Genomic DNA, 72,089 nt, shown 5'->3' with positions numbered 1-72,089 from the left:
CCCCCTATGTGTCATCATTGAGGAAACTTTGACCCTGTATGTCACAGCCGTCTGACACATTAGAGCCAATCAACATCAGACACTCCCTCACAGACCCTCCCAGCTACTCGGAAGCCGCCATTTTAGACTCATAACGACCTTGCTTTCTTAGTGAGAGGACGTATTGTGTTTGTGCTGCTGACATTATAGGGAAATACATAGCTAGGCTAGTGTATTTAGTGTCCACTACAGTCCAGAAGGACTCCACTCATCTCTGCTGCAAGGACAGCACCCCAAAAAGCCCTTTTTAGGGCTATAATTCGAGCCGTTTTTTTTTCTTTTTTTTCGTATTTTTATTAGCATTTGTCTGGCTTTCAACCTGTGTGTTTAAGGCTCACAGCATATGCTGTGATTACTGCCACCACTGATATCTCCCTAACAACATTAGTTTAAATTTAACCAACCAAAAATTTTGATTATTTTGCTAGTGTAATTTTTTTTTCATTTTCTATCAGGCCTGTTTCACACAGCATATACTCTGGTTCATTGCTCTGTGCCAGCCACCAGTGTTAATATCTGTTTATAACATTATTTTAAATAAAAAAAAAAAAATAATAATAATTTTGCTAGTGTAATCTAATTACATTTTCTATCAGGCCTGTGTCTGTCAGGCTCACACAGCATTAATATACTTCATTTTTTTTCAGTCTTTTGGTTAATTGGTCTGTGCCAGGCAGCCACCACTCATATCTTCTTCACCTTAATTTAAATATAAAAAAAAAAAAAGTTAAAATTTTTTTGATAGTGTAATCTAATATCATTTTCTATCAGGCCTGTGTGTTTTGCTGACATACAGAGCCTACTGTGTTTACTTGCTGCCCTCCCTAGTCTATGAGCCACGACTCATATGTGTTTAACCTTTTTTTAATTCTTCCCCCCAAAAAATAATTTAAATCATTTTTCTAGTGTAATCTAATAGTATTTTCTATCAGGCGTGTGTGTATCTGACTTACAGAGCCTACTGTTTTTAATAGCTGCCCTTCCAAGGCTATCAGCCACGACTCATATGTATGTGCTTAACCTTTTTCTTTAAATTCCCCCAAAAAAGTATTTAAATCATTATGCTAGTGTAATCTAATTTTATTTTCTATCAGGCCTGTGTCTAACTGTCTATCTGACTTACACAGCATACTGTTGTTAATTGCTGCCCTACGTAGCAGCCAGCCAGTGCGACCACTCATATGTGCATTGCACTTCTTAACATTATTTTAATATTAAAATATAAAATTTTAAAATATTTTGCTAGTGTAATCTAACTTAATTTTCTATTAGGCCTGTGTTTTTGTCACTTACACAGCATACTGTGTTAAATTGCTGCCCTACCTACCAGCCACGACTCATATCTGCCAGCCTGTGTGCCAGGCCCAACTAGCCAATTAGTGGCACCAATCATAATTCTTGTAACAGTATCTAAAAAATTAAAAATCATAATTTTTTGGACTGCAAATATTCAGTCTACTAGTGCCATTGAATTGCAGTTTCCTCCTGCCTGCCAGCCTGTGTGCCAGGCACAAACTAGCCAATTAGTGCCACCAATCCTAGTTGTTGTAAAAGTATTGTTAATCTTTAAAATTCCAAATTGATCGCTTGTGATTCATCAGTTTGCTCGTGCCATTGAATTGCACTTTCCTCCTGCCTGCCAGCGTGTTTTCCAGGCCCAACTAGCCAATTAGTGGCACCAATCATAATTCTTGTAATAGTATATAAAAAATTAAAAATCATAATATTTTGGACTGCAAATATTCAGTCTCCTAGTGCCATTGAATTGCATTTTCCTCCTGCCTGGCAGCCTGTGTGCCAGGCACAAACTAGCCACTTAGTGCCACCAATCCTAGTTGTTGTAACAGTATTGTTAATCTTTAAAATTCAAAATTGTTCTCTTGTGATTAATCAGTTTGCTTGTGCCATTGAATTGCACTTTCCTCCTGCCTGCCAGCGTGTTTTCCAGTCCCAACTAGCCAATTAGTGGCACCAATCATAATTCTTGTAACAGTATATTAAAAATTTAAAATCATAATTTTTTGGACTGCAAATATTCAGTCTCCTACTGCCATTGAATTGCATTTTCCTCCTGCCTGCCAGCCTGTTTGCCAGGCCCAAACTAGCCACTTAGTGCCACCAATCCTAGTTGTTGTAACAGTGTTGTTAATCTTTAAAATTCAAAATTGTTCTCTTGTGATTCATCAGTTTGCTTGTGCCATTGAATTGCACTTTCCTCCTGCCTGCCAGCGTGTTTTCCAGGCCCAACTAGCCAATTAGTGGCACCAATCATAATTCTTGTAACAGTATATAAAAAAATTTAAATCATAATTTTTTGGACTGCAAATCTTCAGTCTCCTAGTGCCATTGAATTGCAGTTTCCTCCTGCCTGCCAGTCTGTGTGCCAGGCCCAAACTAGCCAATTAGTGCCACCAATCATAGTTGTTGTAACAGTATTGTTAATCTTAAAAATTCCAAATTGTTAGCTTGTGATTCATCAGTTTGCTCGTGCCATTGAATTGCACTTTCCTCCTGCCTGCCAGCGTGTTTTCCAGGCCCAACTAGCCAATTAGTGGCACCAATCCTAATTCTTGTACCAGTATATAAAAAATTTAAAATCATAAATTTTTGGACTGCAAATATTCAGTCTCCTAGTGCCATTGAATTGCATTTTCCTCCTGCCTGCCAGCCTGTGTGCCAGGCCCAAACTAACAAGTGTGAGAGGGAAAGTAAGGGCACTAGGAAAGCTAAAAATACCACTGAAAGCTGAGAGATAAAATGTATAATGACCAGGGACTTCTAATAGATTAATAATGTATTTAATGTACCATAAAGGATGACAAGGAAACAAAATTACAAAATTAAAAGGGACGTCTCCCAAAAAATTGCATAATAAAAAATCAGAATAAAATTATTATGAATAAAGACTGGATTCCAGTTAAACGTTGGATACTATGTACAAATAAAAGTTCATTCCTTAGGACCTTGCCAATTGCGAGATACAATGTCTATATCTAAAGTCAGATGTCAGATATACAGATAATCTTGATTGCTGTTCTATGTAATATTCCCACAATAGAAAATCTTTACTTCATCTGTATTTTGGTAGGCTAAAAAGTTAAAACGTCTTTATCTTTATCTTAAAAATGCTTAACGGCAACTTTACCAAAGGCCGGTCTCTGTCAGGCAACTCCGTGTGTGCTCCACGAGAATCCGGCGTCTGACGTCACGGTTTCCACCTCGAGGGCTCACCTCTGATCAGCCAATTGGAACCTCCGTGGGTCCCTGTCTGTCAGTCTGTTGTTATCAGGTCCGATTCTTAGTAGTTTGCTTATAGTTGGAGGTTGCTCTTAGTGCTGTGCACGCCACCTCTTTTTTATGGGTATCCGCCAGGGGATAAAAATAATGCAGTACAACCCGGGTTGATAATTCTTCTGTACAAAGGTAGTTAATCCTTAGATTGTGTTATGTGGTGCTGGTTTTCTACGCGTTTCACTCCTTTCAGAGCTTTATCAAGAATGACTAGCCCACATTATCCTCCTCCTTTTCAAGGTGTCTCTGTGTTCTGATTGGTCAAAGTTTTGCTTGATTTAAGAGATTGAGTTTTTCTGACATCTGACTCTTTGTTTTTTCTCTGACATCTGACTCTTAGTTTTTTCTTATATCCTTAGTGGAATATTCACTGTATCTTTTAGGTCCTTTTCAAAAGAAAGCTTCACATTTCTTTTTATAGTAACGAGTCATATTTAACAGTATCATTCAACTTCTATGTGGTATTTTACAATTATGTATTTAATAAACTGTCAGCAAAAATATATTCTTTTAAAATATAACTTTTTAGTCCAAGATGAAAGGGGATAAATCTAATTCGGAATTTAAACCTCTAGGGTTCAGAGTATCGTATTTGAAGATAAGTTCAGCCTCCTTGATTAGTAACTTTTTTTCAATGTTTCCCCCTCTCCAATGTTTTTTTATAGTTTTAATTCCCCAGTATGTTAAGTCCTTTGTTCTCCCTTTGTGAATTGTTTTGAAATGTTTGTACAAATAGGTGTATCTGTATATCTGACATCTGACTTTAGATATAGACATTGTATCTCGCAATTGGCAAGGTCCTAAGGAATGAACTTTTATTTGTACATAGTATCCAACGTTTAACTGGAATCCAGTCTTTATTCATAATAATTTTATACTGATTTTTTATTATGCAATTTTTTGGGAGACGTCCCTTTTAATTTTGTAATTTTGTTTCCTTGTCATCCTTTATGGTACATTAAATACATTATTAATCTATTAGAAGTCCCTGGTCATTATACATTTTATCTCTCAGCTTTCAGTGGTATTTTTAGCTTTCCTAGCGCCCTTACTTTCCCTCTCACACTTGTTAATTTTTCACTATAGTAGCTTGAAGGATCTGCTATTTAGTTAAGGTGTTTAATACCCTACACTAAGCGCACTACCATCACCCACTATCTCACAGGCCCAAACTAGCCACTTAGTGCCACCAATCCTAGTTGTTGTAACAGTATTGTTAATCTTTAAAATTCAAAATTGTTCTCTTGTGATTCATCAGTTTGCTTGTGACATTGAATTGCACTTTCCTCCTGCCTGCCAGCGTGTTTTCCAGGCCCAACTAGCCAATTAGTGGCACCAATCATAATTCTTGTAACAGTATATAAAAAATTAAAAATCATAATTTTTTGGACTGCAAATATTCAGTCTCCTAGTGCCATTGAATTGCATTTTCCTCCTGCCTGCCAGCCTGTGTGCCATGCCCAAACTAGCCAATTAGTGCCACCAATCCTAGTTGTTGTAACAGTATTGTTAATATTTAAAATTAAACATTGTTCGATTGTGATTCATCATTTGGCTTGTTGCATTGAATTGCACTTTCCTCCTGCCTGCCAGCCTGTGTGCCAGGCCCAACTAGCCAATTAGTGCCACCAGTCATATTTCTTGTAACAGTATATAAAAAAATTTAAATCATAATTTTTTTGACTGGAAATATTCAGTCTCCTAGTGCCATTGAATTGCAGTTTCCTCCTGCCTGCCAGCCTGTGTGCCAGGCACAAACTAGCCAATTAGTGCCACCAATCCTAGTTGTTGTAAAAGTATTGTTAATCTTTAAAATTCCAAATTGATCGCTTGTGATTCATCAGTTTGCTCGTGCCATTGAATTGCACTTTCCTCTTGTCTGCCAGCGTGTTTTCCAGGCCCAACTAGCCAATTAGTGGCACCAATCATAATTCTTGTAACAGTATTAAAAAATTAAAAATCATAATTTTTTGGACTGCAAATATTCAGTCTCCTAGTGCCATTGAATTGCAGTTTCCTCCTGCGTGCCAGCCTCTGTGCCAGGCACAAACTAGCCAATTAGTGCCACCAATCCTAGTTGTTGTAAAAGTATTGTTAATATTTAAAATTCCAAATCGATCGCTTGTGGTTCATCAGTTTGCTCGTGCCATTGAATTGCACTTTTCTCCTGCCTGCCAGCGTGTTTTCCAGGCCCAACTAGCCAATTAGTGGCACCAATCATAATTCTTGTAACAGTATATTAAAAATTTAAAATCATAATTTTTTGGACTGCAAATATTCAGTCTCCTAGTGCCATTGAATTGCATTTTCCTCCTGCCTGCCAGCCTGTGTGCCAGGCCCAACTAGCCAATTAGTGCCACCAATCATATTTCTTCTAACAGTATATAAACAATTTTAAATCATAATTTTGTTGACTGGAAATATTCAGTCTCCTAGTGCCATTGAATTACTCTTTCCTCCTGCCTGCCAGCCTGTGTGCCAGGCCGTCTTGCCAACTATTTACACCAATCATTATTGTTGTCACAGTATTGTTACTAATTAAAATTAAAACATTTTTGATTGTTGTTCTTAATCCTCAGTTTGCTCGTGCCATTGAATTGCATTTTTTCCTGCCTGCCAGCCTGTGTGCCAGGCCGACTTTCAAAATATTTACACCAATCATATTTGTTGTCACAGTATTCTTAATAATTAAAAATTAAAATTTTTGGTAATTGTTGTTCTGAATCCTCAGTTTGCTCGTCCCATTGAATTGCACTTTCCTCCTGCCTGCCAGCCTGTGTGCCAGGCCCACCTAGCCAATTATTCCCAGCAATCATATTTCTTTTAACAGTATTGCAAAAATTTTCAATCATCACTGTTTTGACTGTCAGTATTCAGTCTCCTAGTGTCCTTGAATTGCATTTACCTCCTGCCTGCCAGCCTGTGTGCCAGGCCGACTTGCCAACTAGTTACACCAATCTTATTTGTTGTCACAGTATTGTTAATAATTAAAATTAAAAAAATTTGGATTGTTATTCGTAATCCTCAGTTTGCTAGTGCCATTGAATTGCACTTTCCTCCTGCCTGCCCGCCTGTGTGCCAGGCCCAACTAGCCAATTAGTGCCAGCAATCATATTTGTTGTCACAGTATTGTTATTAATTAAAAATAAAAAAATTTTGATTATTCTGAATCCTCAGTTTGCTCGTGCCATTGAATTGCACTTTCCTCCTGCCTGCCAGCCTGTGTTCCAGGCCGTCTTGCCAACTATTTACACCAATCATAATTGTTGTCACAGTATTGTTACTAATTAATATTAAAAAAAATGTGATTGTTGTTCTGAATCCTCAGTTTTCTCGTGCCATTGAATTGCACTTTCCTCCTGCCTGCCAGCCTGTGTGCCAGGCCCAACTATCCAATTAGTGCCAGCAATCATATTTCTTTTAACAGTATTGCTAAAATTGTCAATCATCACTGTTTTGACTGTCAATCTGCAGTCTACTAGTGCCCTTGAATTGCATTTTCCTCCTGCCTTCCTGCCTGTGTGCCAGTCCCAACTAGCCAATTAGTGCCACCAATCATATTTATTGTAACAGGATTGAAATTTTTGTTAATCATAACTGTTTTGACTGTGATTCTTCAGTCTCCTAGTGACATTGAATTGCAGTTTCCTTTCTCCCAGCGTGTGTGCCAGACAGGCCCATTTGCCAACTATTGCCAACAATCATATTTGTTGTCACAGTACTTTTAATATTTCAAAAAATTAACAATTTGTGATTTTTAAAACATCTGTCTTTTTTGTTGTTGTCAGTCTCACACCGTATACTGTGCCCACTTGCACAGTGCCACCACTCATATAATTGGTGTAATAGTATTGTTAGTGTCCATTTTTAAAAAAATGACAGGCAGAGGCAGGCCATCCCGCAGGTTCCATGGTCGTGGTCGTGGTGCTGTGATTCCTTTAGACCCTACAAATATGCACATTGTTCAGGTGCCAAAAAGTTCTGAGGAGGACCTAGTTGAATGGCTAACACAGGACACCCAATCTTCTTCAGCTTCCGCTGCTAGTCCTCCTAACCTTGACGCACCATCTACGTCCAGCTGTGCTTTAGGCAGGTCTCAAGTGACCAGTGCCACTCGCCCGCCTGTCACCACCACCAACACTAGCACCACAGCCGCTTCACTTGATCTGTCACAGGAGTTATTGACACATCAGTTGGAAGAAATGAGTGATGCCCAACCATCATTGACAGAGGATGTAGATAATAGTGATCAGTCTCAGTCAGGCAGCATTACCGACATGGAGGTACGGTGTGATGATGATGATGTTGTACCCGCTGCTGCTTCCTTTCTTGATGTGTCAGATACAAGTGAAGCGGTTGATGATGATGTGTCGGTGGATGTCACGTGGGTGCCTGCTAGAAGAGAAGAAGAAGAGGGGGAAAGTTCAGATGGGGAGACAGAGAGGAGGAGGAGACGATTTGGAAGCATGGGGAGGTCGACTCAAGGAGCTAGTGGCACAGTCAGACAGCATGCATCGGCACCCGGGGTCAGCCAGACAGCACGCCGACGCCCATCAATGCATGCTGTTGCCACCACCAGAATGCCGTCATCGCAGAGCTCAGCAATGGGGCATTTTTTTGTGTGTCTGCCTCTGACAACAGCGATGCCATTTGCAACCTGTGCCAAAAGAAACTGAGTCGTGGGAAGTCCAACACCCACCTAGGTACAACTGCTTTGCGAAGGCACATGGTCTCCCATCACAAAGGCCAATGGGAAGTACACATGAGTAGAAGCAGCACACAAAGTGAAAGCCGCCCTCCTCCTCCTGCTCCAGCATCTTCAGCCATGTCAACCAGTGCTGTCCTCCTTGCCCCTTTTCAACCATCCTCCACTCAGTCTCTCTTACGTAGCAGTTTCTGGTCATCTGCCCACAGTCAGCTGTCTGTCAAGGACATGTTTCAGCGTAAGAAGCCAATTTCTCAAAGTCACCCCCTTGCCCGGCGTCTGACAGCTGGCTTGTCTGAACTCTTAGCCGCCAGCTATTACCATACAAACTGGTGGAGCCTGATGCTTTCAAAAAATTTGTATCTATTGGGACATCGCAGTGGAAGGTACCTGGCAGAAATTTCTTTTGACAAAAGGCAATCCCAAACCTGTACTCTGTTGTTCGGAAGGAAGTAATGGCATGTCTGGCACACAGCGTTGGGGCAAGGGTCCATATGACCACGGATAGCTGGTCTGCAAAGCATGGTCAGGGCAGGTATATCACCTACACTGCGCATTGGGTAAACCTGCTGACTTCTGACAAGCATGGAATGAGTGGCTCTGCAGAAGAGTTGGTGACACCACCATGACTTGAAGGCAGGCCTACTGCTACCTCCTCTACTCCTCCTACTCCATCCTCTTCCATAACCTCTTCCTTGGCTGAGTCCTCTTCAACTTCGGCGTCTTGCTCCACATCTATGGCACCCCTCCAGCTCCCCAGGTACTATGCTACATCCCGGGTACGGCAGTGTCACGCCGTCTTGGGGTTGACTTGCCTGAAAGCGGAGAGTCACACCGCACCAGCACTCCTGACCGCCCTGAACGCACAGGTGGATCAGTGGCTGACTCCGCACCAACTGGAGATTGGCAAGGTTGTTTCTGACAATGGAAGTAATTTGGTGGCGGCATTGAAATTGGGCAAGTTGACACATGTGCCGTGCATGGCACATGTGTGTAATCTAATTGTACAACGATTTGTCCATAAGTACCCAGGCTTACAGGACGTCCTGAAGCAGGCCAGGAAGGTGTGTGGCCATTTCAGGCGTTCCTACACGGCCATGGCGCACTTGTCCAATATCCAGCGTCGAAACAACCTGCCAGTGAGGCGCTTGATTTGCGACAGCCTGACACGGTGGAATTCAACACTCCTAATGTTTGACCGCCTGCTCCAACAAGAAAAAGCTGTTAATGAGTATTTGTATGACCGGGGTGCTAGGACAGCCTCTGGGGAGCTGGGGATATTTTTGCCAAATTACTGGACGCTCATGCGCAATGCCTGTAGGCTCATGCGTCCTTTTGAGGAGGTGACAAACCTTGTCAGTCGCACCGAAGGCACCATCAGCGACATCATACCATTTGTTTTCTTCCTGGAGCGTGCCCTGCGAAGAGTGCTGGATCAGGCAGTAGATGAGCGTGAAGAGGAAGAGTTGTGGTGTCCATCACCCCCACAAACAGCCTTATCAGCATCGCTTGCTGGACCTGCGGCAACGCAGGAAGAGGATTGTGAGGAGGAGGAGTCAGAGGAGGAATGTGGCTTTGAGGAGGAGGAGGAGGAAGACAGAGCACAACAGGCATCCCAGGGTGCTCGTTGTTGTCACCTCTCTGGTACCCGTGGTGTTGTACGTGGCTGGGGGGAAGAAGATACCCTCAGTGAGATCAGTGAGGACGAGGAATGGGACATGATTAGCTCGGCATCCAACCTTGTTCAAATGGGTTCTTTCATGCTGTCGTGCCTGTTGAGGGACCCTCGTATAAAAAAGCTGAAGGAGAACAACCTGTACTGGGTGTCCACGCTCCTCGACCCCCGGTATAAGCATAAAGTGCCTGAAATGTTACCAAATTCCCGCAAGTCGGAAAGGATGGAGCATTTTAAGAATAAATTAAAAACTATGCTTTACACAGCGTATAAGGGTGATGTCACAGCACCACGGGAATGTAACAGGGGAAGAGATGAAATTAATCCTCCTCCTCCCACGAACACGGCGGCAAGGACAGGACGCTTTCCTGACGTCTTTTTGATGGAGGACATGCGTACCTTTTTAACTCCCATGCATCACCAGAGCCTTTCGGGATCCAGCCTCAGAGAAAGACTCAACCGACAGGTAGCAGACTACCTAGCTTTAACTGCGGATCTCGACAGGCTTGACTTGTGGCCTGAGCTATCCCAATTTGCAATGGAACTTCTGGCCTGCCCCGCTTCAAGTGTCCTGTCCGAAAGGACTTTCAGTGCAGCAGGAGGTTTTGTCACTGAGAAGAGAAGTCGCCTAGGTCAAAAAAGCCTTGACTATCTCACTTTTATAAAAATGAATGAGGGATGGATCCCGAAGGGACTGACATTGGGCGATACATTTGATTAAAAAAGGCCTGATGATGAGATGAGCTGGCTTGGGCTACAACTGGTACACAGGCTGGCCTTTTTTTTTGTTATAAAGCCGGAGGACTTGCTTGACTTATCCACCAACATCTAGTGTTCAAGCCACAAGCTTTTAGGGCACTTTATAAATGTTTTACAAACATCAATTTTTCTGGCCGCTGCTACAGCAGTTGCTACAACAATACCCAAATTTTTCAGTCATTTGTACATTCCTAATTTTTCTGGCCTCTGCTGCTGCTCTGTGGGTACAAAACTCAAATAAAAAAAATAAGGCACATAACAGTGATTAAACTGTTACGAATAGTACAACTTAGCACACCACTCATATCTGGTGGACCATTAAATTGAACGCGCAGTGCCCCAAATTTGAAGGAGGAGGACCGACCAAGCATCTTTATCCGTCTCTTGGTTGCTCTAAATTTTCTCAGTGTTCCATCTATGCCATACCTGTACTCTATTGTGCAAAAGGGTGGCATATGTGGTGTTTCATGCTGTTGTGCCTGTTGCGGGTCGTGGCCCATGGTATAAAATGGCTGAAGGAGAACGACCTGTAATGGGTGCCCCAGCAAATTTTTAGAAAAATGTTCCCGGTTCCTCTCAATTATCTCCGGGTTTCTAAAGTGGATGCCATACCTGTACTCGCTTGTGCAAAAGGATGGCATATGTGGTGGTGTTTCCTGCAGTTGTTTCTGTTGAGGGTGCTGGACCCTCTTATAAAAATGCTGAAGGAGAACGACCTGGAGTGGGTGTCCAAGCATGGTTTTTTGGGCAATTTCATGTTTCCAAACAATTATCTCTGGGTTTCTAAAATCAATGCCGTACCAGTACTCTACTGTTCAAAAGGATGCCATATGTTCTCTTTCCTGCTGGTGTTTTGTTTGAGGGTCCTGGACCCTCTTATAAAAAGGCCTAAGGAGAAAGAAGTGTACTGGGTGTCCACTCAATGTTTTTTTCTATTTCCCATTTGCCCAAAATTATCTCTGGGTTTGTAAAATCAATGCTGTACCTGTACTCTATTGTTCAAAAGGATGCCATATGTTCTCTTTCCTGCTGGTGTTTTTTTTTGAGGGTCCTGGACCCTCTTATAAAAAGGCCTAAGGAGAAAGAAGTGTACTGGGTGTCCACTCAATGTATTTTTCTATTTCCCATTTGCCCAAAATTATCTCTGGGTTTGTAAAATCAATGCTGTACCTGTACTCTATTGTTCAAAAGGATGCCATATGTTCTCTTTCCTGCTGGTGTTTTTTTGAGGGTCCTGGACCCTCTTGTAAAAAGGCCTAAGGAGAAAGAAGTGTACTGGGTGTCCACTAAATGTATTTTTCTATTTCCCATTTGCCCAAAATTATCTCTGGGTTTGTAAAATCAATGCTGTACCTGTACTCTATTGTTCAAAAGGATGCCATATGTCCTCTTTCCTGCTGGTGTTTTGTTTGAGGGTCCTGGACCCTCTTATAAAAAGGCCTAAGGAGAAAGAAGTGTACTGGGTGTCCATCAAATCATTTTTTGGATTCAAATTTCCGGTTGCAACAAATTATCTCTGGGTTTCTAAAATCAATGCCTTTCCTGTAATCTATTTTTCAAAAGGATGCCATATGTCCTCTTTCCTGCTGGTGTTTTGTTTGAGGGTCCTGGACCCTCTTATAAAAAGGCCTAAGGAGAAAGAAGTGTACTGGGTGTCCATTGAATCATTTTTTTATTCAAATTTCCGGTTGCAACAAATTATCTCTGGGTTTCTAAAATCAATGCCTTTCCTGTAATCTATTTTTCAAAAGGATGCCATATGTCCTCTTTCCTGCTGGTGTTTTGTTTGAGGGTCCTGGACCCTCTTATAAAAAGGCCTAAGGAGAAAGAAGTGTACTGGGTGTCCTTCGAATCATTTGTTTGATTCAAATTCCCGGTTGCAACAAATTATCTCCGGGTTTCTAAAATCAATGCCTTTCCTGTAATCTATTTTTCAAAAGGATGCCATATGTCCTCTTTCCTGCTGCTGGTTTTGTTGAGGGTCCTGGAGCCTCTGCTAAAAAGGCCTAAGGATAAATAAGTGTACTGGGTGTCTAATCAATGTTTTTTTAGATTTCCCGGTTGCAACAAATTATCTCTGGGTTTCTAAAATCAATGCCTTTCCTGTAATCTATTATTCAAAAGGATGCCATATGTCCTCTTTCATGCTGTTCTTTCTGTTGAGGCTCCAGGACCCTCTTATAAAAAGGCCTAAGGATAAATAAGTGTACTGGGTGTCTAATCAATGTTTTTTTTAGATTTCCCGGTTGCAACAAATTATCTCTGGGTTTCTAAAATCAATGCCTTTCCTGTAATCTATTATTCAAAAGGATGCCATATGTCCTCTTTCATGCTGTTGTTTCTGTTGAGGCTCCGGGACCCTCTTATAAAAAGGCCAAAGGCTAAAGAAGTGTACTGGGTGTCTAATCAATGTTTTTTTAGATTTCCCGGTTGCAGCAAATTATCTCTGGGTTTCTAAAATCAATGCCTTTCCTGTAATCTATTATTCAAAAGGATGCCATATGTCCTCTTTCCTGCTGCTGGTTTTGTTGAGGGTCCTGGAGCCTCTGCTAAAAAGGCCTAAGGATAAATAAGTGTACTGGGTGTCTAATCAATGTTTTTTTAGATTTCCCGGTTGCAACAAATTATCTCTGGGTTTCTAAAATCAATGCCTTTCCTGTAATCTATTATTCAAAAGGATGCCATATGTCCTCTTTCCTGCTGCTGTTTTTGTTGAGGGTCCTGGAGCCTCTTATAAAAAGGCCTAAGGAGAAAGAAGTGTACTGGGTGTCCATTGAATCATTTTTTTTATTCAAATTTCCGGTTGCAACAAATTATCTCTGGGTTTCTAAAATCAATGCCTTTCCTGTAATCTATTTTTCAAAAGGATGCCATATGTCCTCTTTCCTGCTGGTGTTTTGTTTGAGGGTCCTGGACCCTCTTATAAAAAGGCCTAAGGAGAAAGAAGTGTACTGGGTGTCCTTCGAATCATTTGTTTGATTCAAATTCCCGGTTGCAACAAATTATCTCCGGGTTTCTAAAATCAATGCCTTTCCTGTAATCTATTTTTCAAAAGGATGCCATATGTCCTCTTTCCTGCTGCTGGTTTTGTTGAGGGTCCTGGAGCCTCTGCTAAAAAGGCCTAAGGATAAATAAGTGTACTGGGTGTCTAATCAATGTTTTTTTAGATTTCCCGGTTGCAACAAATTATCTCTGGGTTTCTAAAATCAATGCCTTTCCTGTAATCTATTATTCAAAAGGATGCCATATGTCCTCTTTCCTGCTGCTGGTTTTGTTGAGGGTCCTGGAGCCTCTGCTAAAAAGGCCTAAGGATAAATAAGTGTACTGGGTGTCTAATCAATGTTTTTTTAGGTTTCCCGGTTGCAACACATTATCTCTGGGTTTCTAAAATCAATGCCTTTCCTGTAATCTAACTTTCAAAAGGATGCCATATGTCCTCTTTCCTGCTGCTGGTTTTGTTGAGGGTCCTGGAGCCTCTGCTAAAAAGGCCTAAGGATAAATAAGTGTACTGGGTGTCTAATCAATGTTTTTTTTTATTTCCCGGTTGCAACAAATTATCTCTGGATTTCTAAAATCAATGCCTTAAATGTAATCTATTGTTCAAAAGGATGCCATATGTCCTCTTTCCTTTTTTTTTAATATTTTTCTCTGTATTTTTGTTTATTTTAGAAAATGTAATGCACTTATAGGTTCACTAAGATTATGACTTTGCACACTGCCATTTTCCATGCAGCATTTTGACATGTTGTGTGATATGACTAGAAGAATGGTATGTTTTGAATCTGCTGAGCATAATAATAATTAAAAAATTAATTTAATTTAACTTGAGTTACTAACTGAAGCATGACTTCAGGAGTCAGGCGTGGTCCTAGGTAGTGGTTGTTAGCAGATTCTTTTCACTGCAAATTGCAATTGCCACAGCTTGCATAAAATGTGCGTCACCTCTCCAAATCTTACTTTTTAATGCCAATTGAAATTGCCACAGCTTGCACAACAGTAAATAAAATGTGCGTCACCACAGTCTCCAAATCTGATGTCAAATGTCTACAAAAACACTGATAAAGTATTCCTTTCGGGGCGCAAAGAGATGGCTACCGGAACACTCCAGGAACTTCCCAAGAGTCGCTGTCTTGTGTTTATGGTGATGTTGGAGACATCTGTGTAGTGTACAGGGAAACCAAAAATCCTCTCCATCTCTGTGCACCACAGGACGTCCTCCTTGTCATCCATAAGCACAGGAAATTGCTGGCATTTTCCTTGCTTCAAGAAGTTCAGCTTTTGTGGTGATAGTACAGACTTTAATAAACTTTGATTTCCTACCATACTCAAGACAATCTTGTAGTTCAAGCTTATGACTTGCTGTGGGAAACAGTGGCATGTCCATACCAGGAAGATTTAGACAGAAGTAATGATCTCTGCTTGCAGGTGACACATGTTTAGCGTCAATCATCAAAGGGGTTGCGTGCAGAATATGGCAGATGGCCCCTTATTCACACGTTTGTCCAGAGCCACAACATTTTCAAACAGCCAGAAGAAAGGTCGGTTCTCACCAGCCTTAAGTCACGCTTCATTTACCAAATGCTGATATTCAAAAAATAGTCAAACAGTGCCTTAAAAAAGACATTTGCGATATGGATTCACCAGAGCAAGGTCATTGCAAGTACTTCCCATGATAACAAATTCAAAATGCCACAACTCCGCAATCTTCCCCTTCACATTATTATTGTCACACTCCCTTGTACTCCTATGCCCAGCTCCCTGCTCTTGTTTTTGTTGAGGGTCCGGGACCCTCTTATAACAAGGCAAAAGCATAAAGAAGTGTACTGGGTGTCCAATCAATGTTTTTTTTTATTTCCCAGTTGCAACAAATTATCTCTGGGTTTCTAAAATCAAAGCCTTACCTGTCATCTATTGTTCAAAAGGATGCCATACGTCCTCTTTCCTGCAGTTGTTTCTGTTGATGGTCCGGGACCCTCTTATAAAAAGTCCTAATGATAAAGAAGTGTACTGGGTGTCCAATCAATGTTTTTTTCTATTTCCCGGTTCATATAAATTATCTCAGGGATTCTTAAATCAATGCCTTACTTGTAATCAATTGTTCAAAAGGATGCCATATGTCCTCTTTCATGCTGTTGTTTCGGTTGAGGCTCCGGGACCCTCTTATTAAAAGGCCTAAGGATAAAGAAGTGTACTGGGTGTCCAATCAATGTTTTTTTCTATTTCCCTGTTCATATAAATTATCTCAGGGATTCTAAAATCAATGCCTTAACTGTAATCAATTGTTCAAAAGGATGCCATATGTCCTCTTTCATGCTGTTGTTTCTGTTGAGGCTCCGGGACCCTCTTATAAAAAGGCCTAAGGATAAAGAAGTGTACTGGGTGTCCAATCAATGTTTTTTTCTATTTCCCTGTTCATATAAATTATCTCAGGGATTCTAAAATCAATTCCTTAACTGTAATCAATTGTTCAAAAGGATGCCATATGTCCTCTTTCCTGCTGTCGTTTCTGTCGAGGGTCCGGGACCCTCTTATAAAAAGGCCTAAGGATAAAGAAGTGTACTGGGTGTCCAATCATTTTTTTTCGATTTCCCTGTTCATATAAATTATCTCAGGGATTCTAAAATCAATTCCTTAACTGTAATCAATTGTTCAAAAGGATGCCATATGTCCTCTTTCATGCTGTTGTTTCTGTTGAGGCTCCGGGACCCTCTTATAAAAAGGCCTAAGGATAAAGAAGTGTACTGGGTGTCCAATCAATGTTTTTTTTATTTCCCAGTTGCAAAAAAAATATTTATGGGTTTCTAAAATCAATGCCTTACCTGTCATCTATTGTTCAAAAGGATGTCATATGTCCTCTTTCCTGCTGTCGTTCCTGTTGAGGGTCCGGGACCCTCTTATAAAAAGGCCTAAGGATAAAGAAGTGTACTGGGTGTCCAATGAATGTTCTTTTCTATTTCTCATTTCCCAAAAATTATCTCTGGGTTTCTAAAATCAATGATGTACCTGTACTCTATTGTTCAAAAGGATGCCATATGGCCTCTTTCCTGCTGTTGTTTTTGTTGAGGGTCCGGAACACTCTTCTAAAAAGGCCGAAGGAGAACGACCTGTACTGTACTGGGTGTCCAATCATGTTTTTGTTTTCAATTTCACTGTTCATAATAAATATTGCTGTGTAACTAAAATCAATGCCATACCTGTACTCTATTGTTCAAAAGGATGGCATATGTGGTGTTTCATTCTGTTGTGGCTGTTGAGGGTCGTGGCAGTGGGACAGCGTATAAAACGGCTGAAGGAGAACGACCTGTACTGCCTTGCTGCTCCTTTTAGGCAGGCAAGCTCTTTGCATACATGCCCACAGACTCTGTAATGCATGCCTCTTTTAGGGAGAGGTGCAGCCATAATGCAGGGTCAGAACCTCTGCCTGCAACTGTTATACTCGATTTTGCAAAAGGAAGTAACCTTACCATGGTTCCCTGCACGCACGTATTGTTGTTATATTTTGGTGAGGGTAATCATGATGGCTATGTAGACCACCCCCGAGAGGCATGGAAGTAAGGGATGAGATGAAAGTGCTAAGAATAGTACAACTTGAAAACAAAGAGTTAGCCATCCACATAGTAGCAAGACCGCTTGGCTTTTTTTGGACTTTGGGTACGGCTAATCATGCAGGCCATATAGAGCTGCCACCATTCTGTGTTGTATCAGGTATTAAAATAATAAGAACAGTACTACCAAAATACAGCCAATGAAGGGCCTATGAAGACTGAGCAAAGGTTGGATTGTAGTATTTTGTTAGGCTAATCATGATGGCCATGTAGACCACCCCCAAGAGGCCTGAAAGTAACAGGGATGAAAGTGCTAAGAATAGTACTAATTGAAACAACCGAGTTAGCCATGGGTGTTAGTCTAAGACCGCTTGGCTTTTTTTTGGGTTTGGGTGCGGCTAATCATGAAGGCCAGATAGACCTGCCACCATTCGGTGTTGTAACGGGTATTAAACTGCTAAGAACAGTACTACTTAACACAACCTAGTTAGTTACCATACGTCCCAGAGCATATGTTTTGTTATTATATTTTGTAAGGGTAATCATGCAGGCCATATAGAACTCCCCCAATAGGGTGAGTAACAGGTATTGAAATGCTAAGAACAGTACTACTTAACACAAAGTTACCATGGGTCCCAGAGCATATGTCTTATTATTATATTTTGTTCAGTTAATCATGCAGGCCATATAGACCTCCCCCGATAGGGGGAGTAACAGGTATTAAAATGCAAAGAAGAGTACTACTTTACACAACCTAGTTACCATGGGTGCCAGACCGCATGTCTTGTTATTCTATTTTGTAAGGGTAATCATGCAGGCCATATAGACCTCCCCAGATAGGGTGAGTAACAGGTATTAAAATGCTAAGAACAGTACTAATTAACACAAGCTAGTTACCATGGGTCCCACACCGCGTGTCTTGTTGTTATACTTTGTCAGGGTAATCATGCAGGCCATATAGACCTCCCCCAAAAGGGTGTAACAGGTATTAAAATGCTAAGAACAGTACTAATTAACGCAACCTAGTTACCATGGGTCACAGACACAGAGCAGATGTCTTATTATATTTTGTATGGGTAATCATGCAGGCCGTATAGACCTCCTACGATAGGGTGAGTAACAGGTATTAAAATGCTAAGAAGAGTAATACTTAACACAACCTAGTTACCATGGGTCCCAGACCGCATATTTTGTTATTATATTTTGTAAGGGTAATCATGCAGGCCATATAGACCTCCCTTAACAGGTATTAAAATGCAAAGGAAATTACTACTTAACACAAACTAGTTACCATGGGTCCCTTGTGAGCTGCTGGTGCAATGCTGAATACGGAGAGCGTATTGCTCTCCACATTCAGCGAGGTCTTGCGGATCAGGTCCGCAAGACCTTTGATAAATAGGGGCCATTAACTTTTCCTCCTTTGCAATGAATGTCCTAGATGGCATTTTTTTCATGAAAAGAAAATCGCATAAACGAGACATTTGCTAAAAGAGACAGAAATTGTGAAATTGCATCCTATGGCTGCACATTTAAGCTAGGACTTGCTACATATCTGTTTGGAGCTAAAATTAGACATTTGCTGAAAGAGACAATTAAATGGTTAAAGCGCATCCTATAGCTGCACATTTAAGCTAGGACATGCTACATATCTGTTTTGAGCTAAAACTAGACATTTGCAAAAAGAGAAATAAATGGTTAAAGTGCATCCTATAGCTGCACATTTAAGCTAGGACATGCTACATATCTGTTTGGAGCTAAAACTAGACATTTGCTGTAAGAGACAAATAAATGGTTAAAGTGCATCCTATAGCTGCACATTTAAGCTAGGACATGCTACATATCTGTTTTGAGCAAAAACTAGACATTTGCAACAAGAGAAATAAATGGTTAAAGCGCATCCTATAGCTGCACATTTAAGCTAGGATATGCTACATATCTGTTTGGAGCTAAAACTAGACATTTGCTAAAAGTGAAAGAAATGGTTAAATTGCATCCTAGAGCTGCACATTTAAGCTAGGGCATGCTACATATCTGTTTGGAGCTAAAACTCGACATTTGCTGAAAGAGACAATTAAATGGTTAAAGCGCATCCTATAGCTGCACATTTTGCACATTACATAAACACAACTGTTTCTGAAGATTACAGTGGCAATTGTCTAACTAATTAACCATGTTGTGCAAAAGTACTCACCAACGAGCCACCCATGGGGAAATTGTCTGCCCTCAAACTGCCGCCCCAGGGACGACTGTCTGAGGATGCCGGCATCATGACAAACCTCGCCGAAATTCGCACACACCTGCATAATCCACATCCGTGCGTTGCAAACAAACTGCACGTTCAGACTATGGAAGTGTTTGCTATTTTGGAAAGGCAGACCAATGCAGGAGCACGCAGCACAATGTGGGTGCAATATATTGCTCCCAAGACATTGGGCATTCGAGCTATTGCATAGAACTCCCTCTTCAGGTGCCTCCAATCGCCATCATTTTGAGGGAATCCTATATAATGCTTACTGACTCGTACCATTGCGTCCAGAAAGTTGTCAAAAATCACAGAGAAGGTACCATGAGACAGCCCATGCATGTACCCCTCCCTGGATTAAAAACTTCCGGAGGCCAGGACGTGTATGCAATTTAGCATCTTGGTCATGCCAGGGATTGCAGTCCGCATATGTCTATGTGGCTCCATATGAGGTTTAAGTACATCGTAAAGGCTAATGAGCTGTTCGCGATTGAGCCTATACTTGTCATAAACCTTGAAGTCGCTCATGTTATTCAAGGTGGGCCTTACCTTTTCAACACAAGGACCGCTAACCAGACGAGCCCTTTGTCTCTCTTGGAGACGCCGAGCCCGTCTGATTCGGTTGAACACAACTTGTGCAACAGCATCAGCAACAACTAACTGCGGATCATCCATATTTGCCAAGCAAAGAGCACAAAGCCAAACAGCAGAGCAAACACACAAGGAGTAACAAGGTATGCAAAAACACAAAAGCGATTTCATACAATGTCGATCACAAGGGACGCTTTGACCATGTTGTTTGGGGGATTTATAGTGCAAAATGTCCAATGGTAGTATGTTCGTAATGATTGCTGATTGTATCCACTTGATTGTATGTGAGCGGCGCAAATGCTTTCAAAGTGGGCGTTTTTTTAGGTGTTTGCTGAAATTTTGTTTTCCCCCAATGAATCGTAATGTGAAAGTGTAAAATGTAACATATACAGTGCACCTTTGTAATGTTTGTTCATATGCGTAATAAATACTTATTAAAAGCGATCTTATAGTAAAAAGCACATGTCCACGCTAACATGAATGAAAGTGCATACTTGTGTATAATGTGTGCATAGACATGGCATAGAATCTGATCAATCAATGTGGCTGCAATATTGTTGCAAAACGATAAAGTAACGGGTGACATCTATAATATTGCATATATAAGTGATTGGCGAGATTTCAATATTTTACGCGTCCCATTGAAACCGCAATAATAATGAAGATCTTCCAACCCTCTTGTTTACATATATATGTAGTATTGTAGTATTGAGTGAGAAACTGCTAAAAGGGGCAGTACAGTCCTAATGCTGTAATCTGTATGGTTGAAGCTTAGAATGATGTCATCATATTAGCAACCTGCCTGTCTAGTTTGCAAATCTTCATTCTGTTGTAGTTTGTAACATTCTTATTGTGATTAAAAAGATAAATGTGTATTTTGAAGATGTGCGATGCGTGTTATGTGGTGCTCTGACAAAATGCAGAAGGACATTTGGCAGACGGACATTTGGCCGACAGACATTTGGCAGACAGACATTTGGCCGACAGACAGAAAGCTAAAGAATGTTCCGATTTCGGCCGAGGGCAGATACGTTCCAGAGTGCTCTGTTCTAATCAGAGCCTCGGGCGCCGCAACTGCCTCTGGGAACCTTACCATGGGTCCCAGACCACACGTCTTGTAATTCTCTGTCTGGGAAATTATCTATCTATCAAATCTATCTATTTATCTATCAAATCTATCTATCTATTGTATCTATCAAATGTATCTATTGCATCTATTGATCTATCTATCTAATCTATGTATCTATCTATCTATCTATCAAATCTATCTATCTTGTGGCCGGACTGTTATCTGACAGCCACTTGTGTTTCGGCCAAATGTCCGTCTGCCAAATGTCCGTCGGCTAAAAGTCCGGCCACAGTGTTATGTACATATACGTATGTATTGTGATTCTCTCCCACATATGCTGATTTATATAAAGCAGTATAGCATTGTTGTTCCTTCCAAAAAAGTGACAGCTCTAATCTGTTCTAATGATATATTATTATTGTAGGTAATTCCTAATGGTATATTATGAGTGAATCATGATGTTAAAGGGACACTAAATCCATAATTTATGTTTTGTGATTCCGAGCGAGAATCCAATGTTAAGCAACCTTCCAATGTAGTGGTATGATGTAAATGTGTTCATTGTTTATATGTGTTTTTTGCCTGAATATCAATTCACATGTATGAGTCAATGTCAAAAGGCATGCATGTGCATCCATCAATCATCATCTGGTGAGCCTATGTAGATATGCTGTTTATCCAAGCGTATGAGTTGAATGAATGAAATGTTATAATAGACGTAAATGAGACGTGTTTACAATTGGCTACTGTTTGTGAATAATGAAATGTAAAAAATAATTTTCTGTCCGTTTAAATATGATTTCATTTTTAAAACCGATTTTGTATTGGTGATGGTGATTTCTAGTTGATGTAATGTTTTTTCCTTTAAGAATGTGATGTTGTAGTGATGGTCACACAAGTAAAAACCATAACTCCATAGGGAAATAGTCATTTCTTGATCTATTTGTCATAGCGGGACTAACGCAAGAAAGAATGAATTAGCGCCACAATTGTAACGCTGGTATTACGAGTTTTCAAGTCTACGCATTTTGCGTGCGTTAGGTAAATCTGCCAGTCACGTGCACTAGCACGTCTTCCCCATAGAAGTCAATGGAGGAGAGAAATGTCCTGAGAAATAAAACCAAACACTTGTGTTGAGCGTAAAGTGAGTGATGTCATTTTCTTGTGTGAAAAAGTAGTTAAATCGTGTTAACTTAATAATAAAAATCTTATTTGTGTAGGTAATGTGCTGTATATAGTTTGTATGTATTGATTAGTGTATGTATGTGATAATATTTGTAGTTAGATGTAGCTATATGAGTGTATATGAGTGTATGTTCCCGTCTGTCTATGTAAGTGAATGCAAAATGGTTTTGTGTGCCTTTTTTTTCAAACACCCGAGATCTCGTAACTTTGATCCATTCTATTTTAACATGAAAAATTTTAATATGAAAAATAAATATTGTGGAGTGTTTGTATGAGTGTAAGTGTACTTTGTGTAATGTTTTTTAAGTGATTTGGGGATGTTTTTGTTAGCGGTATATCATTAACTACTGAGTTTGGGTTTACGTTATGGATTTGAGCGTAGATGGTGATTTTTCAGGCGTAAAGGAAAATTGTAGTACCAGCGGTAGTGAAAAAGCAGCATTATGAGGCTTTTTCACGCATAACGCAAAACTTGTAATCTAGCCAATTGTTAGCACTCTCACCTCTTTCAGCCTTCGTTACATGAAACAACGATAGTGCTTTGTATGTATAATGGCTTGGCTTAAAGGCACATTGTGGCTGGTTTGATCTTCTATCCAAACTACTAGCAGCTGCTCCATTTCAGCAATAAGGTTGTCTCTTTTGCGAATCACTTTTGTGTGCACTGGAGTTATTTTATATGGAGATCTGACAGTACAGAACTACAGTAGGTTATGTGTTAAGGTATGGTATAGGCATATGAAATGAAGGAGGCATATTAAATGCTTACCTGTACTATTCAAGGTAAGCACAAAGGTATTATAAAAAGTACTGTATTAGTGAAGTGGAAGTCCCCCTTATTAAAGGGATATTCCAGCCAAAATTTAAAACCACATGGGTGCATTTCGGTAATGAACAGAAGCAATTTTGTAATATGCATGCATTAGCAAAAATGCTTCTAATAAAAGCTATAGCTGTTTCAAAAGTGTATTTAAGTATGCACCGTGCACCAGCAATTTAAACACAGCACTTGCTCAGAGAGCCTAAGGTGCTTGTACCATCTGGTAATGACTCAATTTGTTAATTGCTTACATGATACAAACCCCAGTGATGATCTGAGCAGCTACATTATTTAAAATGTGGGCGCACTGAGAATATCTAGCTATGCTTCACATGCACGTGCAGAGAAAAATGCTAACACTAAAACAGTGATAATGTTTACTAGAAGCATTTTTGCCAATACATGTATATTGCAAATATCTTTCTATTCAAAGATGTAATTAATCTATGTGCATTTAAATTTTGACTGGAATGTCCCTTTAATACCTGTACAGTACAGTACTGAACCTGTACAACATTTGCTGGTTTGCATACAGTACAGTACTGTACTGTACAGTACTGTACTGTACTTTTCTATGCTACAGTATTTGTGGGACTGGGGAGAGAGAGAAGAAAAAGAATGACATACTCTACTGTATTTAATCCATGTAATTATTTGTTTTGTTTCATACATTACAGGTACCTGTACCTTTAATGGCCAAACAACAAGTGTAAAGTGATTGTACTGTACTTGTGTGTACAGTACTACTGTATATACTGCATATACTGTACTTACCAAATTGTCCTGTACAGTACTGCACAGTTCCACCACAGAGACTTGCTTGCACGGGCTGTGAGAAGGGATACCGCATGACATTTTTGCAACCTCCCTACTCGTAGTCAATACTATAGAGTGCCTCGTACATTGCTAAGAGAAGGATGTCCAGGGTTTCATGGGTGGCACCATATTAGCGAATAAGCCGTAAAGCGGAGTATACCTGTACAAATATATTGATTAGAAATTGCATAATTCGAATCTACTTATTAGAAACATTTTAATCGAATATTACATTTAAAGAAAGCATTAGAAATACTATTACATTAAATGAATGTTAGAATGTAGTACAAACATTCGAAATTCGAAAATAAGGAACAAATGTGTTAAAATTAGTTTCAGTTTGTTACAAACTACTCTCCCATCCCTAGAAGTGATGTAAATACACAGAGACAGTTCTAAGTACACAGAGACAGTAGAGACTGCCACTGAGGCCAAGGACTGCAGTATGGCCACTAAAGCTGCTGCAGATGTGGGATAGAACGCCTGTAAGGCTGCAATCTGCTCTGTGTGGGCTACTAAGGGTTCTGATAAACCTAGGCCTTGAAGGCCTGCTTGCTGTGTCATGTCACTGTTTACTAGGTCTGCTGCACCCGTGCCTTCACTTGCCTGAGTGTGATCCCAAGTTTTCTGTCTGCACCTGGTCCCTATGCTGGCTTGAACACCCCTGATCCCAGGAAACTCTGGAGCTAGTAGGATTGGGAGAAAGGACTTCAGGAGCAGCAACAATTATTTTTCTCCTTGCAGAGGGAGGATTCCTCACAAAAATGTTTGGAAGGGACTTATGGACACCTAGATCTCTTTGTAACTTCAGCAGGATAAATCCAGCAGGAGAAAGAGGGCCTTATCAAGGTAGGTCCATCCTAGCACCACCTTGCTGCCCCCACAGACACTCCCTCTTCTCCTATTTCATTCCCTTCCTATCCTTAACCCTTAGGAAGCTGAAAGCCCATTACAGGCCTCTCCACTATCATAAAATTTGAGGTACCAATTCTTACTAGCTATTATATATTCCTTCTTATAAATATCTACATAAATATGCATATTCATATACTAGAGATGTGCAGGCCAGAACGTTTAGTTTGGTTTCCCTGAATATTCGGTGACTGCACAGTTTTCATTTGGTTTAAAATTAAACGAAAATCGAATTTTCGTTAAACATTTACTTTCGGTTTTATTAAATAAATGTAAATGTTTCAGTTACAGGTAAAAAGTTCACCTGTAGTTACAAATACTCACCTTAAAGCACTCTCCGGCCTCTCTAACACCTGGCTTAACGCTTTAGTGCAGGTCCTGGGAGCCAATGCACTAAGCCTCCTATTAGCGCGGCCGGGGCTCTGTCAAAAAGAGGGTAGCGCACTCTCTAGCATGTTAAGATAAGTATTAGTCTGAAAATGAATGCACATCTCTAACATATACGTGTATATATATATATGCATAATTCTACAAATATATTAATCCAGTGTAAATGAAGCAAGAACAAGTGTTTTTGTTTTGTTTTTATTAGTTTTTTTACAGAGAGCATTATCTATTAAAATAAACTAATATCTTAATAGTTGCAAAACACACCTTCCCCTTGGCTAAGTTCCCTGTATAAAACCAAGCACATTAAGGAAGTGAATAATGTTATGAAATAATATATGGTTACACTTCTGGGAAAAAAGGCATAGCTAACGTGACTGTATATGTGTAATATGCCAGGACTGCATTAATAGTGCAGCATTATTAGCTATTCTCCTGCTGACTAAAAATAAATGCAGTATCCATCTTGTAATCTCCTGCTGACTAAGAATAAATGCAGTATCCCTCTTGTGGGGCCCGATCCGATATGCAGCATCGCCCGCAAAAGCCGGCGACGCCGAATTTTGCGTGGGTTTGGTATCCTATATACGGCGTAACCTAGAAGTTACGCTCGTATATTTCTGCCTTCGCCCGTAGTTTTTTGGGCCATAGACAGGTATACCAAACCCGCGCAGTTTGGTATCCAATATACAGCGTAAGGACTTACGTGGTGAAAATGGAGAAATCTTACTCCATTTTCACCTCGCCACAAAATGCAGCCGTAGTAAGCCTTACGCTGTGTATTGGAGCCCCGTAACTCCCTAAACTACCTGCAAAATAAAACCTAACACCTAACGTATGCGCAATGTCTATCTAACTGTCAACCGCGATCCCCCGCCGCAATCCCTAATAAAGTATTTTACCCCTAAACCGCCGCTCCCGGACCCCGCCGCCACCTACATTAAAAGTATAACCCCCTAATGTGATCCCCCTACACCGTCGCCAGCTACATTACATACCCCCTAATGTGAGCCCCTTACACCGCCGCCATCTACCTTACCTACCCCCTAAAGTGAGCCCCTACCCCGCCGCCATCTACCTTACCTACCCCCTAAAGTGAGCTCCTACCCCGCCGCCATCTATTTTAAAAATATTAACCCCTAATCTAATCCCCCTACACTGCCGCCAGCTATATTAATTACATTAACCCCTAATCTAATCCCCCTATACCGCCGCCAGCTATATTAAATACATTAACCCCTAATCTAATCCCCCTATACCGCCACCAGCTATATTAAATACATTGACCCCTAATCTAATCCCCCTACACCGCCGCCAGCCATATTAACTATATTAACCCTAATTATATTAGGGTTAATATAGTTAATATAGTTATTATATTATATATATTAACTATATTAACCCTAATTATATTAGGGTTAATATAGTTAATATAATTATTATATTATATATATATATATATTAAAGGGACACTGTACCCAAAAATTTTCTTTTGTAATTCAGAAAGAGCATGCAATTTTAAGCAGCTTTCTAATTTACTCCTATTATCAATTTTTCTTCGTTCTCTTGCTATCATTATTTGAAAAAGAAGGCATCTAAGCTTTTTTTGGTTTCAGTACTCTGGACAGCACTTTTTTATTGGTGGATGAATTTATCCACCAATCAGCAAGGACAACCTAGGTTGTTCATCAAGGCTGATTGGTTCAGCCAATCGGATTGAACTTGAATCTGATTGGCTGATTCAATCAGCCAATCAGATTTTTCTACCTTAATTCCGATTGGCTGATAGAATTCTATCAGCCAATCGGAATTCGACGGACGCCATCTTGGATGACATCATTTAAAGGTACCTCATTCCTTGTTCAGTCGTCGTGCCGGATGGATGCTCCGCGGCGGAGGAGCGAAGAAAGAAGATTGAAGATGCCACTTTGCTTGAAGACATCGCCGGATGGAAGAAGACTTCTCTGCCGCTTGCTTGAAGACATCGCCTGGATGGAAGAAGACTTCTCTGCCGCTTGTTTGAAGACATCGCCCGGATGGAAGAAGACTTCTCTGCCGCTTGATTGAAGACATCGCCGGATGGAAGAAGACTTCTCTGCCGCTTGATTGAAGACATCGCCCGGATCGGATGAAGAGTTCTGCCCGGCTGGGTGAATACAAGGTAGGGAGATCTTCAGGGGGGTAGTGTTAGGTTTTTTTAAGGGGGGTTTGGGTGGTTTTAGAAAAAGGGTATGTGGGTGGTGGGTTGCAATGTTGGGGGGTGGTATTGTGTGTTTTTTTACAGGCAAAAGAGCTGATTTCTTTGGGGCATGCCCTGCAAAAGGCCCTTTTAAGGGCTGGTAAGTAAAAGAGCTGTTAACTTTTTTAATTTAGAATAGGGTAGGGAAATTTTTTTATTTTGGGGGGCTTTATTATTTTATTAGGGGGCATAGAATAGGTGTAATTAGCTTAAAAATCTTGTAATCTTTTTTATTTTGTGTAATTTAGTGTTTGTTTGTTTTTGTAATTTAGTTTAGTTTATTTAATTGTATTTTAGTTTAGATATTTGTAGTTTATTTAATTTATTAAGTATTTAGATTTATATAGGAATATTTTAATTAATAATATTAATATTAATTAGATTTATTTTAATAAGAATTTAGTTAGGGATGTTAGAGTTAGATAGGGTTATTATACTTAATATATATATAATATAATAACGATATTAACTATATTAACCCTAATATAATTAGGGTTAATATAGTTAATATATATAATATAATAACTATATTAACCCTAATATAATTAGGGTTAATATAGTTAATATAGCTGGCGGAGGTGTAGGGGGATTAGATTAGGGATTAATGTATTTAATATAGGTGGCGGCGGTGTAGGGGGATTAAATTAGGGGTTAATATTTTTAAAATAGATGGCGGCGGAGTAGGAGCTCACTTTAGGGGGTAGGTAAGGTAGATGGCGGCGGTGTAAGGGGCTCACTTTACGGGGTAGGTAAGGTAGATGGCGGCGGGGTAGGGGCTCACTTTAGGGGGTAGGTAAGGTAGATGGCGGCGGTGTAAGGGGCTCACTTTAGGAGGTAGGTAAGGTAGATGGCGGCGGGGTAGGGGCTCACTTTATGGGGTAGGTAAGGTAGATGGCGGCGGTGTAAGGGGCTCACTTTAGGGGGTAGGTAAGGTAGATGGCGGCGGGGTAGGGGCTCACATTGTGGGTTATAGATTTAATATAGCTGGCGGCGGGGTCCGGGAGCGGCGGTTTAGGGGTTAATAACTTTACTAGGTGGCGCCGGGGTCCGGGAGCAGCGGTTTAGGGGTTAATAAATTTTTTATTGTTAGGATAGTGAGGGGGGATAGCGGATAGAGGGTTAGGCGTGTCGGGCTATGTTTGGGAGGCGTGTTAGACAGTACGGGTGATTTTATAACTTAGTCAGGTTTTGTAGGTGCCGGCAGTTTCTAAAGTGCCATAAGTCACTGGCGACTCCAGAAATTTGTACTTACGCAGATTTCTGGACATCGCTGGTTTGTCAGACTTATAGCACTTTAGCCTCTGACGGCGCCGTATATGGGATAGCTCAAGTTGCAAGCTGAAACTACGGGCAGCGGGGGTTCCCTCGCTTGCGCCGCAAACTACGATCTATATCGGATCGCGCCCGTGATCTCATTTAGGATAGCAATATCGCTGCACTCCTTTATACTGTACACTCTGTATTATACTGTACATACTGTGATATACTGTACACACTGTGATATACTGTACACACTGTGATATACTGTACATACTGTGATATACTGATATATTGTACATACTGTGATATACTGTACACTCTGTGATATACTGTTGTACTGTGATATACTGTACACACTTTGATATACTGTACATACTGTGATATACTGTACACACTGTGGTATACTGTGATATACTGTACATACTGTTATATACTGTTGTACTGTGTTTTACTGTACATACTGTGATATACTGTACACTCTGTGATATACTGTACATACTGTGATATACTGTACATACTGTGATATACTGTGATAGATATACTGTACATACTGTGATATACTGTACTCACTGTGATATACTGTACATACTGTGATATACTGTACACACTGTTAAATACTGTGATATACTGTACTCACTGTGATATACTGTAAACACTGTGATACTGTGATATACTGGACATATTGTGAAATACTGTATATAGTGTGATATACTGTACACACTGTGATATACTGTGATATACTGTACACACTGTGATATACTGTACATACTGTGATATACTGTACACACTGTGATATAATGTGATATACTGTACACATTGTGATATACCATATATAGTGTGATATACTGTACATACTGTGATATACTGTACACACTGTGATATACTGTACACATTGTGATATACCATATATAGTGTGATATACTGTACATACTGTGATATACTGTACACATTGTGATATACTGTATATAGTGTAATATACTGTACACACTGTGATATACTGTGATATACTGTACACACTGTGATATACTGTACACACTGTGATATAATGTACATACTGTGATATACTGTACACATTGTAATATACTGTATATAGTGTAATATAATGTACACACTGTGATATACTGTACACACTGTGATATACTGTACATACTGTGCAAGGGGCTTTGGTTGTTTTTGTCTTGTAGTGAACTGAATGGTAGTAAGGATAAGAATTGACAGTAAAGTCAAAATTATATTTAAATGGATTGCATAGGTCATGCCATTTGAAAACAAACTATCTAATTTACTTCTGTAATCAAATTTGCTTAGTTCTCTTGTTATCCTTTTTTTTTTTTTTTTGATTCAATACATTTTTTATTGGGTTTGCAAGTTTTCACAAAATGACATCTGAATAAAACAAACTTGAAATAGTAACAGAAAGCAAAATGTGTAAAAGGAATGCAATATGAATGTTATGAACTTACCCAAGAGTTTTAACAATTTTATATAGAATAACATTTTTTTAAAATAAATATTGCTTGAGTACAGTTTTGTAGCAGAAAAGGAAGAAGGAAGGGAGAGAAAAGAAAAAGGGGGGGAAGGAAAGGGAAGTGGGACCAGGAGTATGAATTACTATAACCTTCCCGTTTACGTAAGGGAGTATAGGGCAATGATTCATTTGTGTTCGGAATATTTGAAGGGAACATCTATTACATTAGAATGGTTAATCTTTTTTCCCATAGTCAGATAATTAGTCATCTGAAGGTCCATCATTTCTGTTAGCTAATTCAGAGATTCCTTGCTCCCAAATAAAGAGCATATCAGTGAAAAACTCTTGTTTGCCTAAAAAGTAATAGCTCTGTTTTTCAAGAGCTAAAATATGTTCTACTTCTGACTTCCGTTGTGAATATGTAGGAATCGTCTGAGTTTTCTACAGTCTGGGTATTAGCCTTTTTGCACTAGATAGCATTAGTTGAAGTAATTTTGTGCGGTATGTACAGTGGAGCGGAGGAAGGAGATTAAGGAGAATGAGTTTAGAGTTAAAGGTTATGTTTGAACCCAAGATCTTGTTGATACTATGTTCTAGTCTTCTCCAGAAGTCTAGAATAAGTGGGAAGTCCCACCATATATGTGTCATAGAGCCTATGGGGGGTAGTTATCAACGTGTCTATTTTACCTGCCTTCGCCGGCCCAATACGCCCGCCTAAGCTCGCCTCACATCGCCGCCACGGACCTGCAAAAATTTGCCTAAGTTATCAAAAAAAGCTGTCAAAAAGCCGCGCACCAAGTACGGGGCGATGAGCAGCGGACTGTGAGAGTTATCACTCATCCGATCTCACTGCTCTTCGGCTTTTTTACAGCTTTCTTGCTAGCCTGTCACTAAGCACCCACACTAAACTACACTTTTCTACCCCCTATATCGGCGCCCCCGGAGCCCCCCGCAACTCAATAAAGTTACTAACCCCTAAACCGCCGCTCCTAGACCCTGCCGCAACTCTTATAAATGTATTAACCCCTAAACCGCCGCTCCTAGACCCTGCCGCAACTCTTATAAATGTATTAACCCCTAAACCGCCGCTCCCGGACACTGCTGCCACCTACATTATACCTAGTAACCCCTATCCTGCCCCCCCTATACCGTCGCCCTCTATAATAAAGTTATTAACCCCTATCCTGCTGATCCCGCACCTCGCCGCAAATAAATAGTTTAACCCCTAAACCGCCGCTCCCTGAACCCGCCGCAACCTATATTAAATTTATTAACCCCTATCCTGCTCCCCTACACCGTCGCCACCTATAATATATTTATTATCCCCTATCCTGCCCCCCACTACACCGCCGCCACTGTAATAAAATTATTAACCCCTAAACCTAAGTCTAACACTAACCCTAACACCCCCCTAACTTAAATATTAATTAAATAAATCTTAATAATATTTCTCTTATTAACTATCGGCTAGATTTGGAGTTTTGCGTTAGATGGGGTGCTAACGCTACGCATGGTTTATGTCTAACGCACAGCGTTTTTTGACGCAGGTATTTAGAGTTGAAAAAAAAACATCTAACGATACTCCTAACGCGTGTATTTTACACGCGGAATCCCGCCCGTGTTAGACAGTCTCCCATAGAGATCAATGGAAAAACAAACAAATACGCTTTTTTCATCTAACACTCGATCTCGCGAAAAATACGCACAGCTCGGTCATATGACGTATACCACATCATGCACAACAATAACACGCCGCAAATGTCACAACAACAATCAATAAACAAAGCACATAAGCATTACACATTCAGAAGCGGGGGGAATTAATTACAATAAAATACAGGGAATACGCATATTTTGTTTAAGATGCGGAAATACGGAAAATAACAACAAGGAAAAAAAAAACACAATCATACACTAGCAAAATACTCGCATTCAATATTACTATATATTAGGACAAACATACATATCCAACACTTCACTAATACCACACCATCGCTAATTCACATTTAAACATAATACTATTGGACAATGTTATAGAAAACGAGCACTATGACATCATCACATTCTACACATTCCACAAATACTAACTCCAAATGAGCATGCGCAAATTCACACACCTAATACACATTGCACAAATAATAATTACTAATAAAGCACACCTGAACACAATTTACAACGCAAACCGGTACATCATTAAACATTTACACAGGGTATATAAGCACCACACAAGCATGGCTTCTTTCACTGTGTTGCCGGTGGGTTTTTGGAGATTGGAGCTTAGAGATTTGGTGCATTATTGTGAGTCAGTTAGTGTTAGTGTGAGAGAGTCAGTTAGTGTTATCGTGAGTGTGGTAGTGGGAGTTAGAGAGTTAGTGGTAGTGTGAGTTAGAGAGAGTTAGTGGTAGTGTGAGTTAGAGAGTTAGTGGTAGTGTGAGTTAGAGAGTTAGTGGTAGTGTGAGTTAGAGAGTTAGTGCTAGTGTGAGTTAGAGAGTTAGTGGTAGTGTGAGTTAGAGAGTTAGTGGTAGTGTGAGTTAGTGAGCGACAGTTGGTTTGGGTGAGTGTGCGAGTGCTTTTTCTATACACTTAACACATTTACACGCAAACACATTCAATGCATACATACACTTATCAATAACACTACATACACTCAATACCCCATACCCTCTCATACTACACTCCATACCCCATTCCTTGTAGTCCCATTCCCTTTCATCCCATTTACTCTTATCCCATACCCCATCCCCATCCCCTAGTTACATTTAGTTTACATATCCTCCTTTTAGTCTTCTTCATTTGGTTTATTTAAATACTCCTTATCCTCTTTTATTTATATCCCTTTCACACTTTCTGCACTTTTTTTGGTCTTTTTAGTTCTTTATTTTGACCCCCTTTCATTTGATCACACTCACTTTTTGTTTGCTTATTTGGGGTTTAGTTTAGGGAAGAGATGGAGGCCAGGCAGGGGAGAGGTAGAGGGGGGAGGAGAGGGAGGGGGAGAGGAACAGGGCAGGAAGGGGGGCAGGAAGGGGGGCAGGAAGCGGGGGTGGAAGCGGTGGGTGGACCCAGCCACTTGGTTCAAGATGAACAAGTGGCTGGGCCCAGTGGCGGACAGAGTAGGGCTTCACAGTCCGGGAAACAGAGGGCATCGTCACAGGGGAAGGCCAAGGCGACTAGGGAGGCGAGGTTTTCGATGGAGGAGAAGGAGGCCCTCGTAGAAGCCTATATGGCCAGATATAGGAGGCTGCAGCATCAGAAGACCACCCCGACTGCGAAGAGGAAGCTCTGGCATGAGATAAGGAATGCAGTCAATGCAGTGGGTGGCCGGAACAGAGATATGGACTCTATTAAACATCGCTACCGGGACTGCAAGATGGATCTTATAAAAAAGTTAAGCCGGGAGGCCCGACATGCCGCAGGAACCGGTGGCGGCCCTGCACTGGAAATCGATTACTGCCGATGGGAGGAAATGTTGCGTCCCAGCATCTCCGAGGTGGATATAGTCGGTATCGGAGGAATTGATACCGGGAACCTGCCATTCTCATCTGACGGTAAGCTCATTTAAGAATAAATTAACATACAAATGTATTTCAAGGGACACTATACGCAAACCTTTCCTTTCATGATTAAGGTAGCGAATACAATTTTAAACAACATTCCAATTTACTTATATTACCTAATTTGATTCATTCTTTAGATATACTTTAATGAAGAAATAGCCATGCACACGGTGAACCAATCACAGGAGGCAGCTATATGCAGCTACCCTATATGCAGCTACCAATCAGCAGCTTCTAAGCATATCTAGATATGCTTTTCATCAAAGAATATCCAGAGAATGAAGCAAATTAGATAAGAAAAGTACATTAGAAAGTTGATTATAATTGTATGCTTCTAAATCATGAAAGATAAAACATTGGGTTTCATGTCCCTTTAAGGATCAGATTAATGCTATTACGTTGTTTACACGCATTCACAATTACTTTGCGGTTACATCAGTATCTAGGCTATAGGTTAGGTGTGCATTTAAACAGATTGAAAACAAACGCTAAAACATTCAGATTGACCAGAGATATCACAAACACGGTTTAGAAAATGCAAAAATCGTATTGATTCTTAGATTTCAAAGTGGATTAATGAGGCTGCATTTGTAATTGTATCGTAAGCTAAGTAATTTAAAGCTTTATTTTGAAATATGCTAATATATACATTTATTTCTTTTTCAAATATACAGAGTCTGGGGAGGAGGCAGCACAGCAACTACAGGCTCCTCCTTTTCCCCCGGGATGAGAGTGGTGGGGATGAATCTCCACCTCGGAGGGAAGAGGCCCCCCTTGATGAAGAGGCCCCCCTTGACAAAGAGGCCCCCCAAGCAGAGGAAGAGGCCGAGGAAGCAGAGGCCCCTCAAGGACCAGCAGGCCGCCGTGCACCAGCAGGCCGCCGTGCACGGGCACCCCGCCGTGCACAACAAGAGGAAATAGCGGAGGTGCGGGTTCTACTAGACTACATTGACCAGATGCGTAACTCCCGGATCCAAAATATAGAAGGCAGAACTAGAATTCTTGAAGGGCAAAACAAAATCATTGAAGGCCAAACCCAAATCATACACCTCCTTACTCGAATAGAAGAAGGCCAAAACAGAACCTTTCGACTCCAACAAGAGATGTTTAATTTCTTCCGGGAGGCACATGCTGGTCTGCCTCCTGCTGGGCCTCCTGCTCCTGGGCCGCCTCCTGCTCCTGGGCCACCATCTGCTGGTCCTCCTGCTGCTGGGCCTCCTGCCGGGCCATCTTCTCCTGCCGGGCCATCTTCTCCTGCCGGGCCATCTTCTCCTGCCGGGCCATCTTCTCCTGTCGGGCCATCTTCTCCTGTCGGGCCATCTCCTCCTGCCGGGTCATCTCCTCCTCCTCACCTTGGTCGTCCCAGTACTCTTCCTTCCACTCTTCCCACAACATCTCCAATGAGAACTCGTCGGAGTCGGCAGTTGACCCTCCCAGAGCCTCAGCCCTGTGGGAAGAGGGGAAGGAAGAGGAAGTAAGTATTTGTTTTCATGTTTAATTATTTTTTATTTAATGTGTAATGGATAGGTATGTGATGATGTGGTTTTCATACACTTGTGGACCACACTCTGTATATAATCTGCTTCTATGGGACCGGGTCCATGGAGGCAGATTGTTTGCAGAGTGTGGGTTATAAGTGTGTGAAAACCACATCACATACCTATCTTTGTTCATGATATTGATTGGTTTCTGTGATGTGATGTCCAAACTGTTTCCCGAATCGCAAACAAAATTACCATTACAATTATCCATGATGGCATATTACTGTTTGAATGCCAATAACACAGCTTAAAGGGACAGTCAGAACATTATTGATTACAAAGAAAACACTGTATTACGCATTATCAAGTTTGAAACAACAAAACATGGAGAAATACGTGTGACTTATGTGCTTACCCTTGTATCTATGCCTATGAAAAATGATCACTTATTTGTTGTTCTGACATAACAACATTTTACACAATCAATGATCAATACATGGTAAATATGCTGTATGAGCTCAAGGTTTTATATATACAAATGCTATCCAAATGCCCTCTAGTGGTCAAATTGCATTCTGATTACATGCACTCTTCAAGCTCTAAGAAATGAGCACACAAACCTCATAGGTTTAGCTAGCAAATCAAAATAAACACAGAAAAATTATTAATTGGTGACAAAATTTGATATCATTGATATTACAAAATTGACTTTTTTAAGAATGCAAAACATTATTTGTTCTCGAAACTGTCCCTTTAACAAAATTACATATGCTAACATATAAGATTTGGTGATTGTTGGTATATCGTCATGTACTTGTTCAAACAAGAAATATTGAAAAAAGATTTATATTGACGTGTTAAATAAAGTCTATTTTCTTAAAGAGACATTGTATGATTTTTTTTTGGAAAGACATTTGTTTTAACAATGAATATGGTTTAAAGTCCTTTTAGGAGTGAAAATAATTAAATATGCTAACAATAGTATATTTGTAGATTAACCAATGTGGAACTCATACATGATACAAAAATCAACATTTGCATTAAAGGGACAGTATACTATCTTTTTCACAGAACTGCATGTAATAGACACTACTAGAAACAACAAGATTAACATATACTGATATCAAAATAAATATTAAAAAGCTTTAAACACTTTCAAAGAAAATCGGGTTATCTCTATTGAAAAGATAGATAGAACCCCCATTACAACCGTAAAACAAGACAATACCCCATCATTAACATATGAAAAGACCCTTTACACAAACAGGAGAAAGCTGGAGATGGTACTCACATTAAACTTTGAGGCTTGGCGAGGAGTCTGAAAATTACTTCAATTTTATTTGAACAGAAGCAAAAGTAGACATGTATTTGGTTAACAATGGACTATATAACTAGAGACCAAATAAAATATTTTTGCTTTTAAGGTGAGTGTCTAATGAACCTTTAATAAAATATACGACGAAATTACATTTAGAAGAAGTTGGCATCATATATTTAGCATATGATAAAGATAAATGCATATTGATTACTTTATTCTAATACAATAGCGCATATTTATGAATTACATATCTTTAACATTAAACACAACAGTCATTTTTAATAAAAAGGAACATATTGTTGACAAACATATTAAACAAGATGGACTATAGAGATTTGCACTTGCCTCGAAATATCTTATGCATGAAAACATTTTGCTTGCGTTCGTTTATTCAACCAGACATCCATCAAAACTTCTCATTCACAAACGTGTGTAACGTGCACAAACAAATATTGCGGGACTACGTAATACAATCAGACGTTTTTTTACACCTTTGCATGCGACGTCTTAATTAACATGGCGCTTCCTTGATCACGTAAGAACGCAATCCAATAAAAGGCGCATTCTTGATCACGTAAGAACGCAATCCAATAAAAGGTGCATTCTTGATCACGTAAGAACGCAATCCAATAAAAGGCGCATTCTTGATCACGTAAGAATGCAATCCAATAAAAGGCGCATCCTTTATCGCGTAAAAACGTCAGTCAATACAAGGAATCATTGGACAGCCTGGCAGGTGACGTCTTAAGCAACATGGTGCATCCGAGATCGCTGAAAGACTGCAGCCAATACAAGGACTCAGTTGACAGCTTGGCATATCAATAAGAAACGTATTTATATTTTAGTAACTAGTATGTGTCTAGATTGCTATCTAGGAATGTCACGATAGATAACGAAATACTGTGATCTATAAAATATAATACATTATCGAAAATAAGGAGATATTTCATTAGAAGCAGAGGATTTATAACTAAACTATTTATCAAGAAGCATTTTTTAATTAAAAATTAAATCAATATTGGTTACACGATTATGTACGACATTGCAATTTGAAATATATTGTTACAATAAATGTAAATATTTGGATTTTTGTGTTTCCTGTCCCTTTAAAAGAAAATTAATGCTAGGAGATGCATTAGTAAAATAGGGATGTGTTAGATATTATATGTTAAAGGGACAGTCAACCACAGAAATTGAATTATAAAAAATATAGGTAATCCCTTTATTACACATTACTCATTTTTGAACAACAAACACAGTTATATATTAATATACATTTTACTTCTGTTATTATCTTGTATCTAAGCTTCTGATGACTGCACCATTATTTAGGTTCTTTTGACAGACATGCAGTTTAGCCAATCAATGCTCACTCCTAGGTCACTTTACGTGCATGATCTCAATGTTATCTATATGAAACATGTGAACTAATGCCTTATAGTAGTCAATATTTTTAAAACATTAGAGGCAGTCTTCAAGGTCGAAGAACTTAGCATATGAACCTCCTCTGTTTACCTTTCAAATAACTATAACAAGAGAACAATGCTAAATGTTGAATAAAAGCTAATTAGGAAGTTGGTTACACTCGCATGCCCTATTTAAATCATGAATCATCTTTTCGGACTTGACTGTCCCTTTAACTATAGCTATGGTGTATATCTTTAACATTTAAAAGATACACATGAGAAATACATATGCCATTGATGTTTTAAGATATGTTTAGATTGTTTTGGAATAACAATAATGACACATGTATTGATCAAACATGTCATTTATTCAAGTTGAAATATGGTCAGCCTACCTCTAGCCATATATGGGAGGAGAAGTATTTTTTACAAATATTTTGAAAAACATATTCCTCATCTAAAATATGCGCATTACACACAGAGATTGATTTGGTTACACTACTACAATAAGATAGAATTGAAAATGAAATACATGTGCTGTCAACATTACAATAAGATTGTTTATTAATAAGATTATATGTCCTTGTTCATGTAAAAAGGACAAAAACGCTTTAGAAATGGAAATCCATTCATTAACAATTGTGCTCAGCATCACTTAAAGGGACATGATTTTTTATTTTAAAAAGAGGATACACAGAGACAATACTATTTCAATAAAATGAACACTTTACAGGGATTATATCATTGTATCAATCCTCAGATCATTTGTTAAAGGTGCATCAATTCACGCAGAGTTTATAAATACACACATGGATGTGAAATTTGCAATATACATATATATATATATATACACAAATAAAAATCTATATATACATATATAAAATAATTACTATGCTAATCATAATCATGCAATGATAAAGCTTGACGAAAAATATATAAAGACAAATAATAAAATTAAATTGGAGATGATAATCTTAAAGTCATTTACAATTGTATTACATATATGATTCAGGAAACACCATTATTTTTGCTAAGGTCCCTTTAAGGATCAACCAGATAAAATAGAGATTTCAATCAATGACATGAATAAAGAGGACAAAGAATCGTGGAATGGAATGACATGTCTTTTATTAGTATGTCAGAAAACATCAACAACGTTTATAAATAATATTTTAAAGATCAGGAAAATTGGAGCCATATGACAAGGTAACAGAGTGCATCACAGTCCATGAAGAGAGTAGCCAAGGGCCAGCATAGCCACATTGGAGCCATATGACAAGGTAACAGAGTGCATCACAGTCCATGAAGAGAGTTGCCAAGGGCCAGCATAGCCCCATTGGAGCCATATGACAAGGTAACAGAGTGCATCACAGTCCATGAAGAGAGTTGCCAAGGGCCAGCATAGCCACATTGGAGCCATATGACAAGGTAACAGAGTGCATCACAGTCCATGAAGAGAGTTGCCAAGGGCCAGCATAGCCCCACTGGAGCCATATGACAAGGTAACAGAGTGCATCACAGTCCATGAAGAGAGTTGCCAAGGGCCAGCATAGCCACATTGGAGCCATATGACAAGGTAACAGAGTGCATCACAGTCCATGAAGAGAGTTGCCAAGGGCCAGCATAGCCCCATTGGAGCCATATGACAAGGTAACAGAGTGCATCACAGTCCATGAAGAGAGTTGCCAAGGGCCAGCATAGCCCCATTGGAGCCATATGACAAGGTAACAGAGTGCATCAGAGTCCAGGAAGAGAGTTGCCAAGGGCCAGCATAGCCACATTGGAGCCATATGACAAGGTAACAGAGTGCATCACAGTCCATGAAGAGAGTTGCCAAGGGCCAGCATAGCCCCATTGGAGCCATATGACAAGGTAACAGAGTGCATCACAGTCCATGAAGAGAGTTGCCAAGGGCCAGAATAGCCCCATTGGAGCCATATGACAAGGTAACAGAGTGCATCACAGTCCATGAAGAGAGTTGCCAAGGGCCAGCATAGCCACATTGGAGCCATATGACAAGGTAACAGAGTGCATCACAGTCCATGAAGAGAGTTGCCAAGGGCCAGCATAGCCCCATTGGAGCCATATGACAAGGTAACAGAGTGCATCACAGTCCATGAAGAGAGTTGCCAAGGGCCAGCATAGCCCCATTGGACCCATATGAGAAGGTAAAAGAGTGCAACAGGCACAACAATAAAAAAAAAGGCCAAATGGCAACCATAATAAACAACATCAACATGTGGACGGAGGATTCTTATCTGCGCCCTTGGAGCATCTCCAGATCCTCCACTTACTGGTCATCCCCTTCATCGTCCTGTGCCTGTCCAGCTACAGATTCAAGCATAGAATTCCACCGCCTCATCTGACGTAGAGTCATATGCTGAACATGTAGCTGGGCCTGCATGGTGTCGCTCATCCCTCTCAGGACAGCTGCGTTCCTCAACACGGCCTGCTCTATGCGGGCTAGAGCTTCTAGCGTGAGCCATGTTGAGTCACAGCCTAAAATAAAGAAAAAATAAAATATTAATGATAATTACACAACAGAACAAAAAATAAGCTAAGATACATTGTCATCATAAAGACAAAACATTCTTTAAATTAATTTGTTGACATTGATTATTTACACATGAAATATGTTATTCAGACAGACCTAAACCATTAAAGGGACTTTTTACTCCAACATGTTGTCCCCTTTAATTGGTTTTTGATGATCCACTTTTACAGCTTGAGTGTCTAAAATCTTGTAAAAGGATTTACATTGTACTTACATTAGCAATTTAAATATTTTAGTTATACTGTGGTAGGCACTCCTATCCTTAAACATTTTGGTGTTGAGGACAAGCTGTGTAAACATAGCAACCAGAAGAAATTACATTCCCACTGGGTTATACAAGAGATAATGTATGAACATTTGTACATAAATTGTTGGATCCAAGTAGTGGTGATTGGTATATGTAGTGATATCAAATTAAAGGGACACTAAACCAAAATATTTTAGTTACTGATTCAGATAGAGCATGACATTAAAAAGAATTATTAATTTACTCCTATTCTTTAAATGTTAGAATTCTCTAGCTATATTTTAAATGCAAGAATGTAAGTTTATAGGGCAGGCCATTTTTTGTTATCAACTTTGGTTGTCCCTGTTGATTGATGGATACATTCATCCAACAATAAAGAAATGATGTCCAGATTTTGTTTTAATAAAAAATAATTAGAGCCATTTCTTTGTTTCAATAAAGATAGCAAGAGAATGAAGAATAATTGATAAGAGTAGTAAATTAGATATTTGATTAACATTGCATGCTCTATTTGAATCACAATAGAAACAATTTGCCTTCAGTGTACCTTTAAGTCTCTTATAATGTTGATTTTGAATGATACTTACAGCTGTGCCTGGGAAGGACAATCCGACACCCAGGACAATGAAGGTTGAGACAGGGGGGAGGGATGGGATTGGGTTGGGGAGGGATGGGATTGGGTTGGGGAGGGATGGGCTGGGCAGCTGGGGTAGCTGTACGGGCCAAAAGACGGGGAGAGCGGAGAAGGGGGACGAAGGGGCGTTTTTTGGGAGGGATAGGATAGGACAAATGGGAAGGGCCGGGAGGGTCTGTGGTCTGTGGAGGGGCAGGGGGCTGGGCAGAGGGCTGGGCAGGGGGCTGGGCAGGGGACTGGGCAGGGGACTGGGACTGGGCAGGGGATTGGGCAGGGGATTGGGCAGGGGCGGAACAATGATGACCAGAAGAGGAGGATCCATCTGAAATAAATAATAAAAATATATTAACATCTCATACATCAGGAAATCAAATCAACACATTTCAACTTGATTATGTTTGCAATATACTTAGAAGTGTGTTTGAATTTCTAAACAATGATGACATGAGGATATGGTATGCATATAGGCACTCAGATGAATAGCAATGACTGTCTGTACAATTATAAAATTATTATTGTGGTTTGGCCTGGAATATGCATGTGACATCATGATGGCATGAATTAGAAATCCAAAGATTTTAAATAATCCAAGCATATCTTCATGCTGCCTGATATATAAAGGGGGCAGTAGTGTATTTGAACAGACCAATAATATTCCTTTTTAAAGTGCAAAAGCTGTAGACTTTGAATGTCTTCAATAAAATGATTTCCAATAAAGAAACATGTTGGATACATGTTAGATATATTTCACATACCATCAGACTTCAAGGGAGCCTCTTCTTCCTCCGTCCCACATGTTAAATCAATCTCTGTAAAACATAACATGTTGTGTACACGTTAAGATCAGATATTATAACATATGTTACTGTTGCTCAAAGACACACATCAATGTTGCATTAAAGATATACACACCCAAAGTTATGATTTACATCATTTTGATGGAGCATACAAATGACATTAGATTTGTTATTCTCAATGATTCAGATTCTCGATTTATTGTTTGTATTAATTTTAAAATCATAAAAGCATAGTACATTGAACATTTAAGATTTCTCATGTGTGTATCACTTGATGATTGTTGTCAAAATTGAACATGGAAACAAACATATGCTATACATCTTCTGAATAACAAAGGTGTAGACTAAGAACATTTTAATTCTTAATCTTTCAATATTAAAATAAAATTAATATTTAATCAGAGGAGTAAATTATATGTTTGTTTCAAATGTTATGCTTCATCAGAATCATGCTCATAATATTGATTACCAATACACCTTCAATGACATATAAATGAGTCAATGGACTTACCAGAAGACCGCAAAGGCAGCTCTGCGTCGGTGCTGGATCCCTCTGGGCTCCCCACAACAACTCTCTCTATGAATGATATAGATATATATTAGTGAACACATTTGGGATAGCACTAAATCACATCTGTATCGATTTCTAAAAATAATCAACTTGAAAATGTGAAGAATAGAGCAGTCATTAGAATAAAAAATGCTTGACTGAATCAAGGGGATTCTGCAAAAAATTATGTATTTAACATATGTTTAATTTCTGACTATATTAGACATCAAACTAATCTCATACGATGCTATTGCATATCTAAATATACCCATTGATCAATGTTCTGAAAAGAATACACACAAAACACATTTTGAATAACAGCTGTTGACAAATATTAACAAAGACATGTGGCACATCGAGCCATTTGTGCAATGTACAGTAATCTTGCTTAAGACACAACACATATTGATCACAATACCAAACCAAATTGATTTGTACAAATATGTAATCATGGTGCTGGTAGAGTATGCTTATATCTAGAAAGTAACTCAAACAGTGAATATGGGAATTATATATCAATATTCTTTAATCCAAAGAATGTAAGGATTAATGAATCTATTGTTTATCAAAGGGACACTGACATGATCTATTTCAATCAGTGATTTCACTGTTCAAACTGTTACAAATGATTTAACATTGACTCCTATTATAATTTTAATTTTGCTACATTTTAATCTTAAAGGCAGATAAGCAATATTGGATTCAATAAATATTGTTTGTTGAAGGTATCCACCAATCATCAATAAAAACCCAGGTTGGTCAACCAAAATGGAGATGCAGATAAACGTACATTCTTGATTTTAATATAAAAAAATATTGATTTGACAATGTTGCTATTAATGAATTCTCTACTCCATATGTTGATGTAATGAATGGGATGGAGCATGCAATTACAATCTAATATGTTAGTTAAGGATATCCTAGAAATTTTTTAATTATCCTCTCTTAAAGGGACATGAAGCTCAAAATGTGTAATTGTATACTTTTTGAAACTATGTACTACTGTTATCTGAACACATGATTTTAACTTTTGACCAAATGCCAATTTATGCATAAAAAAACAGCCGGATAATACCAGTAATGCATTGTTTAACCTAAACCAAAATCAATATGTTTTTAGAAGAACTAAAACAATAGACTGAACCAATGTAGCTCATAAAATGTTTAAACCAAAAAATAAAATCACGTTTCCAAATCATTCAATGTAAAATTTAGTTGGCATGTCCCTTAAATGACGTGATCAATTTCAAAAATTGAATCTATATTTTTAAAATCAAAACATATGCAAAAGTGTGTGAATTTTGTCAAAATGTATCCAAATAAGGTTAAGCAATACACAGGGGAAGAATATAAATTGGACATTCAAAGAATCTTACATTAAAATGAAGATATCAAGAATAGATGGGATATCTTAAATTCTAAAATAAATCAGATTAGTATTACAATGTAATCCTATGTTTTGTTTTTTTGTATTCTTATTTGTAAATATTTTACAAATCCATTTTGCGGATACATATAAATATTGAACAATGTGGATTTTGTAAGTAATGTTCTGTCCATGTTTCTAAGACAAATGTCAATTAAAATGAGACATACCATACTGTAGCAAGCCCTGGCTTGAGGTTCCAGCACCAACATCACTATCTGTAATATATTAAATGAGGATTGGATATCATTAATACAAATCATGCCATGTTTAAAATCTTTACATTATTACCAAATCAATTAAAAACTATTAATCTTTTGGTAGTCCCATGAGTTAATTGTTTCATCAATTAAATTCATGATAAATATATCCTGTACTCTTATTTTCAATCAGTTGTGTTTACTGTAGCTTTAATTATTTTTTGGTGTTATTTCATTCTCATCAATTGATGGACATATGTTATTATTTATTTTGATTCTGCTAGTCTTTTTTTTATTATGTATAATATTGAAAATAAGAATACTGTATTCTTCACATATATAATAATTCACATTTCGTTTTGACCAACATGTGTAAAGCAATGCCACTTACAGCAAACCCATGTTAACGTGTATGCGCAATTCTAAATTTCGGGATCATTGCGCAATGATTCCAAGCGGAATTACGCATCCGTCATTTGACCAACATGTGTAAAGCAATGCCACTTACAGCAAACCCATGTTAACATGTATGCGCAATTCTAATTTTCGGGATCATTGCGCAATGATTCCAAGCGGAATTATGCATCCGTCATTTGACCAACATGTGTAAAGCAATGCCACTTACAGCAAACCCATGTTAACGTGTATGCGCAATTCTAATTTTTGGGATCATTATGCAATGATTCCAAGCGGAATTACGCATCCGTCATTTGACCAACATGTGTAAAGCAATGCCACTTACAGCAAACCCATGTTAACGTGTATGCGCAATTCTAATTTTCGGGATCATTGCGCAATGATTCCAAGCGGAATTACGCATCCATCATTTGACCAACATGTCTAAAGTAATGCCACTTACAGCAAACCCATGTTAACGTGTATGCGCAATTCAATTTTCGCTCTGTGACGCATATTCTGTAGAGCGCAAGAAACATCATTCCTATTTCATGTGTCACTAATCTAAAATCAGATATCTAAACATCATATGTAGCGTATGTTGTGAGATCTATATAGGTTTACTATCTGACTATATACACATTTCTTAAAAATCTAATCAAAATAATATATTATATGACGTTGGATAGTTACCTGGTTCAGATTCTCTTTCATCTCCTCCCAGGCCACCGGACGGAGAAGCAGCTGCCCTGGCCCCCGAGTCAGGACTTTCGGATCCAGCAGCTGGGAGGGAAGAAGAGGAGGCCGAGGATGGCAAGGATCTAAATCTTTTGGGGACCCGGAGAGTGAGGAGCTCGCATAAAGGGACCTCATAAGGGAGTAGGTAGAGTTTCCGCGGGGCCTTTCTTTGGCCCCCTCTTTTACGGGCTTGTACCCACTCCCTTATGAGTTCGACTTTTTTTGTCAATCGCAACCTCATATCTCCGAATCTCTGCATGATCTGATCCTGGCTCCTCTGGATGTCACACACCAATTGAACCGCATTGGTGATAGACTCCCAGAGGCCCTTCTTAACAGGCGCATCTGTCAACCTCCTCTTGTTCCCAAACAGCTGGGGATAAAAGTCCTTGACGGCGTGGACCAGTGCAGCGCTCTCCTGCTTAGTAAACCTGGGAGGTTTCATGCCTGCTGGGTTGTAGAATATATAATATATAATACTAATATATACTGCCTGCAGGCATTAGAGAACTGACAAAGATGGCAACGTGTAATGGACTTTTATATGGTGAAGTGAACATGAGATGCACCATGGGACAAGTTATCTGTACATCTGAATGGATAAAAGTTTGAAATATTGTTAGAATGTCTGTGAGACCATCCTGACTCAAGTTGTGTTTGTGTGATGAACTCTGATTGGCCGTTCCTTAATGTTTCATATCTTAGCAACTTCCATACACATACCTCCTGGTGGTGCTGTTACTTCATTTTTCATGTAGACTTATTTGTAACTCATGGGCCTGTCATGCGGATATGTGTGACGCAGATTTAATATCCGTGATACATTAAATATTAATGTATAAATTCTCTTGAAAATCTAATACTGTCACATTATTAAATGTTGTAGACATTTCTCGATTTAATAACGGTCTGTTTCTTTAATACAAATATGTTGGATTAATACACATTTAATATTGTATGTCTTTATTGTTCATAAAATCAATTTCGTGACATTGTGAAGTATTGACATTGCTCTATTAAATGTATTTATAATGCACATTGATTGTGTGCTATTGCGTGACATTAGACTCTAATGTTTAAAGATGCAAATCTGGTGTTTCAAGATCCGTTTCCCACGCAACATTTCTGAATCTTCAAATTCAGGTTATAATGTCAGTAACTTGGATAATCTGTTTATAGATGTTAAACTACAGGTTTGTTTGTTTGTTTGTTATTAGTAAATAAACCTCGAGCTTGTATTTGTCTGAACTGCTCATATGTTATTGTGCAATGGCGTCTTTATTTTTAAATAGACATTACAACCAAACAATTGTATCAAATGATCTGTAGAGATAAAAAAATGTTTAGACTTTAAAATGTAACTCAATTTATCTTTGTATTTAGATATCCTCAACAGAAGAAATTTAAATGCACATGGTTGAGCCAATCACATAAGGCATCTCTGTGCATCCAACAATCTTCATCTACTGAGCCTATCTTGATATGCTTTTCAAGCAAAGTATGTCAAGATAAGAGAAGTAAATACACTCTTTAAATCTCTTAAAGGGACACTGTCCAGGAAAATTTAGCGTTCGTGATTCAGATTGAGCATGAAATGTTAAGCAATTTTATAATTTCATCCAATTCTCAAATGTAAAGAATTATCTTGTTATCTTTCTTTGCAAATCAAAATTGATATTTTATATTACGGACAATTTTTTGCCAAAAACCTGGTTTGTCCTTGATGATTGTTGGATAAATTAATCCACCCAAAAAAAAAAAGTTCTGTCCAGAGTACTGAAGCAAATAAATTATCAATTTAATGCCTTATTTTTAAACTAATGATAGCAACATCACGAGGAACATTGATAATACGAGTCAATTATAAAGTTGCTTAAAATTGAATACTCGTTCAGAATGTCTAAATAATTTTTATTTTTACTGTCTCCCTTTAAGTATATTTTGAGTTCATGTCCCTTTAAGGAGACATTTCACAATAATGCTTGAAATATCATAAACCTAGGCCCCTTCCTTTGGCAAAATTAGTATAACATATGAGTAAAGCATATTTACATTAACTTCTGGATTTTTTTACACACTGAATGAAATATTTATTGTAATGGATGTATTTCGCAGTCTTCAGCTTAGAGGGACATTAAGCTATATGTTATTTATGCATTTTGGTTAAGATTATAATATTTGAACAACTTAATATGTTTTGTTATTCGATCATTAGATTTTAATTATATATATTCTTGGATTAAATACATATCTACATAGGCTATTTTGATGCTGATTGTTGGTTGCACATAGATGCCTTATGTCATTGTCTAAGATATGTGCATTGATGTATCTTTTTCTAAGTATATTTAAAGACTGAATGTAATTCAATAGTACTTTATAAATATGTTAAAATTCTTTTATGATTGTTTAAAATTCAATACACAATATATTTTGAGAATGTCCCTTTAAGGACCAAAACATTCGGAATGTTGATTTAACATTGTCAAAAGAAACTAAAGGGGAATGAAAATTATATATAGATATGTGATGTCTAACCCAAGAGGTAAGATTTAAAAAACTACATAATATTAATAACTATAGTTAAATGACCCTTTAAATGAATCCACTAGAACATAAAATCTATTAACATGGCATCCAATAACTAGCTTGTGCAAAATATGAAGTTAACTGACCTACCATTTTTCTATTTAAACATTATAAATTTTTAAAAATAATGTTTTTAGATACCTAAGGAAGATACAAGATCTTATAAAATAAATTTTACATTCAACAACACTATCACTTTAATGTAAGTGAACCACTTCCCCTTCTTAAAAGTGAAACAAATAAATTTATGTCAAATTCTGACTACATATCCGAAAATATTTAAAATTAACATCTAAAAATTACACAATAAAAGCATCGATGGATTTCACTCCCCAATTAATTTTAAAAAGATAGTTGACTTTAATATTCTCTGAATCAGTGGATTTTCTAAAATTAATGCTATACATGATGCCTAATTTGATCTTATGCATGTGCTTGTCAAATAGCCAACTACCAGTCATGGGAGTCAAATTGTTTTTTATTGACAGATTATATGGATATTTATTATAATCTGTTCAAAAGAGGGTATTTAATAATAAAATGTTGATTATTACCATTTAAAATAAAAAAGTTTTTTTAACAAAAACAAAATAAAAAAATTCCTGGAAGTCATCAGATGAGAATCTGAAAAAAAAAAATGTTTTACTAACTTAATACACACGTAAAATATTCATAAAATACATTTACAATCATCTTGTGTCTATGCTCTAACTTTGTGCAACATTTTATCAAGATATTTATGAAAAACCAAAAATAAACCATACACTATTATATTGTGTAATAAAAATTACATTTAAATATCAGCATTTCTAATTATACATAATAATGTATATCACATTTAAATAATAAATATATATGTATGCTGAACATAAATGTAATATTTCATATCCATTCAAATACCTCTATATCAACTATAATATGTATTCCTTTGTCTGATTGTGATACCTAATGTATGTAAGCTACAAATATTCTACATTCTTCCTGTGATTTTTAACTATCATGCATTGGTAAACCAACCTGGATAATTCATGGTCTTTGAAAGTCAATTCTGGAAAAAACAGTTGATCTTCAATAGGTGTCTTATTCATCATTTCAAAAATAGAGGACTGAAATACCATCTAAGAAATGAAAAATTAATCTAAGTGTCTGATTGTGATACCTAAATATCTAATTATGAACAAAGTTTGACTAATGTATGTAAGCTACAAATATTCTACATTCTTCCTGTGATTTTTAACTATCATGCATTGGTAAACCAACCTGGATAATGCATGGTCTTTGAAAGTCAATTCTGGAGAAAACAGTTGATTTTCAATAGGTGTCTTATTCATCATTTCAAAAATAGAGGACTGAAATGCCATCTAAGAAATGAAAAATAATCTAAGTGTCTGATTGTGATACCTAAATATCTAATTATGAACAAAGTATGACTAATGTATGTAAGCTACAAATATTCTACATTCTTCCTGTGATTTTTAACTATCATGCATTGGTAAACCAACCTGGATAATGCATGGTCTTTGAAAGTCAATTCTGGAGAAAACAGTTGATCTTCAATAGGTGTCTTATTCATCATTTCAAAAATAGAGGACTGAAATACCATCTAAAAATTGAAAAATAATCTAAGTGTCTCCAATAGGATGCCTCCACAGCCTTATTCTATCAAATAGTGGGCACTTACCATGTGAACATGTCTTTGTATGGTTTTCAAGGTCAGCAGATTTGAAAGATAATGCCAGACATGATCCCATTGGTATTCTTCAATTTCAATCTTGTCTTTTTCCACTGTCAGTCTGGGAATTCTTCACTGTCATTCTTCGAATTCTTCCCTTTCAGTCTTTACATGAAGTCATCTCCCTAATGGCATAAAAGGTTTTTACAAAATTATTACTACAAGTGTGTGAATCAGTTCTGTACCCCTCTCCCACCCCCCATTTCTGAATCAATTTCTGTCACTAGCTTAATAAGCGTGTGTAGAATCTTGTGTTATGTTCTATCAATCAAGTGTGAAGATGAGTCATATTGAGCATAACGAACCTCTAATGTGTGACTTTGAACCATAGTCATGCTAGAGCATAGTTATGCTAGAGGATCCCTTTCTGAGTATTTCCATTTTAAGTAATGTGTAAACTAAATACTAGTTTTGAAAATGTATGCCATATGATGTATTTGTGTACAATTCATGCCAGCAACAGTCCATACATTTATACTTACCAGCTGATGTCCTCTTTAAAAACCAGGTGGCAAAGACTCGCTACAGGACCCAATGACCAGAGCATCACCTATATTAATAAATGAAACACATTTTTAGCATTTGATGAACAATCCTAACATGTTTGCACAATTCTCTACTTGTCATTTCCCTAGAGTTCACATCTATTGACAATACTCCAATCTAACTTCTATTATTTACCGTCTAAAGTGGCGGTTGATGATGTCTGCTCTGACATTGAGCCCCTCGTCCCGGAATGGCCCCTCGAGAACTGGATCGTCCTCCTCATCTCTGAGGAGGTTTCGGTGCACCTGGACGGCCTGCAGCATCCCAGCCCGCTGTGCAATATTATGCAGGACACTACAGGCTATAACAATCTTAGCCACCTTCTTTGGGTTGTACTGGAGGGCTCCTCCCGACCTGTCAAGGCACCTGAACCTCATCTTCAGGAGCCCGAACATTCGTTCAACCACAGCTCTGGTTCTCTTATGAGCCCTATTGTAGCGCTCCTCAGCCACATCAGTAGGGCTACGTAGGGGGGTTAGAAGCCAAGGCCGGCTAATGTAACCAGAATCACCTATAAATTATGAACAGAACATAATTCAAACTGAATCATCAAAATGATATTTTGATTCCCAAAAGAGTTTGTGTACACGATAATCCACTAACAAATGTTTATTTTTTAAAGAATAATCTAGTTCAATATTATTCTCTATCTTCCCATTTCAGCTAAGACATGCTACATATGCGTATTTCTCCTAAACCAGACCTTGTGTAAAATCCAAACTAAATGGTTACATTGCATTCTCTATTTGAGCATTTAAGGTAATACATGCTACATATGCGTATTTCTCCTAAACCAGACCTTGTGTAAAATCCCAACTAAATGGTTACATTGCATTCTCTATCTGAGCATTTAAGGTAAGACATGCTACATATGCATATTTCTCCTAAACCAGACCTTGTGTAAAATCCAAACTAAATGGTTACATTGCATTCTCTATCTGAGCATTAAAGGTAAGACATGCTACATATCTGCATTGAACTAAAAGTAGACATTAGCGGAAAGAGACAATGACATGGTTAAATTGCATTTGCTGCTATCTTCCCATTTCAGCTAAGACATGCTACATATGCGTATTTCTCCTAAACCAGACCTTGTGTAAAATCCCAACTAAATGGTTACATTGCATTCTCTATCTGAGCATTTAAGGTAAGAAATGCTACATATCTGCATTGAACTAAAACTAGACATTTGCGGAAAGATAAATAAATGGTTAAATTGCATCCTATAGCTGAACATTACGCTAACATTTTAAAACTACAGTGACAATTGTCTAACTAATTAACCATGTTGTGCACAAATACTCACCAACGAGATAACCAGGGGGCATTTGTCTTTCCTCAAACTGCGGCCACAGGGTGGACAGAGAGAGGATGCAGGCATCATGACAAGCACCTCCAAAATTCGCACACACATGCATAATCCTCATCTGTGCGTCACAAACATACTGCACGTTGAGGCTATGAAAATGTTTGCGATTTCTGAAGGGCAAGTCATCAATTGGAGCACGCAGCGCAATGTGGGTACAATCTATGGCTCCCAAGACATTGGGCAATTCAGCAATAGCAAAGAATTCCCGCTTCAGGCGCCTCCAATCACCATCATTCTGTGGGAATCCTATGTAATGCTTACTGATACGTACCATGGCGTCCAGAAAGTTATCAAACACCACAGAGAATGTACCTTGAGACAGGCCATGCATGTACATTTCTCCGGATTGAAAACTCCCGGAGGCCAGGACGTATAGACAACTTAGCATCTTACTCATGCCGGGAACAGCAGTCCTTATTCTTATACGTGGCTCCAAATGAGGTTTAAGAAGATCGTAAAGGCCAATGAGCTGTTCGTGATTGAGCCGATACTTATCATAAACCTCAAAGTCGCTCATGTTTTCCAAGGTGGGTCTCACCCTGTAGACACGAGGACCGCGAACCAGACGAGCCCTTCGTCTCACTCGGAGCCGCCGAGGCTGCCTGATTCTATCAACAGCTAGTTCGCCAATAGCAGCACCAGCAACGTCTATTATCTCATCATCATCCATCTTTCCAAACAGCAGAGCAAGGCGTAACAAGGTATGCAAATTGATCTGATGTGGATCACAAGGGATGCCTTGGCCATGTTGTTTGGGGGATTTATAGTACAATTAGTCCAATGGTAGTGAGTTTGTAATGATTGCTAATTGTATTCACTTGTTTGTATGTGAGCGGCGCGAATGCTTTCAAAGTGGGCGTTTTTTATGTGTTTGCTGAAAAGTTGTTTTCCCCCAATGAATCTCAATGTTAAAGTGTACAATATCACACATACAGTGCATGTTTGTAATGTTTGATCATATGCGTAATCAATATTTCTTAAACGCGATCTTATAGTAAAAAGCACACGTCCAGGCTAACATGAATGAAAGTGCATAGTTGTGTATAATGTGCATCGAATGTGATCGATCAATGTTGCTGCAATATTGTTTGTAAACGATAAAGTAACATCTGCCATCTGTAGTATTGTATATATAAGTGATTGCCGAGATGTCAATATTGTATGCGTCCCTTTAAAATCGCAATAAGAATTCAGAACTTCCCGTCTGCCATCTGTAGTATTGTATATATAAGTGATTGCCGAGATGTCAATATTGTATGCGTCCCTTTAAAATCGCAATAAGAATTCAGAACTTCCCGTCTGCCATCTGTAGTATTGTGTATATATAAGTGATTGCCGAGATGTCAATATTGTACACGTCCCATTAAAATGGCACTAATACTGAATAACTTCCGGCTGTCATCTGTAGTATTGTGTATATAAGTGATTGGCGAGCTGTCAATATTGTATGCATCCCATTCAAATCGCACTAATACTGAATAACTTCCGGCTGTCATCTGTAGTATTGTATATATAAGTGATTGCCGAGATGTCAATATTGTACGCGTCCCATTCAAATGGCACTAATACTGAATAACTTCCGGCTGTCATCTGTAGTATTGTATATATAAGTGATTGCCGAGCTGTCAATATTGTATGCATCCCATTAAAATGGCACTAATACTGAATAACTTCCGGCTGTCATCTGTAGTATTGCATATATAAGTGATTGCCGAGATGTCAATATTGTATGCGTCCCTTTAAAATCGCAATAATAATTCAGAACTTCCCGTCTGCCATCTGTATTATTGTATATATAAGTGATTGCCGAGCTGTCAATATTGTATGCGTCCCATTCAAATGGCACTAATACTGAATAACTTCCGGCTGTCATCTGTAGTATTGTATATATAAGTGATTGCCGAGATGTTAATATTGTATGCGTCCCTTTAAAATCGCAATAATAATTCAGAACTTCCCGTCTGCCATCTGTATTATTGTATATATAAGTGATTGCCGAGCTGTCAATATTGTATGTGTCCCATTGAAATGGCAGTAATACTGAATAACTTCCGGCTGTCATCTGTAGTATTGTATATATAAGTGATTGCCAAGATGTCAATATTTATTAATTGTCCCATTCAAATCTCCCTAATAATGCTGTTCCAAACTGTTGTTTACGTATATGTTGTATTGTAGTATTGAGTGGTAAAGTTCAGAAAGGTGCGTGAATCTGTAATGTGTATGGTTGAATCTTCTAATGACGTCATCATATTATTAACCTGCCTATGTAGTTCTGAAATCCTCATTGTGTTGTTGTATTGTGCTACATTGTTATTGTGTGCTGAATAAAATATAAATGTGTGCTTTGTGGTTGCGTGATGGGTGATGCGTGTTATGTACATATACGTATATATTGTGATTGTGTCCCACATATGCTGACTTCTATATAGCGGTCTGGCATTGTTGTTCCTTCCCATAAAGTGACAGCTGTAATCTGTTGTAATGATGTGCTTCTTGTACGTAATTCATAATGGTTTATTGTGATGGAATCATGATGTTAAAAGTACAGTAAAATCCATATGTTCTGTTTTGTGATTCCTAGAGAGAATGTAATGTGTTTTTCCCCCATCATTTGAATGCACATGTATGAGTGAATGATAAAAGTAATGTATGTGCATCCATGACTGATCATGTGTTAAGCCTATGTAGATATGCAGTTGCTGCAAGCATATGAGTTGAATAAATGAAATGCAATAATAAAGGTAAATGAGAGGTGTTTCCCATTGTGTACTGTTTGTGAATCCTGAAATGTTTAAATTATTTTTGTGTCCGTTTATATGTGATTTTTTTTTTAAAAAAGTTTGTTACTAGTGATGTTGATTTGTATTTGATGTAATATAAAAGTATGAAACAATTTAATGCTGTTGTGAATATTCAATAAGTAAAATCCATAAGTCCACCATAGGGAAATAGTAATTTCTTGATCTATTTGTCATAGCTGGGTCTAACGCAGAAAAGCATGTATTTTTTTCCTATTTCTAGCGCTGGTATTTGGAGTTTTTTTGTCTACGCTATTTGCGTGCGTTAGGGAAATCTGTCTGTCGCGTGCACGAGCACGTCTTCCCCATAGAAGTCAATGGAGGCTCCAAATTTTGGTAAATTTTTTTTCAAAGACTGGTTTTCCTTGTAAAGTGAGTGACGTCATGAGCTTGCATGAAAAAGTAGCTAAATCGTGTTCATTTTGTAATAAATAACTTGTTTGTATATGTAATGTGGTGTATATTTTTTGTATGCATCGATGAGTGTATGTTTGTGATAATATTATTAGTTAGATGTAGCTATATGAGGGTCTTTTCCCGTGTGTCAATGTAAGTCAATGGCAATATAGATTTGTGTTGTTTTTTTTCTAACACCCGAGATCTCGCAACTTTGATCCTTTCTATTTGGATGAAAAATTATTAAATCTGAAAAATAAATATAGTGTAGTGTTTGTATGAGTGTAAGTGTACTTTGTGTAATATTTGTTTTGTGATTCGTGGATGTTTATTTTGTCGGTAGATGTTAACTACTGGGTCTGAGCTGTCGGTAGAGATTTGTGCGTTGGGTGATTTTTGAGTGTCGGTAACTAAACTCTAAATACCGGAGTCCGTAAAAAACAAGCGTTAGAAGCCTCTAACGCTGGTTTTGACGGCTACCACCAAACTCTAAATCTAGGCCTATGTTAATCCTATTTAAAACTAAATACTTACCTTTAAAATAAACCCTAATATAGCTACAATATAAATAATAATTATATTGTAGCTATCTTAGGATTTATTTTTATTTTACAGGTAACTTTCAATTTATTTTAACTAGGTACAATAGCTATTAAATAGTTATTAACTATGTAATAGCTTACCTAGCTAAAATAAAGAGAAATGTACCTGTAAACTAAAAACTAACCTAAGTTACAATTACACCTAACACTACACTATACTTAAATAAATTATTCCTATTTAAAACTAAATGCTTACCTGTAAAATAAACCCTAAGATAGCTACAATATAATTAATAATTACATTGTAGCTATCTTAGGATTTATATTTATTTTACAGGTAACTTTGTATTTATTTTAGCTAGTTAGAATAGTTATTAAATAGTTATTAACTATTTAATAACTATCTAGCTAAAAGAAATAAAAATTTACCTGTAAAATAAATCCTAACCTAAGTTACAATTAAACCTAACACTAGACTATCATTACATTAATTAAATAAATTAACTACAAATAACTACAATTAAATACAATTACATAAACTAACTAAAGTACAAAAAATAAAAAAGCTAAGTTACAAAAAATAAAAAAAATAAGTTACAAACATTTTAAAAATATTACAACAATTTTAAGCTACTTACACCTAATCTAAGCCCCCTAATAAAATAACAAAGCCCCGCAAAATAAAAAAATGCCCTACCCTATTCTAAATTAAAAAATTTCAAAGCTTTTTTACCTTACCAGCCCTTAAAAGGACCTTTTGTGGGGCATGCCCCAAAGAATTCAGCTCTTTTGCCTGTAAAAGAAAAATACAACCCCCCCAACATTAAAACCCACCACCCACATACCCCTAATCTAACCCAAACCCCCCTTAAAATAACCTAACACTAATCCCCTGAAGATATGGTAAGCTATTAAATAGTTCATAACTATTTAATAGCTATTGTACCTAGTTAAAATAAATTGAAAGTTACCTGTAAAATAAAAATAAATCCTAAGATAGCTACAATATAATTATTATTTATATTGTAGCTATATTAGGGTTTATTTTAAAGGTAAGTATTTAGTTTTAAATAGGATTAACTTAGTTAATAAGAGAAATATTATTTAGATTTATTTAATTAATATTTAAGTTAGGGGGGTGTTAGGGTTAGGTTAGACTTAGGTTTAGGGGTTAATACATTTATTATAGTTGCGGTGGGCTCTGGGAGCGGCGGTTTAGGGGTTAATATGTATAGAGTAGCTTGCGGTGGGCTCCGGGAGCGGCGGTTTAGGGGTTAATATGTAATGAGTAGCTTGCGGTGGGCTCCGGGAGCGGCGGTTTAGGGGTTAATATGTATAGAGTAGCTTGCGGTGGGCTCCGGGAGCGGCGGTTTAGGGGTTAATATGTATAGAGTAGCTTGCGGTGGGCTCCGGGAGCGGCGGTTTAGGGGTTAATCAGTTTATTATAGCTTAGGTGTAGACATCTCCCATAGGAATCAATGGGATGTCTGGCAGCAGCAAACTTGTACTTTCGCTATGGTCAGACTCCCATTGATTCCTATGGGATCCGCCGCCTCCAGGGTGGCGGTTTGAAAACCAGGTACGCTGGGCCGGAAAAGTGCCGAGCGTACCTGCTAGTTTTTTGATAACTAGCAAAAGTAGTCAGATTGTGCCGCACTTGTGTGCGGAACATCTGGAGTGACGTAAGAATCGATCTGTGTCGGACTGAGTCCGGCGGATCGAAGTTTACGTCACAAAATTCTACTTTTGCCGGTCTCTAGCCTTTGATAACTAAGGCGAATCAGCCTCGCCACAAATACGCTGCGAAATTCCAGCGTATTTTAGGTTGACGGCTTGATAACTAGGCCCCTAATTCTCCACAACGCCTCCAACAGGCAGATGAGGCTATCGGGTAGATATACCTAAGTCGCTGTGGCGTTAAGTACCATCGGGATATTATTTTATAATTTGTTTTGACTATAAGCAATGAAGTAGACGCTGAGTGAGTAGCTTTAAAACATAGCTTCCAATCATCTTCGCCAACATTTTCTGTTATTTCTGCACTCCATTTCATAACATATGCGGGCTTCTGTGAAAGAAAAGACCCTTTGAGCAATTTATATGTTATCAAGAGGTATTTTTTCTGAATTTCAGGGTTCGTGCATATCTGTTCAAATACTGTTAACGGTCTTAGAGCATTTAGTTTGTATATACTATTATGGAGCGCATGTCTAATCTGTAGGTAGGAGTACCAATTGTGAAAAGGGGGACCTAATTCATTGTTTAATGTTATTCTATCTTTGAATACTCCTGAATCTAATAATATGTAGATAGGTAAATTCTGCAAATGTTCTATGTCATTTATATGAGCAAAAGAGGTCTGTTGAAAAAAAATCTGGTTGCCTAAGAGTGGGGTTAGAGGAGAAACAGAAGTGGAGATTCCTTTATTATGCGTGATTATATAGTCCCATACATCAAGAGTGGCCCTAACATAACAGTTTTTATATGCCTGAGATGGTCTATGGGTTTTAGGAAGCCATGCAATGTCTCTCATACATTTAACCTGCAACAGGGCACATTCCATTTGGACCCACAAAGTCTTTGAATTAAAGTGAGTTCAAGAAATCACCCTAGCTAGATTTACAGCTCTGTAGTAATGCAGGAGATGTGGGGCGTTAAGTCCATCGGCAATGCCTGGAAAAGATAAAGATATTTTGGTATGATCATCAGCTTAATAGTATTTACCCTTCCCATCCAGGACAGGTGGCCTTGCTTATGCCAGCCCTCAAGAAGAGTTTGCACTGTTCGCTGAAGGCTAATATAATTACATTGATAGAGCTCTTGGTTATTGCTAGAAATCGTTAGGCCTAAATACTTGAGTTTATCAGTTATCTTAAATGCCGTATGGCCCTTTGTAAAGTCAATATCATGTGCGGGTGTATTTAATAAAAGTATTCCCGATTTCTCCATATTAATAGAGAAGTTGGATACTCGTACATAAGATTCTAGAGTCTGTATCAAGGCAGGAAGGGTGGTAGATGGGGATTGGAGTGTAAGGATCACATCATCCGCGAACAACAAGCATTTTTATTAATATGTTTGTATTGTATTCCCATTATCTCTGTATTTTCCCTGATTTTTATAGCCTCTCAATCGTGATAGCAAATAATAATGGTGATAGTGGACAGCCTTGGCAGGTTCCATTTGTTATGGGGAAGGATTGTGAAACTGTACCATTTATCTGAACCCTTGCCTTGGGTCTCGAGTATAAAGCCTGAACTCTGGTCAGAAAAGTTGGAGAAAAACCAAACTTCGACAGGGCCCCCACATAAAGTGCCAGTTGACCCTGTTGAAGGCCTTCTCTGCGTCAGTTGATAAAAGAGTAAGAGGGGTCTTATTGTCATGTGAGGCCTGTAGTGAATGCAATACTCTGACCGTATTATCCTTTGCCTCTCTACCCTTGACAAATCCCACCTGGTCCGGGTGAATTATGTTTGGTAAAATATTGTTCATGCGGTTAGCAAGTATTTTAGCATAAATCTTTATATCAATATTTAAAAGTGATATAGGTCAATAGCTACCCGCCTGATTATGTGGTTTGTCGGCTTTCGGAAATGACCGTTATAAGGGCTTCTAATAGGGATTGGGAAAATATTTCACCTTTGTCTATCGAAGTAAATAATGTATACAGTGGTGGACCTAATTGATTATGGAGCAATTGAACAAATTTAGCTGTTAGGCCATCCGGACCGGGGGACTTGCCATTAGGCTTTGATAGTAGTTGTTATTTCTTGGAGCGTTATGGGAGAATCAAGGGATTGTTTTTCCTCGTCTGTAAGTTTCGGGGTTTCTAAAGTATTCAAATATTTGTCTATTTTTTTGAGTTGTTCTTGGGATATATTAGGGTTAAGGTTATAAAGTTTGGAATAGTAGGAGACAAAGTTATCCATTTTGTCTTTGTTTTTGTTAACCAGACTCCCTGATGGATGCATGATGGATCTAATGAAAGAATTGTATCTCTGCTTTTTAAGTGATCTAGCTAAGAGACGTCCTGCCTTATTGCTCTCAGAAAAGAATTTGGCTTTGGAGGTGAGTGCTCTCAGGTGTGCGTTTTGAATCAAGTATTTGTTAAGATTATCTCTTGCTAAGGAGAGATCTAAGAGCTTTTGAGAAGAAGTCGAGTCTGCTTTGTGTACCCTGTTGGCTTTGTATAGATTATTTGTTAAGGGGGAAAATTGGGCAGAGTTTAGTTTCCAAATTTTAGCAGCATGCTTTATTAAATATCCTCTAATATAGCATTTATATGCTTCCCAGTTGTTCTCAGCAGATGTGTCCTCTGGTTTATTAATCAAGAAATACTCATCTGTTGCTCTGGTCAGGTCTTCTAGAGTTTCTGGATTTGTTAAGATAGTATCATTAAGCCTCCAGTTAAAAGTTTTTCTGGGTCTGGTGGACCAGTGAAAAGAAGATAGAACCATACTATGGTCAGAGCAGGGTGTATGTAGGATTTTGGACTGGATTAGGTCAGTGAGAAGTGTCTGATTGCACATGATATAATCTAGTCGAGAGTATGTATGTTTGGGGTGAGAGAAGAAGGTATAGTCTCTTTGTGCAGGGTGAGCTATCCTCCAGGTGTCAAATAAGGAAATCAAATGCAGTGTAGCACAATTCGTTTTCAGCAGGTTATTACTGAGATAGGACGACCCTTTTGAGTTATCGAGGGCAGGGATCATCGTGAAGTTAAAGTCTCCCCCCAGTATAACTGGGCCTTTGTAAAAATCTCTGTCCATCGTATGTGGGCTGTTTAGGTCAGAGACGCAGGAATTTATAACTGTGGTTAGCAAAAGTAAACCTATGTAATCATTGACGGCATTCTAATCTACAGTAAATGTTTAACATGGCATGTTAAGACATAACCTAATGTTAATAACAATAAACACTTTAGTATCTCAGTGTTTTATCAAAACTTATTTCCATCTAAACGTATGAATTATATTACCTAATAGTAGTAACTGTAGCAAGAGTAGACAAGAATTACATCTATGTCAACATAATATCAATGTTTATTATACTTGCCGCAGTCCATTAGGTCTCTGTGGGAACCCCACGTCTGTCCAAAGAGTTTACTGTGTGAGGTATAGTATTATGTTCATAGTAAATTGACAATTAAGAGTCATTAACAGTTGAAGTAGCTGGGAAGAAGTGACAGAGTCAACCTGGTTGCTGTAAGTCAGCTTCCGTTGGAGTTGTCTGTCTCCGCTTAGATTGGCTGGATGGGTTGTCTGGCAAGGGTCTCCTCTGCGGCTTCGGGACAGTTCCGTCCGAGGGGATATTTCACAGGTGTTGTCTGGTATCTGTGGTCGGGGCCGGAATGCCCATTGCAGTGCAAAATCCGTCCACATCAGTCAGTGTCCTACATTCATATCAATTTCCTTTTAGTTGTCTCAGGTGTAAAGTCAAGACAGAAAAGTCTCTTCTCTTTTGTAGAGTTCTTGTGGACAGGTCCTGAAAATTTGTATGCAAATGCCTTGGAATGTCACAGCTTGTTGTTTTCGGGCTAGGTTGTAGATGTCTTCACGGTGCTGATAATTCTGGAAACGGACAATAATGTCTCTTGGTGGAAGATCTGCAGCTGGTTTTGGGCGTAGAGCCCTATGAGCTCTATCTAGGATGCCATTGGATAGATCCATTTCTGCAAAAAGGCCCCGCAAAAAGTCATGTATTTCATTACTCTGTACAGATTCCGGTATGCCTCGAAATCGCAAGTTATTGCGTCTGGTACAGTTTTCAAGGTCGTCTAGTTTGTCTTCTACATCTACAGAATGTTGTTGTTGGTGTTTTACTTTAGAGGATAGATCAGCCATCTTTTGAGGACATATTCATGTTCTTCCAGAGAGTCGACTCTACGGCCCAAGTCGCTGATATCTTTTTAAAGATCTGCATATTCGCTTTTTATGCAAGATTTAACTTGATCAATCAGGTCTTCCATGGCTTTGTAGGTGATAGGAGTTTCATCTCTAGCATCAGTGGTTATAGGAGATGTCATCTGTGTTATTGGAGTGCAGGGAAGTGGACTCAGATTTTTTTTTAGCCTTTTCTGCCTGTTTAAAAAAAGCATTTACCACTTCTTGAGGTTTCTGAGGTTTTTTTATGAGGCTTGTCACCTTTCACTCCTCTTCTCTGTGACATTTTGATGAATCAGCAATTTGCCCCACTCTCCAGGAAATGTACTCTCACAGAGCGATCACGGAAAAGGGAAGGAGGATATGACCCGCTGCTATAACAAACAGCGGGAAATGGAGGGAGATTGAGGTTATATTAAGTCCTTTAAAGGACAGTTATTTGACAATTGTAATCTCCAAATGTGGCACAATGAATTACTTATGTCCCTTTTGTTGTGATACTGAGGCTATAAGCCGGTATAATCTGGCATCACCAGATATCAAAAAATAGTAAAAAAAAAATAGGAAAAGTATCATCCAAAGCGTTATGCAATCAGTGAGAGCTGCTATAGAATGTTCCTAATTGAAAATGTATTTAAAGCTCAGGTAAAAGTACCGAACTTGAAAAGATAATGGCCTCACATTATAAATCATTAGCTAGCCACTGCATTCATTTTTAATGTTTCCCTGTTGTTGTCCCCTGGGCTTTAAAATCTTGTGTCTTTAGGCAGAGGAATAAACATAGAGCTTTTTACTCACTTTGTTATGCAGGGCAGCTGCACTTTACTTAATATTGTGAGCAGCGTCGTGATGGCAGTAATCTCTCTGCTGCAGACTCCTTAAACGTTACAGAAAGGCCTGAGTCAGAATCGCTATGCACACCAGAGCGGAGCCCCGACCCTTCCGGTGTGTGGTGTAGATTTCTGTTAGGTAAGTCGGGTTGGTAGTAAGTTATCCGTCAGGAGAAAAACTTATCTGTAAAGGCCGTTCTTTTTGAAGCAAGGAGTCCTTTATAGAGATCAGTGTTGGAGCGGTCTGTTTAAGCACTGCGTCATAACTGCTCAGCCTTGTTTCTTCTATGACATCGTCTCTTAGCTGATCAGTTGTCGGCCGGAAAAAGGTTTTTTATGATCCACTTTCTTTCAGTTGCATACTGGTGCATTCAGTATTTGCAATCAGGCTGAATGGTGCTTAAAAATTGCTTGCAACACCCGGCTTGTGTTAAGAGCCTTATTGAGATGCGGCCGTTCGCTCCGCCCCCCCCCCCCTCTTGTTATCCTTTTTTAAAGCTAAGTCCTAGATGAGCTCAGGAGTGTTCACGTGTCTTTAGCTATCTGGTAGCAGTGATTGCTGCATTGTTATACATAGTTGCAAAAACTGCTGCCATAGAATGCAACAGACATGTTTAATTTCTGCAAAGGGATTAATTTCAGTTAGTCAGCTCCAGACCAGCAATGCACTACTGTGAGCTAGCTGAACAAATCTAGTGAACAAATGTGTAACAACCAATCACAAGCTAGCTTCCAATTTACTTCTATTCTTAATTCTGCTTAGTTCTCTTGTTATCATTTGTTAAACAGTAATCCTAGGTAAGCTCTGGAGCATGCACGTGTCTTTAGCTATCTAGCAGTGTATAACATTGCTACAAACATTGTTGCAAACACTGCTAAATACAAGTGCATGCTCAAGCTCCTATTAGCTACCTAGATTTACTCTTCAACAAATGATACCAAGGTAATTTTGATAATACAAGTAAATGGGAAAGTGGTTTAAAACTACTTGCTCTATGTAAATCATGAATCTTTAATTTTGACTTTACTGTCCCTTTAATTGTGACTTTCCTATAATATACCTTTAAATAAAAAATGAGGTTTAAAGGGACAGTCTACTCAAAACTAAACTTTCATGATTCAGATAGGGCATGCAATTTTAAACAACTTTCCAATTTACTTTTATCATCAAATTTGCTTTGTTCCCTTGGTGGTATTTTTGAAAAGCTAAACCTAGCTAGGCTCAAACTGATTTCTAAACAGTTGAAACCCGCCTCCTAGCTCAGAGCATTTTAAAAGTTTTTCACAGTTAGACTGTGCTAGTTCACATGTGTCATATAGATAACATTGTGCTCACTCCCGTGAAGTTATTTAGGAGTCTTCACTGATTGACTACACTGCATGTCTGTCAAAGGCACTTAGATAAGGAGGCTGTCTGCAAAGGCTTAGATACAAGGTAATCACAGAAGTAAAAAGCATATTAATATAACTGTGTTGGTTATGCAAAAACGGGGAATGGGTAATAGAGGGATGATCTATCTTTTTAAATAAGAAAAAATTTGGTGTAGACTGTCCCTTTAAAGCAAACACAGCGCTTGCTAATATGTAGTTGATAGGCAAAACTGTTCCTGTTGCAGACTTGCTAGTATAAAGCAGTAAGTATGTAATACTTGATTTTTTTAAAGTGCTGTGCTGTTATTAACTTTTCTGGTGGATATTCACACAATTACCATCCAGGTAAATTTCTGGTATTAATAAAGTGCACAGCTACACACAGCTATTTATATTGCTGTTCTTGCTTCTTGTTGTAGCATTAGCAGGAAGTGCTGAGTAGTCAGTATAAAACCTAAAGTGGCTTAGTTATTCTCAAAAAAATAGTACTTAGGCCCCAATATTTAAAACATCGACAGACTGTCGAGAAACTGCCGTTCTGACCTTGCAGTCCGTCAGTCTGTCTTTAATAAAAGAGGCGTGGCCGACCAGTGGCAGCAAGTGGTGATGTCTCTCCGGTAGAAGTCAATGAAAATGTGACATCACTATCTACATCACCGACATTACCAAAATCAGTCAACAGGGATAAGCCGATTAAAAATCAGCCAATAGGGATAAAGTAGTACACCTATATAACTTTAGTGCAGGTCCTGGAAGCCAGTGCACTAAGCCTCCTATTAGCGTGGCCGGGGCTCTGGCAAAAAGAGGATCAGGGTAGCGCACTCTCCAGCATGTTAAGATAAGTATTAGTCTAAAAACGAATGCACATTTCTAACATATACGTGTATATATATTTGCATAATTCTACATATATATTAATCCAGTGTAAATGAAACAAGAACAAGTGTTTTTGTTTTGTTTTTATTAGTTTTTTTACGGAGAGCATTATCTATTAAAATAAACTAATATCTTAATAGTTGCAAAACACACCTTCCCCTTCACATTAAGGAAGTGAACAATGTTATGAAATAATGTATGGTTATACTTCTGGAAAAAATGACATTACTAACGTGACTTTATATGTGTAACATGCCAGGACTGCATTTTTAGTATCTTATGATGCATGCAGCTATTCTCCTGCTGACTAAGAATGAATGCAGTATCCCTCTTGTGATCTCCTGTTGCACATTTAGGATAGTAATATATCTGCACTCCAGTATACTGTATACTCTGTGATATACTGTGATATACTGATATTCTGTACATACTGTGATATACTGTATACTCTGTGATATACTGTACATACTGTGATATATTGTACTCAATGTGATATACTGTACACACTGTGATATACTGTACATACTGTGATATACTGATATATTGTACACTCTGTGATATACTGTACACACTGTGATATACTGTACACTCTGTGATATACTGTACGTACTGTGATATACTGATATATTGTACACTCTGTGATATACTGTACACTCTGTGATATACTGTACACTCTGTGATATACTGTACACACTGTGATATATTGTGATATACTCTACACGCTGTGATATACTGTACACACTGTGATATACTGTGATATACTGTACACTCTGTGATATACTGTACATACTGTGATATACTGTGATATACTGTACACACTGTGATATAAGGCACATACTGTGATATACTGTATATACTGTACACACTGTGAAATACTGTGATATACTGTACTCACTGTGAAATACTGTGAACACTGTGATATACTGTACACACTGAGATATACTGTGATATACTATACATACTGTGATATACTGTACATACTGTGATATACTGTACACACTGTGATATTCTGCACATACTGTAATATACTGTACACACTGTGATATACTGTACACACTGTGATATACTGTACTTACTGTGATTTACTGTACACACTGTGAAATACTGTTATATACTGTGCACACGGTGCTATACTGTATATAGTGTGATATACTGTACACACTGTGATATACTGCACACACTGATATACTGTACATACTGTGATATACTGATATATTGTACACTCTGTGATATACTGTACATACTGTGATATACTGTGCACACTGTGATATACTGTATATAGTGTGATATACTGTACACTCTGTGATATACTGTACACACTGTGATATACTGTATATAGTGTGATATACTGTATACACTGTGATATACTGTACACACTGTGAAATACTGTTATATACTGTGCACACGGTGCTATACTGTATATAGTGTGATATACTGTACACACTGTGATATACTGCACACACTGATATACTGTACATACTGTGATATACTGATATATTGTACACTCTGTGATATACTGTACATACTGTGATATACTGTGCACACTGTGATATACTGTATATAGTGTGATATACTGTACACTCTGTGATATACTGTACACACTGTGATATACTGTATATAGTGTGATATATTGTACACTCTGTGATATACTGTATTCATTGTGATATACTGTGCACACTGTGATTTACTGTATATAGTGTGATATACTGTACATACTGTGATATACTGTACACATTGTGATATACTGTATATAGTGTGATATACTGTGATATACTGAACATACTGTGATATACTGTACACATTGTGATATACTGTACATACTGTGATATACTGTATACACTGTGATATACTGTACATACTGTGATATACTGTACACATTGTGATATACTGTATATAGTGTGATATACTGTACACACTGTGATATACTGTATACACTGTGATATACTGTACATACTGTGATATACTGTACACACTGTGATATACTGTGATATACTGTATACACTGTGATATACTGAACATACTGTGATATACTGTACACATTGTGATATACTGTATATAGTGTGATATACTGTACACACTGTGATATACTGTGATATACTGTATATACTGTGATATACTGTACATACTGTGATATACTGTACACACTGTGATTATACTGTACATACTGTGATATACTGTATACACTGTGATATACTGTACATACTGTGATATACTGTACACATTGTGATATACTGTATATAGTGTGATAAACTGTACATACTGTGATATACTGTACACATTGTGATATACTGTATATAGTGTGATATACTGTACATACTGTGATATACTGTACACACTGTGATATACTGTACACATTGTGATATACTGTATATAGTGTGATATACTGTACACACTGTGATATACTGTTATATACTGTATACACTGTGATATACTGTACATACTGTGATATACTGTACACACTGTGATATACTGTACACACTGTGCTAGGGGCTTTGGTTGTTCTTCTCTAGTAGTGAACTGCATGGTAGTTAGGATAAGAATTGACAGTAAAGTCAAAATTAAACTTAAAAGGATTGCATAGGTCATGCCATTTGAAAACAAACTATCTAATTTACTTCAGTAATCAAATTTGCTTAGTTCTCTTGTTATCCTTTTTTAAAGCAAAGTCTTAGATGAGCTCAGGAGTGTGCATGTGTCTTTAGCCATCTGGTAGCAGTGTTTGCCGCATTGTTATACATAGTTGCAAAACTGCTGCCATAAAATGCTACAGACATGTTTAATTTCTGCAAAGGGATTAATTTCAGTTAGTCAGCTCCAGACCAGCAATGCACTATTGTGCGCTAGCTGAACAAATCTAGTGAACAAATGTGTGTAACAACCAATCACAATTTACTTCTATTCTTAATTCTGCTTAGTTCTCTTGCTATTCTTTGTTAAACAGTAATCCTAGGTGAGCTTTGGAGCATGCACGTGTATTTAGCCATCTAGCAGCAGTGTATAACATTGCTACAAACATTGTTGCAAACACTGCTAAATACAAGTGCATGCTCAAGCTCCTATTAGCCTACCTAGGTTTACTCTTCAACAAATGATACCAAGAGAACAAGGCAATTTTGATAATACTAGTAAATGGGAAAGTGGTTTAAAATTGCATGCTCTATCTAAATCATTAATCTTTAATTTTTACTTTACTATACGATACCTTTAAAGGGACAGTAAACACCAAAATTGTTGTTGTTTAAAAAGGTGGATAATCCCTTTATTACCCATTCCCCAGTTTTGTATAACCAACACAGTTATAATGCATTTTTAGCCAATCAGTGCTGACTCCTAGGAGCTTCACGTGCCTGAGCTCAATGTTATCTATATGAAACACCTGAACTAACGCCCTCTAGTGGTGAAAAACTGTCAAAATGCTTTCAGATTAGAGGCGGCCTTCAAGGTCTAAGAAATTAGCATATGAACCTCCTAGATTTAGCTTTCAACTAAGAATACCAAGAGAACAAAGCAAAATTGGTAATAAAAGTAAATTGCAAAGTTGTTTAAAATGACATGCCCTATTTAAATAATGAAAGGCTTTTTACTTGACTGTCCCTTTAAGTAAAAAATAAGGTTCAAAGCAAACACAGCACTTGCTAATAAGTAGTTGATAGGCAAAAATTTTCCTGTTGCAGACTTGCTAGTATAAATCAGTAAGTATGTAATATTTTTTTTTTTTTCAAGTGTTGTGCTGTTATTAAAGGGACAGTCAAGTCCAAAAAAAAATTTCATGATTTAAATGGGGCATGCAATTTTAAATAACTTCCCAATTTACTTTTATCACCAATTTTGCTTTGTTCTCTTGGTATTCTTAGTTGAAAGCTAAACCTAGGAGGTTCATATGCTAATTTCTTAGACCTTGAAGACTGCCTCTAATCTGAATACATTTTGACCACTAGAGGTCATTACTTCACATGTTTCATATAGATAACATTGAGCTCATGCACGTAAAGTGATTGGCTGATTGGCTAAACTGATTGGCTAAACTGCATGTCTGTCAAAAGAACTGAAATAAGGGGGCAGTCAGCAGAGACTTAGATACAAGATAATTACAGAGGTAAAACGTATTATTATAACTGTGTTGGACATGCAAAACTGGGGAATGGGTAATAAAGGGATTATCTTTCTTTTTAAACAACAAAAATTCTGGTGTTGACTGTCCCTTTAACTTTGCTGGTGGATACTCACACAATTACCATCCAGGTATTCTGGTATTAATAAAGTGCGCAGCAGCCAAATATCAAATTTCAGGTTCAATACCAGACACAGGGCCATCATAGAAAGTTTTATGTTAAGAAAGAGCGGTTTGCTACAAAAGGCCTGAATATTCACAGAATTGTGGCAAATTTTATTATTTATCTATTTACTACTATTATTATGATTTACATACATTTATGGAACATTTATCAGTAACTGAAGAATAGTATGCTTACAATGTAATTTAGATATGTATTATATTGAACATACATGTACAACAGAGGTGCTCAGGCTTTTAAGAGGTGGATTTACTTTTTAGTTTGTTTGTCAGTGTGATCTATTTATCGTGGGCCAAATGTAATTGTGTACTGAATGTTGCAATAAGCTTGGCACTCATGCCAAGCACATTTTTTATTCCAAGTTCTTTTTATTGAGAAACTTTATAGATCATATAATTCAAAACAAATGAACACTTCATATCATCAGTGTTAATTATAATAAATCATATTTTTGTAAACAACAAAGATTCTCATTTCTGGTATTAAGATAAACTTTTACTTATACACATACAAAATTTGCATAGTCTTGTTCCATTTATAAAAAGCAACAAGAAAGAGGCGCCAATAGTGCAGATCAATGGAGATTTTTGGTATAACAAACGTATGTGAACACTAGATACTCACAATATGAGAAGGCACTCAGTTGTGCCGGTAGACACAGGCTGGGTTTTAACAGCAATCCAGCTGGCTGAACTAGGAAGCAGCTCTCTATCAGCATCCAGTGGGAGGAGATCTAAAAAGTGTAAGCAGGGATAGAGGTGCCAATGGTGCAGGTAAATGGTGGTACAGATAGCAATAATAGCCCAGTATACACAGGGTACTCACATTTATTGAAGGCACTCACTTGTACCTATAGAGACGGGCTGGATTTTAGCAGCAATCCAGCTGGCTGATCCAGGGTGAACTGGCTGGTTCGTGGGTGTTAGAGTGCAGATACTCTAAAGTAGCATAGCAAGGCAGTACCATATATAACACTGAGAGTGGGTTTATATAAATTTTTTTTATTTAAAACATATAAAAAGGTATACCACTCATAACAGTGTTAAAAAAGTAATTGGTACATCAGGAATACATGCGACGCGTTTCTCAGTTAAAACTGTTTCCTCAGGCATGTTTCTAAACAAATATTTACTCCTTATATAGGGCTATGCTACTAAACAACACCCACACCCCACCCCCAACAATTGGCATGACACAGACCAATCAGTATCCCTCATTCAAAATGGATCCACCCCTGTGGTGATATGATCATATAAATACTTAGATAAGGATGTAGTTACTTATAATATATATATAGATGACCTTACTGCTTCTTAAATTGTGTGTATATGTATGTAAATATTTCGCAGTGGCATAGTGTTTTTGTGGCTAACATTTGATGGTAACGAATGTTCATCAATTCTGTGTTCTAATTGGATGTCCTAGCCGTCAATCATCGTGTATTAATAGGACCTGTGCTGTTTGCTTAGGATTCGTCTATGTAGCCGTCAATCAAAACTGCTTGTCATTTGTTACTAGTAAGTGGAGCGTCCAATGGAAAGGCTAATATCGGGCGTGCCCTTAAAGATGCCCTTAAACCACCGGGACGACCCATTATAGCGGGCATTAACAGCATAACGGATAGGTTAAGCGAATACGTTGACACGTTCTTGCAAAAATATGTCCAACACCTCCCTTCATTCATTAAAGATACTACAAATTTGTTACAAAAACTCACAAACATACAGTATAAAAACAATTATATATGGCTATCCTGCGATGTAGGAGCCCTATATTCTAATATCTCACATGAATGGGGGTTAAAAACTACCTCGATTTTTTTGAATAGAGACATATACATGCCTGATAAACAAAAAGAATATCTTATAACTTTGATAGATTTCATACTCAAACATAACTACTTTCAATTTTTGGACCAGTTTTATCTACAGACCAAGGGAACGGCCATGGGCACCAGATTTGCCCCTAGCTTTGCTAATCTCTTCATGGGGATCTTCGAAGAAACTTACATCTACAATACAAAGTGGAGGGGCAATCTGGTGTTCTATGGCCGTTACATAGATGATCTACTATTCATTTTTGAAGGCACTGTTGGAGAAGCTCAAGAATTTGTAAACTTCCTAAATAACAACAATATGGGTATAGACTTCACATCCAATATACAGATACAAACAATAGAATTTTTGGATTTATTGCTTACGTGGGGGCCTAATGGTACTGTTTGTACTTCTACTTACTTCAAGTCAGTAGACTGTAATAATTTCCTACATTACTCCAGTAACCACTATAACAACTGGAAAATTAATATTCCTTACAGCCAATTTTGCCGCATTAGGCGTAATTGTAGTTCTATTAATATGTATGATGAACAGTCTTGTATATTGAAGGACAGATTTAGGGAAAAAGGCTATCCAAAGGGCCTAATAGAATATGGCTACAATAGAGCAAGATCACTAGACAGAAATTCGTTATTATCCTGTAAGACTAAAAAAGGGACAGAAAATACAGGCCATCAGGGACAACCTTTATTTGTCACACAATATAATTCCAACTTTAAAGCAGTTAATAGAATTATAAAGAAACACTGGCACATCTTGCTCAGAGATCCCGTACTAAAAAAAGTGCTGGCCCCCCAACCTAGGATAGTATATAGGAGGGCGCCAACCCTGAAACAAAAACTAGCACCTAGTAAGGTAGTCATGACAAAGAAGCACATTAAATGCAATAGGAATGGGCCTAGAAGTCAGGATCACATGAATGGGAGGACAAGTAACAACATTGGGACTTATAGATGTGGACATAGACGGTGCCATATGTGTAAGTTCATCACACATGGAAGAAAATCCATAATATCACATGCAACAGGGGAAGAACATCAGATCAGAGAACATCAGACATGTAACTCTGGTTATGTAATCTATGCACTCACTTGTGCATGTGGGGTCCAGTACATTGGACGCACCTCTAGGAAGATACGCCTCAGGTGGGGGGAACACAAACGGAATATAATCAAACATTCATCTAAACATAGTGTATCAAGGCACTATTGCATTAAAAGTAGGATAGGCAAATGCCAATTCAGTATTACACCTTTGGAGAGTATTCCCAATAGTCATCATTATAATAGATTCACGCGTCTGAGACAAAGGGAAACATACTGGATTTTTAAATTCCAAACACTCTTCCCCACAGGGCTAAATGAAGTTATTGATTCTATGGCTTTTGTTTAACATTATGGTAGACGGTTAGTCTACATTTATCCCAATAAAGACCAAAATAGTGTAGCACCCACAGTTAGTCCTGCCACCCTTTTTTAGGGGGGATCGCCCTATATAGGGGTTTATCTTAGTAGACTTATAAGCCCTATGACCCACAGACTGGACACCTTAGATATTTGGTTTATCTCGTGTTCAGATCGGATAAATGTATCATACTAATATGCCTCATGACCCATAGACTGGACACTTGAGATATAGGGTTTATCTCGTGATCTGATAAATGTATCATTTTAACATACTTTACACTTACCAGTGTTTATGTTTGATAGACCAAG

Source organism: Bombina bombina, chromosome 1 (genome assembly GCF_027579735.1).
Source record: "Bombina bombina isolate aBomBom1 chromosome 1, aBomBom1.pri, whole genome shotgun sequence".
Taxonomy (NCBI): domain Eukaryota; kingdom Metazoa; phylum Chordata; class Amphibia; order Anura; family Bombinatoridae; genus Bombina; species Bombina bombina.
Note: the sequence above shows the minus strand (reverse complement) of the source record.